The 72,089-nt window shown below is 40.0% G+C and overlaps 2 protein-coding genes across 4 annotated transcripts; one reads left to right on the top strand and one right to left on the bottom strand.

The window, feature by feature from the left end:
* The first annotated feature begins 16,779 nt into the window (after positions 1–16,779).
* On the top strand, positions 16,780–20,058 carry tnni1d (troponin I, skeletal, slow d). The gene is made up of 8 exons (XM_056260425.1): positions 16,780–16,801; positions 16,915–16,946; positions 17,526–17,564; positions 17,651–17,692; positions 17,770–17,901; positions 18,015–18,104; positions 19,454–19,636; positions 19,820–20,058. Exons 3-8 carry the CDS (start codon positions 17,553–17,555, stop codon positions 19,904–19,906), a joined length of 546 nt encoding a protein of 181 aa, XP_056116400.1. The 5' UTR covers positions 16,780–16,801; positions 16,915–16,946; positions 17,526–17,552; the 3' UTR covers positions 19,907–20,058.
* A 4,979-nt stretch (positions 20,059–25,037) lies between these two features.
* b4galnt3a (beta-1,4-N-acetyl-galactosaminyl transferase 3a) lies at positions 25,038–53,340 on the bottom strand. Of its 3 annotated transcripts, none has more exons than XM_056260420.1 (20): positions 53,136–53,340; positions 44,031–44,116; positions 43,872–43,907; positions 41,717–41,806; positions 41,549–41,639; positions 41,336–41,431; positions 37,915–37,978; positions 37,748–37,823; positions 37,587–37,653; positions 36,944–37,087; positions 36,751–36,857; positions 29,270–29,370; positions 29,076–29,137; positions 28,416–28,593; positions 27,547–27,770; positions 26,501–26,654; positions 26,325–26,397; positions 26,059–26,212; positions 25,737–25,863; positions 25,038–25,154 (listed from the first exon to the last, which is right to left on the bottom strand). In XM_056260420.1, exons 1-20 carry the CDS (start codon positions 53,308–53,310, stop codon positions 25,052–25,054), a joined length of 2,208 nt encoding a protein of 735 aa, XP_056116395.1. In that variant the 5' UTR covers positions 53,311–53,340; the 3' UTR covers positions 25,038–25,051. The 3 variants fall into 3 exon arrangements, with proteins under 3 accessions (XP_056116395.1, XP_056116394.1, XP_056116396.1); XM_056260419.1 differs by having other exon boundaries at positions 37,915–37,982; positions 41,331–41,431; positions 53,136–53,339; XM_056260421.1 differs by lacking the exon at positions 43,872–43,907 and having other exon boundaries at positions 37,915–37,982; positions 41,331–41,431; positions 53,136–53,339.
* Between the last annotated feature and the right edge of the window lie 18,749 nt (positions 53,341–72,089).

The following is a 72,089-nucleotide window of genomic DNA, read 5'->3' as shown; positions in this document are numbered from 1 at the left end:
CATCCAACGTTTCCAGAGGACACTGATGCACAATTCTTACAATATTTCTCATGATATGAGAGGACAGTTGTGAAACCTAAAAGACTGGGACAAACACGCGCACACTCTGGAGATTATTACGTGAAACGAAACAATATCCAATCAGAAAGCAAGCTGAGAGAAGACGGAATCATAAACAGCGCAGCACAAAGTTAAATGGATTTGGACAGCAAAGATGGAGGATCAGCTTGTGTGTTTATACAACTTGCCATGTAAAACATACCACAATAGACTTTACAAGGAGAAGAGTTGGTCAGAAATAGCTTCTGCAATGGATGTACCAGGTAGCTAACCAAACAGCAACAGAATAGGTGTGTGTGTGTGTGTGTGTGTGTGTGTGTATAGGCTTACTGTGTACAGGCCACCAGGGCACCATACAGACTTTATCATAGAATTTGCTGACTTTCTATCAGAGTTAGTACTGGCTGCAGATGAAGTCCTAATTGTTGGTGATTTTAATATACATGTAGATAATGAAAAAGATGCTTTGGGATTGGCATTTAAAGATAATCTGAACTCTATTGGAGTTAGACAACACGTGTCAGGACCTACTTATTGTCGTAATCATACTCTAGATCTAATATTATCACATGGAATCAATGTTGATGCAATTGAAATTCTGCAGCAGAGCGATGACATCTCAGATCATTATCTAGTCTCGTGTAAACTCCATTTAGCCAAGGCTGCAAACCGACTCTGTGTTAAAAATATTTTAGACCTATCACTTCTACCACTAAAGATTGCTTTATTAATAATCTTCCTGATCAGTTTCATCATCTCAGCATCCCAGATATCTTAGAAGAACTCGATATTGCGACAGAAACTTTTAACTCTCTTTTCCAGCACTTTAGATACAGTTGCTCCATTGCGCTTAAAGAAGATTAAAGAAAATAGTCCAACGCTGTGGTACAACGACCACACCCGTGCCCTTAAGAGAGCAGCCAGAAAAATGGAGCGCAACTGGAAGAAAACTAAACTAGAGGTATTTTGCATTTCATGGAATGAGAGCTCGATTGCAAACAGAGAGGCCTTAAAAGCTGCTAGATCTGCTTATTTTTCAACCCTATTAGAAGAAAATAAACAAAAGTTAAACCCTAGGTATTTATTTGAAACAGTTGCTAAACTAACGAAAAATAAAGCTTCAAGCCCAGAAGTTTCCAAGCAGCACAACAGTAATGACTTTATGACCTTCTTCACTTATAAGATTGATAATATCAGGGAGAAAATTATAACTATGCAACCGTCTACTATAGCATCGCATCAGGGAGTGCATTCTAGTCTCCACAAGGAAAAATTCAATTCATTCATTGATATAGAAGAGGAAGAATTTTCTAAACTCGTTAAATCATCTAAATCGACAACATGTATGTTAGACCCTATACCGACTAAGCTATTGAAAGAGATGCTTCCAGAGGTCATAGATCCTCTTCTCAATATCATTAATTCGTCTTTGTCACTAGGATACGTAACAAAAACATTTAAGCTGGCTATGATTGAACCACTTGTTAAAAAAACGCAACTTGATCATACAGAATTAGTCAATTACAGGCCGATCTCGAATCTACCTTTTCTGTCAAAGATACTAGAAAAGGCATTATCCTCACAACTATGTTCCTTTTTTAGAAAGAAATGATATTTGCGAGGATTTTCAGTCAGGATTTAGACTGTACCATAGTACTGAGACAGCTCTCATCAGAGTCACAAATGATTTGCTCTTATCATCCGATCGTGGTTGTATCTCGCTATTGGTGTTACTCGATCTTAGTGCTGCATTTGATACTAATGACCACAACATTCTTATAAATAGACGCGAAAATTATGTTGGCATTAGTGGAATTGCATTAGCATGGTTTAAATCATACTGATTTCGATTACACGAGAGTAGATGTTGAACCTCATGCTGATTTGTACTCAGCTTTCGCCAAGATAAGCACAAACTAAGACGTAGCTTTACAGTAACCTATGCTTCTCTCTCTCCATCTCTCCATCCATTTACGCTTCTATCCATATGGTGATGTGAATCTCCTTCTGTCCGGTGTTAACGGCTGCAGTATACTTGGCACGTCAGTACACACAACGGCTGCAACTACAGTGTGGTCTCCCCAGTGGACCAGCACTACAACCGTCTGGATTGAGCCGAGTAGGGGACATCTCTAGGGTCTTCAAGTGGGCACCTTCCATCCTCAGTGTTTCGTCGACTAGCCCACGACACCTCAAGAGGGCTCGACAGTGACTCTGGCGTCCCAGAGTTACCCCCCTCCGTCCCCCACTCAACTCAGCCCAGCTTACTGACCTTTACATCCCTCCCGCTGCTGAGGTTGCTCCTTCCTCGTAGTCCACGTGTGACCTAACCGCAATCTCACAATCTCTCCGCAACCCAACCATACGCGCCAACCCGTTTGACTAAGGCTGTCGAGCCCCACTGTCGTCGTTAAATCCGTATGGCATACTACCGAACACAAATCACAATATCTGCCCAAACACCAACCCTCATTCACGCAATATACACAGGAACGTAATAACTGTAATTACTATGCAAACCATACAAATAAACCAACAGACTCTTCGAGTTTTTCAAGAATTCTACGAAACGTAGAATCGTGGAATTCGTAGAATTCTACGAAGCGTGGCGGCCTGTACACAGCCAGCCAGAATCTTTCCGTCTCAACCACAGCCTCTTTACTGTGCGACGCAACTCTTGGCCACTGAATCCGACGTCTCTGAGGAACCGGGTTGTAGAGTGTGCCACAAATCCTCGACAGCCCACTTCCACTGGATAAACCTGGAATCTCCATCCTCGCTGTTCTGCTTCAGTGGCCAGATGAGCATACCGCAGTTTCTTCCTCTTATATGCCTCCTCTCTTATCTGACCGTTATCAGTTTGTAGCAGTAAATGAAGAGATGTCTTATCGATCACAAGTTCAGTATGGTGTACTACAAGGCTCAGTACTAGGAGCGTTGCTGTTCACTCTGTACATACTACCCTTAGGAGATATCATTAGGAAGCACGGCATTAGTTTCACTGTTATGCTGATGATACTCAGCTCTATATTTCTTCACGCCCTGACGAAACTTAACAATTCACAAAATTAACGGAATGCATAGCTGATATAAAAAAATTGATGACTAGTAATTTCCTACTACTAAATTCTGAAAAAACAGATTCTAATTATTGGACAAAAAACTTCCTCACGTAATAACCTAGAATACTGTCTAACACTTGATGGATGCTCTGTCAAGTCTTCGTCGTCGGTTAGGAACCTGGGTGGCTCTTTGATAGCAATCTTTCATTTTAAAGTCACGTGAATAGTATCTGTAAAACCACATTTTACCATCTTAAAAATATATCTAAATTATGTCATATGCCCTCATTGACGAATGCGGAACAATTAGTTCATGCGTTGATGATATCAAGGCTAGATTATTGTAATGCTCTACTGGGTGGTTGCCCTGCACGCTTAATAAACAAATTACAAATTTCCAAAACGCAGCAGCTCGAGTTCTAACCAGGACCAGGAAGTATGACCTTATTAGCCCGGTTCTGTCAACACTGCATTGGCTCCCTATTAAACATTGTATACATTTTAAAATATTGCTAATTACTTACCAAGCACTAATGGCGCTTTTCCACTGCATGGTACGGCACGGTTTGGTACGCCATGCTTTGGTGCTTTTTCCACTGCATGGTACGGTACGGCTCGTCTCGGTACGGCTCACTTGTGGCGCTTTTCCACTGCATAGTACGGTACGGCTCGCTTCGGCTCGCTTTAAATGGTGCCACCTCTGTTGAGGTTCCAAGCGTACCGTACCGATACTAAAATGTGACATGAACACACTGCAGGTGACTGATTGGTCAGACAGAATCGTCACTACCAGCGTCATTGTGCGAGACATCAAACCCGCTAGATTTAAATAGCCAGTAACAGCCACGGCTGTAGCACCTGTTTTAAAACTACTTGCTTGACTTGCTTGAAGAAAAAAGAAAGAAAGAAAACTTCCAAAAAAGAAATGGCTGAATCGTGGTCAATGGACGAATTGCAGACGTTCCTCTCGTTGGTTGCCAAGGAGCGGATAAACTATAACGCTCAGACTATAATCCCACCCATTTTGAAGCAGTACTGACTGCAGTGGAAAAGCAAACCGAGCTAAAGTGAACCGAGCCGTGCTGATCCGAGTCGTACCACGCAGTGGAAAAGCGAAGCGAGCCGAACCGTGCCGAGCCGAACCGTACTGAGCCGTACCAGCAGTGGAAAAGCGCCATAAATGGTTTAGCTCCCCAGTACTTGACCAAGCTCTTAACGCATTTATAGTCCTTCACGTCTATTCATACTTTGCACGTGACGTCATAAGTACTGGCTGGCGGGCAAGAACGTCGTTCTCTAGCAACGAAACCCAGTAAACTAATCAAGGATCTTGCCAGGACGTCGCCAGTTTTAATATACAAAAGTTGGTGTTTTGAGGTGTAAACGCCATGCCAGATAGATGTTGTGCGATTGGATGCACTATGTCAATCGTGTAATCTTAACATAAACGTGGTTACACGGTCGCCAGTAAGTGGCGAGAAGAACGCGTTCATCTGTACGTGATTTTGATTTGATATGATGAGAAGATGAATACATGGAGAATGAATGACACGTTACTGTTGTACTGCGTCTACTTATTACTTACAGTTACTCCAAGTCTGGTAGAGACTTTGCCAGCTTCAAAGCAATGAAAACATCAGCGGGTGCTGTGTATGGATCACATGTTCCGAGTATGTTAATCTTTTCTTGATATCTAATTTTAACATTTGGGTGACATATGGTCTAAAATTAAATAGTTAATTGATTGTAGTATTAGAAATTTGCAAGGCTGCAATTCCCCTGGCTGGCCACTGTTTGTCACCATTTTGTCTGTGTTTGTTGCCCGCCAGGTATCCATGGTAGTCACGTGACTGCAAAGTATGAATTGCGATCTCAAAATTCCGGCCAGATAATACCTAGAATATCAAAATCGACTGCAGGGGGTAGATCCTTTTCCTATTTAGCACCAAAACTTTGGAACAGTCTTCCTAACATTGTCCGGGAAGCAGACACACTCTGTCAGTTCAAAGGTAGACTAAAAACACATCTCTTTGACCTAGCACATAACACACTAGACTTCTATAATTCAATGTGAGGCTGCATAGATTAGGTCAGCCGAAACCGGGAACACTTCCCATAAATCCTGATGTACTCGTTATCATAAGAAGAATGGTATCTACGCTAATTAGTCTCTCTGTTTATCCCGAGGTTTACGGAAGTCCGCCGGATCCAGGCCGTATCCAGATCTGATGAAGGACCTGCCTCTGGACGCGACGACAACGCAGTCCTCAAGCCATTTCTTCCTCAGTTCAAGCCATTTCTTCCTCAGTTGTACCCACACTCACGCACATCATAAACACCTCTCTTCACACTGGTACCTTTCCCACAGCTTTTAAGCAGGCTCGAGTAACCCCACTGCTTAAGAAACCCAATCTAAATCCAGCACATCTAACAAGTTACAGACCGGTATCTCTTCTTCCATTTGTCGCGAAAACACTTGAACGAGTTGTTTTCAACCAGATCTCCTCCTTTCTTACACAGAACAACCTCTTGGACGACAATCAGTCTGGTTTCAGAAGCGGACACTCAACTGAGACTGCCCTGCTCTCAGTAATTGAAGCTCTGAGACTGGCAAGAGCAGCTTCCAAATCCTCAGTCCTCATCCTGCTGGATCTGTCTGCTGCTTTTGACACAGTTAACCACCAGATCCTCCTGTCAATCCTAAAGATGAAGGGCATTTCGGGAACTGCACTCCAATGGTTTGAGTCTTACCTCTCAGGTAGGTCCTTTAGGGTGTCGTGGAGAGGTGTGGCATCTAAGAGCCAACATCTAGCTACTGGGGTGCCTCAGGGCTCAGTGCTTGGACCACTCCTCTTCTCCATCTACATGACATCACTAGGATCTGTGATTCAGAAACATGGCTTTTCCTATCATTGCTACGCTGATGACACGCAACTCTACCTCTCATTCCAGCCTGACGATCCGACGGTAGCTGCTCGTATCTCAGCCTGCCTGACAGACATTTCTGGCTGGATGAAGGACCACCACCTTCAACTAAACCTTGCGAAGACAGAGCTACTTGTGGTCCCGGCCAACCCAACACTTCATCACAACTTCTCCATTCAGCTAGGCTTGTCATCCATAACTCCATCAAGGTCAGCTAAGAACCTTGGGGTTGTAATTGATGATCAGTTGAAATTCACAGACCACATTGCTAGAACTGCCCGGTCCTGCAGATTTGCCTTGCACAACATTAGGAGGATCAGGCCCTTCCTTACAGAGCATGCCACACAACTCCTTGTCCAAGCACTTGTTTTATCCAGACTGGACTATTGTAATGCTCTCCTGGCTGGTCTTCCAGCTTGCTCTGTCAAACCTCTACAATTGATCCAGAATGCTGCAGCCAGAGTAGTCTTCAATGAGCCGAAGAGAGCACACGTTACTCCTCTACTCACACAATTGCACTGGTTGCCAGTTGCCGCTCGCATTAAATTCAAGGCACTGACGGTTGCCTACAGAACAACCACTGGCACTGCTCCCTCTTACCTAAACTCATTACTTCAGACTTATGTGCCATCCAGAAACCTGCGCTCTGCTAGCGAATGTCGTCTTGTGGTACCATCTCAAAGAGGCACAAAATCTCTTTCTCGGACCTTTACCATGGCTGTTCCCTGTTGGTGGAATGATCTGCCTAACTCAACCAGAGCTTCTGAGTCAGCAGCCACTTTCAAGAAACTGCTGAAGACATATCTTTTTCGGCAGCACTTGATTCAGTAGAATTAACACTTTCTCTTCTCTTCTATTCTTAAAAAAAAAAAAAAAAAAAAAAAACTGCACTAAAATTAAACTGAGGGGTTATAGCACTTACGTATTGTTGTCCTTCTGTTAGTTTAACTGCTTCTATTGTTCTCATTTGTAAGTCGCTTTGGATAAAAGCGTCTGCTAAATGAATAAATGTAAATGTAAATGTGTCACTAGTCCCTACCTGTGAATGCCTCCTTCTCTTTACCTCTGTACAGGGGCCCGTTCTTCGTACGTTGCTTAAAACATCCGAGATCAAACGAGACATCCAAGATAATATCATCGTGCTCATCTTGATCCGGCTAATTGGGTTCTTCGAACACTCCTGTCGGTTATGATTAGTATAGCTGGATAGAGTTATCTGAGATAATTGGCTTTATGCCACAGCTTCACTACTTCCTGAACTTCAGCCAGCCTTTTGTTTCCTGTCTGTCATTATTGGACAAACTGATTAATTCAGGTGTGCCTGGCCTCAGTAACAATAATCAGGCACACCTGGATTAATCAGTTTATCCAATAATGACAGACAGGAAACAAAGGGCTGGCTGAAGTTCAGGAAGTAGTGAAGCTGTGCATAAAGCCTATTGCGCGTTCATGCGCTGGGTTAAAAGGGGATATGTATCGATAGTAGAAACATTGATCAGCAACGCTGCTATTGGCTGCTCACCGTGGCCAAAGAGCGCGCTCAGTTTTTTCTCCACAGAAGAGCAAGAGTTATTGCTTGAAGGGTATATAGAATTTGAACACTTAATTAAAACGCCAGGGAACACCTTAAAGTGTGCAAAAGCCAGGAGAGAGGGCTGGCAAAAAGTAGCAGACAAATTAAGTTTGTAGTTAGATGTTTTTATCACTTATTACAGTATATATTTTTATATTTTAATAATTTCTAAATAATTAATAACTTTGTTCATTGTAATGTCAGAGTCACCACCCACTACTAGAACATGGGAACAAGTAGAAGTGAAGTACTAGAATATTCTACATAATAGTCATTTGTACTAACTAATCTCTTTTAAAAAGGCACTGTTAATAAATGTTTGCCTGTTTATAAAAGCAACCAAGAAAAAGGCTGAGGGAAAAAAGAAAAGAAAAACAAACAGGTGGTGGTCCTGCACCCCCACATTATACCCAGGCAGAAGAGCTGGCTGTTGGGTTAAATGTGAACCTTGTGGAGGGCATCCCTGGGTTCAGCTCTTCCTCAGACCCACAGCCAGGAGCAGCAACACCTTCACTGCTGGGAAATGAACTTTAAATGATGCTACACTGTAAAATAATTGGTTGCTGCATTAAATTAAGTAGGCCTATAATCCAAATGCCTGTCCAGTCATATCACCTGTTAAACCTTGAGTAGAAATGAATTGCTTTGACTTGTGAAAGTCTACATGTGTGACTGTGAAACTACATAGTTAATGTAAAAAAAAAAAATGTTGCCATGAGTTATTGATCACATTTCCCCCCAGTGTACTTCATTGTAATGAAATTGTGTTTTCCTCTTTTGTGCAGTATTAAACAATACACCAACACTTTTATGAGTTCCCAAGCATATGCAGTTAGTGGACTTTTTCTAATGTTACATCAAAAGGGAAGAAAGTAGCTACAACACTTTGTAATGGCCATTTTTTCCCCCAATGCACATGCAGGACAGTGAAGAACCCCTCTCAGGTATCTTTAAGTGCATAAATAACTTTACTTAATTTACACTTGAGTACCTATTATTTCTAATATGAGTTGCAGGAGTCCACATCTACAGAAGAGTCTGCACAAAGCAGTGATGCAGAGGTGGGCAGTGTTGTACATTTCCTTTTCATTTTTGATGCATAAGCCATGTGTTTGACAGGTGTACCCCTACCCCTAGAAAACTAAAAAGTATTTTGAAAATACTTGACAACTTAAAGAAAAAAACTGGCACTAGAGATAGAGTTGCTTCACAGGAACTTCAGAGTAAGTGCTAATATATTATTTCACACAGAGTACAATATATATTATTTCCAGGCAAAAGATGACTTGATCACTGGCTTTTCTTTACAAAGAACAATTAAAATAAAACTCAAAGAACCAAGCATATTTGTCTTGTCTTTTATTAAACATTAATTAAATGTTTTATATTTTTTTCTGATGGTGATGTTGTGTAATATGGCACATGCAATGTCACAGGCCGTGTTAGGTGCAAACTCAGACTTTTCAGACACTTTAGTTGCAAGTTCACTTCATTGTGTGCCCTTGTCCTGGCAAGAGCTGCATTGTAACTGGTCTGGGGTTTGGGTCAGGGAATGGGGTCATAAAACACCTGTCTCCAAGCAGGATCCTGTTGTAATCACCTGTTTAATGGAAAAATTTTGTTCTGGCATAAGTGTATGTAGCTAATACAGAGAGCTTATTTATTTAGCCTATATTTTTCCTTACCACGTTCAAATAATGTGCATAAATCTCTGAAAATTCTTGAGTCATGCACAGATCCTGGCCATATTTGTGATATGGAACATAGTCACACACCATCTAAGAGATTCAACTGCCTTTTTAAAATTTGATATAATATTACTAATCTGGATAAGAATCGCAATAGTAACTTGCCTGCACTGTTATTAAAGCCCGACTCCGACGAGTCCAACATTTATGCGTTTCCAACAAATTAATGATGTAAACGACATCCTCACGAGTCATGAGAAAATTATATCTCTCAAAAGTACACTATCGCGCTGCGCTAAAAGACTTCCCGTATCAGCTCCGCTTATAAAGCCGCGATCTAATCCTGTTAACATGAAATAAGCCTGCTCGCGAGCAGGTTCAAGCTGGCGCACCTGTTGCTATGACAGCAAGTTCAGGATGAGCGTCGAAGAACCAAACAATCCAAGATCATGCCAAATCGCCAACAATCAAATCCAGCTAAGTGAGTTAGCGACGTACGAAGAACGGGCCCCAGATAATCGTTGTCGGGATAATTCCGGTTTGCGTGGCTACGCCAAAGCAATACAAATACAATTCTGTATTAGGCTATACATTTTGAGGGTTCGTTTTTTAGGGAAGGACTACATGCCTGCGCACATATATTCAAACACGCATACCATAGAATGAACTCTTAATACGCATGTGCACGCCATCAGCGTTCTCACAGGTTCGCGTTTTTAAAATTTGCGTAAAGAGAACTTAAGAGTTTTCGGTAACACTTAACATTTTGTGTCACTTAACTTTTGAACATTCTGTTAACTATAAGTAACTTTGCAACTACATGTCAACTAACTCTCAGAGGGGGAGAGCCGGGACGACTGAAACGCGGGACGGATGAAACAGAACGATTTCCTCGAAAACAACTCACGTCATTTACTTCAAATTTCGTCAGCACGTACAGCACGCAATGCCTATCAGATCCGCGAAAACATTTCTTCTTTACGTCATGCCGTTTTAAAGTTAGAGCCGGAAAGCTGTTTTTGAGTGCGGTTAGTGAATTCCTTCGTGCAGCACTTTTTTTTGACTGACAAGTTGTATTTATGTTTTCATGTGCCATTGTAATAATAATATGGAAGGTGTATTAGTACTGCAACACATCCTTAAGTGTGTAATATCAGAGTTTTTTATTTAAGTGTAAAACGGGTTTAACTGGCAGGAGGCGCTGTCGGGACGGTTGAAACAAGTGTTTCAACCGTCCCAACAGCGCCTCTTACATAGGAAAACCTACCTATATATATTATAAGTTTTTTAACCTATAGGCTACTCTTCATATTTGTTTATTCAGCCTATAGCCTACTGTTAATAAATTCACATAGGTTACTGGTCCATGTTATCTCTTTAATAATCATTAATTGTCCCATTTTTAATAAATTTCATTTATCATATACCGGTTGACCTTGTTTTCTTCATAATAACAGGCTATTCAACTAGCAAACACTCAATATGATTTAAGGAAGAAATGTAAGAATATGAATTGTAAACGGATTCGTCAAAATAGCATATTAGAAAGAGCACGCAAAATGCGCACGCGGCTTAGGCCTATCGCCTATTGTTTATTGGGTGACAGAATAAAATGGTTAATATGAACCTTTAAATTAAAATAAATTACAAAACATGTTTGTAACAATTATGTACATAATGAACTTGTTAGGTATTGTTCATAAAAACAAACATTAGATGAACAGTTGCCGTTTAAATCCGTCCCACCCCGTGTTGCAACCGTCCCGCTCAGGCGAAACGATTGAAACAAAGCACAACTCCCGTTCAAAGTCAATTTTTACTTAAATCATTCTATATTTGTACCGAATAACACATAATACTAAGAGAACACATATGTGAGTTGTTGATTACAAAAAAAAAAAAAAAATCTATCTGTAATCTTATCTTAGAAAATGACGTTTATCCGAAAAGTGTTTCAACCGTCCCGGCTCTCCCTATTAATAGACTGTCTGCTTAATATCTGATAACTCTTTATTGTGATGCTCCTCCAACAGACATTCGACTGACTATAAGTAACTTTGAAACTACATGTCAACTTATTCTATCCCTAACCCTACCAGTCTACTAATACACTCTACTAACCCTCTAGTGAGAGTTAGTAGAGATGTAGGTGCAACGTTATAGTCAACTGAATGTGTTAAAGCGACCATCCAAATAAAGTGAAACCGAGTTTTCTGTTAAAACGGTGTCGTGTTAGCGGCCCCTAAGTTAATATCTAATGATCGTTGCGACAAGTGAATCAATTAAAACAAACGTTAGCTGGAAAATAACTTTATTCTAGAGCTGCCATAAAGCCAAAACAAATCTATGTTACTTTAATTTCCTATTATCACTGTAAAGCAGCTTTGGAACAATCTACATTGTTAAAAGCGCTATATAAATGAAGATGACTTGACTTGTGTGTGGGGGTGGGTTTGACCCCTACATTATGATGACCCATTTATTCAAATGTAAAAATGCAGAAAGTTTTCTGTGTTGGGTAGGTTAGGGAAAGGGGCTAGAAAATGTAATTAGCTCAGTATAAAAACAATAACGCCTAATATGGGAGGTCCACATAAGGATGTGTGTGAGAGAGAGAGAGAGAGAGAGAGAGAGAGAGAGAGAGAGAGAGAGAGAGAGAGAGAGAGAGAGAGAGAGAGACCGAAAATTAACCATGGTTGTATTATAGGCGTATTGAAGATTTGTGTAACCAAAGAAACTTTTTTTTTTTTGACAAGATGACTATGGTTGAAAATCTGTTTGTGTGTGATGTTCTGTCTTTGTCACATCATGGCACACCACATAGGAGCAAAACGGTTAAATCTAGGATTTTTGTCCTCACGTTTGTGGTCTCTCACATATTTTAAATCTTATAAGATTATACAAATCTTTTAGTGTGTACCCAGCATTACTACATGGTTTGAACCCTGTCCCTGAATACTGTTTCTGCCCACGAGGGGGCGTTGTTGGGTTGTGGAATAAATGCAAGGCTAGATTAAGAGTCCACGCGTGTTTGTGTGCTATTTACTCACGTAATACACTAGAGAACACTTGAGCTGAAAACCTCAACATTGCCAAAGACGACAAAACTAGAACTGAAAATAATTAAAGCTAAATTAAATTTCTAGTATTTTTGACAGAAAGGGTATATTTGAGATCGGCCTGTAATTGAATAATTCATAGGATCAAGTTGCGCTTTTTAGTAGAGGTTTAATAACAGCCAGCTTAAAGGTAGCCTAAATATCCTAATGACAAAGATGAATGAATGATTTTAAGAAAAGGATCTATGACTTCTGGAAGCATCTCTTTCAATAGCTTAGTCGGTATAGGGTCTAACATACGTTGTTGATTTAGATGATTTAACGAGTTTAGAAAATTCTTTCTCTCCTATAACAACGAATGAATGCAATTTTCCCCCAGGGACACTACAATGCACTGTCTGATGCGATTTATGAAGCTACAATATATCAACTTTGACAACACAGTGTTTAATTTTTTTTTTTTTTAATGCCGCGTTTTTTTTTACATTTCCTGAAAATGTAGCAGATTTGGTCGAGGTTTCTGACCGACAGCGGGTTGCCTGTCACAATATGAGGTAAATATGGCCCTGGGGGGAATTTTTCTTTTATATAGGCTATATAAAAGAAAAATTTCATGCCTTGCCTTGCCCTGCCCTGCCCTGCCACACACACCCTCATCATCACAGCCATCCACACTCATCCGAGGTGCTGAAAACCTCAACATTGCCAAAGGCTACAACAACTGAAAATTAAAGCTAAATTTAATAAATGTATTACATTTATTGTCTAACCAATTTAAGGAATATATATATATACATACAAATATATATATAAGCAATGTGGAAGCACACAGATTTAGAGGTTGAACAAAATTATAAACACCTATTTCTACAAAAGGCCAATTTCTCTCAAATATTGTTCACAAATCGGTCCCATAAATTTAGCTTCTGAAAGGGACACTCCTACAAATGCATATGCAATTAGGCTAAAGTCAGTAGCAAAAATACTCAGTCACTGCGTGTCTTTAGTAAACCCTGACAGCAGCTTTTTAACGCCAAAAGGTTTGCGCTAGGGCAAGATGTTAGAAAATTGATCTGCAGGAAAACCCGATGTTCTATTCAATGAATATTACAGGTTAAATAAGTCAAGTTGATCTCTATTGAAAGTTACTGTTAAAAGGCATCGATTCAAAAAAAAAAAATTTAAGCAAAACAAAAAAACAATAGTGACAGAAATGCAGTTACAATGGGGTGTATCTGTCAATGTATTTTCTTAGGCATAAAATAACTTGTGGGATGGATTTCACACCCATATGATTTATATACTGACATTATTTTGTATATTACAATGATTTTTATGGTTTTTTTTTAAACTCATTTCTGTCCAAGTAAAATCCTAATATTTAAAGGAGTGAACCTCCTCAGGTAAACATATGCATCTTTGCACATCGTAGTGCAATGGAATCACTAGACAAGAAAGAAAATAAATAATTAAACGAACATAATTGTACATTAACCAAATTAAATAAATTATTTGAAAAAAATATATATAATTGCTAAAATGAATATTGCTTTTATACAACAGTTCTAAAGTAGTAATATACCTAGATGTATTTGAGAAGATGAATAAACTAATTTAGCATAGAAGATTTTCTTTTTTTCATTTTAAATTACCACTGAATACATCTGGAAAAGCCATACATCCTTCAAATCTTTGTGTGACTGACAGGTGTTTAAAGGCAGTGATGCATTAAGCCATCAGTGGTCGCTGAGACGGATAGGCCTACTATAATAATGGTGGTGAGCAAGTTCTCCATAACTGTGTTGGGATCATGTTTCAGAATAAATAGCTAAAGGCACCCGCTCTGGAACAATAGCTGCATGTCAGCAAGGTCATTTGTTTCCTTCTCATTGTTTTCTTTCCTTTGTGCTATTGCCACTGCGAACTAGGCTACTGTTTGAAATGTCACAATAAAGCTTACAAAGCTTTCCAGTCTCATAAATGTTTCTTTACTAATGGTTTCTCGCATTCACAGTGAAGTATAGTCATGTGTTTGTTGGTAGTGTAGACGGAATTCGGATCCGTGTTAACGGGGATCGTTTTGACAATGCTGTCGTATACGGAGAAAACTCAAAGGAAAAACTTCTCCGTTTTAAGCATATCGTTGTCTGAAAACTGAACACAATGGTGACAGTTATTGCTATTAGCTGCTATGCTGTCGCTATTTTAGTTTTTCTGGTGCTGCTGGCAAATGGAAATTCAGGATTATATTATAAAGGATTATCAGAATTTTTTAAATAATTAGAAATACTAATGAATACTTAAGTCAGTCAGGACATTATGATGTAGCTTTTTTAAAAGGTGTATAAGTTTAACTGCAATATATATTTGGTTTACACTTTATTTTGATAGTCCACTTTAGATATTCTACTAAGTAACTTTGCAACTACGTGTCAACTGACTCTAGAGTATAGTAGATGGTTAGTGTTAACAGACATTAAGCTGACAGTCTACTAATAGCCTACTCTGGTAGTTGACATTGTTGAAAAGTTACTTATAGTTAGAATGTCTAGTGACTATAAATGAAGTGTTATATTTGAATCATAATGACATACTGAGATATTAAACATGTGGTGCTGAGGTAAGTATTGTCATCATTTTCATTCAAACAAATAGAACGTATTCAGAATTAAAGAAAAGGTGACCTTTTGCCTGTTTTCACCAGCTAAATTATCTGACCCAGCGACACTCTACATGCCTGTTCCGCATGTTTCTGAAGTTGCCTGTGCAGGAAGTGATGGCGATGAAACTGACTGAACATGTAATACGCATGTGCATGACGTCATCGTCTTCACGTTTTTGCCGTTTACACACAGACCGTTTTTCAAAAACTTGCACTTTGAAACCCATTTTCCAAAGTTTGCATTTTCAGGCACCCAAACACTTTTCTGCCTTCCTGCAAACACCCGTGACAATAATTCAGTAGATGGAACTGACCATTAGAAACCATTTTCAATTTATTCATTCACTGAAGTGATTTTAAACAAGAATTTGCAACTTGACCTCATGAAAGTATTGTACTCATGTTTTATTTACGAACCTATGATTATCCATCTCTGTCCTGACGTGGAGATGAGGGATTCACGGAGCAAGGCGGATACGAGCGGCACGGTGGAACCACTGGACGAGCCGAGGGGTTGAAGGTAGACAGCAGAGGCGAGGCCGAGGAACGGAGGGAGAGGAGGCTGGGCAGGACCATCTGTGATGGAGACTTGGGTTGGGTTTGACCAGAGCTGGGTTTGACCAGTGACGACTTTCTAGAGCGCACGCGCAAGTTCCTTTTTGCAATCAGAACTCTAGAACCAACATGATGATGTGATATGAGGTTTAGGAAATCAAAAAGTTTTTGAATACTGCCATTATAGCCACAAAAAAGTACCATAGTGCCAAATCCCAAAAAGAAATGTTCTCTACTGGTTTTGCTTCAGGTCCCAGTACTGTGGTTGTTGCAATGACGATTCTTACAAAGAAGATGAGTGGCACATACAAAATCTTTAATTAATCCACAAGGAAATATGCCAAAGAACACTGGGAAATTATAACACAACCACACACTCATTAATGAGAACTGACAAACAGACAGAAACTCAAATAGAGTGAGACAACAAGCCAAACTAAACGATGAACACCTGAACTGAATTAATCAAACAATGTTTAACCACGGTAACAGAACAGAAGGGAACAGAACCAATAAGCTTGTGACAATCACACAGTATCAAAACTGCTCTATTATTCTACAAAAGGAAAATATGACCATAAATGCATAGACAATAAACATTTTCAACACAAAATACAGTAAATAAGCAAATAAGTGTTGTTTTTAACCTAAAACACTGCTCTATATATTGATTTACTCTTAGGCACATTCACAAATGACAGATGGATTTGAGTTTGATTGAACACACTGTCTTTTTTTATAACAGCAATTTTATATGGGAAGGCATCAAATTATATAGAAAACTATATAAAACTACATTTGACTATAATCAAAAATAAAGTTACAGTTTATCATTTGCATTTAGCATTGTTTTGCCCTGCTGTCCAAAGAGAACAGACATGGAATCCATTTTTGGGTCACGGCCCATCAGGAACTATTTTAAGAGGGTATATCAGCGTGTGGATGATAAATATCAATGGAGTCAATATTGTGTTTGATTGTGTGTGGGTTTATGAACTCAACTGCAGTTCAAAGAAAAGTCATCATGTATTCTTACGTATTGCTGTATTGTTACAGCTTTGCAGTTGGTGATATTTCATTTCTAGAGCACTGCCAAGGCATTCCTGGCGACAGAAACTATATCTGCCAGCCAGTGGCGGCTGGGCTATAAAATCCCTTTGTCTCAACACCCTGTTGTTCTGCCTTCTCTCCGTGGCCATCAACCAGATAGATACCAGGTACAGCATCCATGCTTACTTTAAAGAATTGACTTTGCCTTGAGAACATTTTCAGTTTATTGCTTTCCTTATTTTGTAAGTTTCATCTGAAACCTCTTGAATTTCTTTTTTAGTTGTTCAGCAAGACTTCACAATGGGCGAGTAAGTACAAGTCTTTTTTCTTCTTCCAAAGGTTATTCATTATTTAGCATGTTAACGTAAAGAATTTCATTCTTTTCCATGTAAAGTATGTGATACTGGTGCTACCAGTCACATTTATTTTTCATTTTAGTGAATATTTCAGAGTTCCTATCGAACATTTCCTCCAATGTTGGCCAGGAAAAAGATATACATTGATATTTTGTGACCACAAGGTTAATTTGTCAGTCCACATGTGCTTGAGATTCCACAACAAAGACATTTCCTATTTCAAAATGTGACTGGAGATGACATGTCTGGCATGGAACTGAACAAGCCACTTAAAGTGCATTATTTAGTGATCAATAAATGTTTCGAATTACTTCAGTCAAACAGTTTGATTACTCAAAATGCTTTAATAAATGCATACTGATGATTGTTTCCCTTTTTTTGTTTCTTAACAAACGATACTGGCAGTCAGGTAAGCATTTGTTTTCCATACTGTTTTCCACATAAATGTTATTGCTTTTAGTATTTAGATAAATATCAAATTAATATGCTTGCTTTCAAATGTAAACTATGTTGCCTCATTTATATTGTCATATAGCAGATACGAAGGCCTGGAAATCCAAAAATGGACATCAAAGTACGTCTTGATTATTTTAAAAATCATGCCATGCCAATCAACATTTTATCAATACCTCATTTCCCTTACCTTTTTTTTTTTAACAGCCTAAGTCAAAGATTTCAGCATCAAGGAAACTTTCTCTAAAGGTTAGATTTATTTTCATAACTTATTTCCTACTTTGTTCTGAAATTGTTATTAAAGCTCCTCTTCCATCTTCAATCAGATAATGCTTCTTAACAGAGCAATGGAGGATTTGGAAAACGAGAAACAGGACAGGGATGAAGAGAAAAATCGCTACCTCACAGAAAAACACCCTTCTTTGCAGTTTTCTGGACTCTCTCTGGAGGAGTTACAGGTGATGCATTCAGTCAGACAGACATAGTCAGTTGAAGACAAAACATGCTGTTTAGCTTCATTCAATATTTCTTAAACCAGTTGTATTTACTAATGTTTTATATTCATCTTCAGAATCTGTGTAAGCAGCTCTACGCAAAAATCGATGTAGTAGATGCGGAGAGGTACGGCTATGAGGATAAAGTCATCAAGCACAACAAAGATGTAAGTCTAAACCTAGTCTACATTTCATGGTGAGGCCAATGCATGATATTGGTTTGAGGTATTGGCCCCAAATGGGTTTGTCCATGGGTTCCATGCCAGCCCTATCTGAAAAAGCAACCCGATCTCACGACCAATTCGTCCGAATTTGACGAGTGATTAAAAGATGGCTAATTCGTAACAATTCGTACGACCTCACTCGTACGAATTAGTACGATTTTTGCTAAATCGTACATATTTGACGAGTTGCCCAATTCGTATGAATTCGTACGAATGACCTACCCCTGACCCCGCCCCTAAACCTAGCCATCACGTGGGTTTAGACAAATCGTACAAATTCGTACGAGTGAGGTCGTACGAATTCGTACGAATTAGCCATCTTTTAATCACTGGTCAAATTCGGACGAATTGGTCGTGAGATAGTGTTGGAAAAAGTCCATATGAATCTCATGTAGAATCTAACTGGGGCAAATGCAGATAGGACCAACACGGAATCACAAACACACCAGAACCAGCTTATCTTGAGGATTACTAAAATCAGGGGAACTTACGAAGATATTGGACACTGAGGGCCAGAGTTACCCACCCCTGACTATTCTCTATAGACCAGAGGTCTCCAAGGAGGTCCGCAGACCTGCACAGTTTATCTCGAATTAAACAAACCTGAACCAGCGAATCAAAGTATTCGAGAGCTATAAACTTCCAGGATTGTGTATTAAAGCATTTTTTCCCAACACATTTTCAAACTCTTCTAAATCAAACACACCTAAATCAACTCAACAGTTTATTAGCGGAGACTCTAAGATCTAGAATGGATGTGTCAGATAAGGGAGACATAAAAAAAAAAAAAGTACTTTTGGGGTATCTCTCCAGGAACAGGGCTAGGAAACTCTCTGGGTGCTAAACACTGCTGTGGTCCTCCAGGAAAAATGGATTATAGACAACTGGTATATAGACATATCAGTATCCTAGACAGGTCTAGCCTCTGTGACAGCTGCCGTTGACGGGCAACAGTAACGTTAGACACAGTATGAAAGACTAACAGAATTGTCAGGACTGTCAAGACCAACAGGACAGAAACGAGACTGACAGCGAAGGTCAATAAACACTTTGGATCCAAGGAAGCGCAGACTGAGAGCAGAGTGCGACTACCAATTGCTGATGCCGTACAATCACCATATAGAGCAAGAAAACAAAAACAAACAGGACAAAAGTGAACTCAAGTCCAGACAATGGGTTGCATACGTCTGAGGGTGTATTAACCAACGAACTGCCATTGAGATCTAAGGGATAGCATTCTCTAGGTATTATGCACATCCTTGGTAATGGAAATGTTGTATTCCCTTGATTAGATCAATGAACTTAAGCTGAAAGTTCAGGATCTAGGGGGGAAGTTCAAGAAACCCGCCCTGAGGAAGGTGCGCGTGTCTGCGGATGAGATGATGAGGGCTTTGCTGGGCTCCAAACACAAAGGCTCCATGGACCTCCGTGCAAATCTGAAGTCGGTCAAGAAGGAGGATATAAAGCAAGAAAAGGTAAGGCGATAAACATAAAACGTATACCGAAATTAGCTAATACGAACAACTATAGATTTTAAGCAAACGTCATCTTGTTTACATGTTGTTTTTTGATGTTGTGTTTTTTCTAGTTTTCTAGAGTCCAAATTATTGTAGTTTTTATTTCAATTTTACAATCCAATGCTTCTTTCTGTCAAATAGGTCTTGACCAGTGAAGTAGGTGACTGGCGTAAGAATGTGGAAGCCATGTCTGGCATGGAGGGAAGAAAGAAGATGTTCGATGCTTAAAAGACGTCTAATTGCTGTCCAAACACAGCTCTAGAGTATAGGCTAAAACGAGGCACAATTTGGGATGTCAGTGAAAATGTAATAGAGGTCTAACCATAGCCCAAGAATAGATGCACAGGCTACGCATTAAACATGTCAAAGAAATGAAACCACGCACCTTGTAATCACTGTTGACTTTGCTTACATGATGGAATATCATACATCTCGCAAGGTATTTTGGCTAAAAGGACATGTAACCAAATTCAAGGTTATTTTGGCTAGAAGTGGGTTACTCATAGCTGGACTATATCGGGTCTATAGTTAACTGAGATGGTGAAATGACGGCTATTGCTTGCTGTGTTATGTTGATCCAAACCCGAATTATGGTCTTATTTCTGTGTAACAAAAGGGGAATTTAGAAGAATGCTAACACGGCTATTTTCAATTTAATGACATGGGGCAAGCTTAAAAAATATGATTTTCTTTTAAAAATATGATTGACATCCCTTCTCTAAAGAGTTGAAAGAGACCTGATCTATGCCTTTGTAGATTCTGGTGTTTTTGAGACCTATATAGTCTGCATCCTATATTCTATATAGTCTGCCATAATTTCATTCATTATCAATGCATGCATGATGAATATAAATATATATATATAAAAAAACTCAGTATAAGTTACACTGGGATATATGTGTGTTTTTGTGTGTTACATTGAAGTCTTAAATTGGCATTAAAAGTTGCAGAATTGGCTTAAAGGAGAACTCCGGCGCAAAATGAACCTTTGGTCTAATTACACATTGTTACCTAGTCAACCGTTATCTGAGATTTGTTTTCATGATTATCGAATGTAAATAGTTTTATCTCTAAAAACAGTTTAGCCTATGAAGCTAGTATAACGATAGTATATTGGGCATACTGTAATGACAAATAAAAATCGCTTGTTAATACCACTAACAAGGCTGAAAATAGCCCCACACTAGCACGGTAGCATAATGAGGGTCCCTACCTTCAAACCGAAGCATTGAGAACTTTGTCAGTGTCCAGACAGTTTAATAAGAAGATATTTTAAACATACAGTCAACTTCGCGTATACAGGCAGAAGCCATCTTTGAAATACAGTCTTTACCAGTCGATCTACGAACGCCGATCCAAGCCTGCTGTTCGCGCTCACCTTATCACAACTTATAGCTCGTTCACATCTCACCAGCGCACTTGGATCGGCGTTCGTAGATCGACTGGTAAAGGCTGTATTTCAAAGATGGCTTCTGCCTGTATACGCGAAGTTGACTGTATGTTTAAAATATCTTCTTATTAAACTATCTGTACACTTACAAAGTTCTCAATGCTTCGGTTTGAAGGTAGGGACCCTCATTATGCTACCGTGTTAGTGTGGGTCTATTTTCAGCCTTGTTAGTGGTATTAACAGGCGATTTTTATTTGTCATTACACTAAGCCCAATATACTAGCGTTATACTAGCTTTATAGGCTAAACTGTTTTTAGAGATAAAACTATTTACATTCGATAATCATGAAAACAAATCTCAGATAACGGTTGACTAGGTAACAATGTGTAATTAGACCAAAGGTTCATTTTGCGCCGGAGTTCTCCTTTAAACTCGTTTCCCCCCCTATTATTTTAGCAGTATTCAACTAATTTTGCTAAAGGTTCAACATTTTTAATAGCATTAAAATGTATGGAAATGCAGACACAATGGAATATGTAATGTAACTAATATTTGAACAGTAAAACATCTTTCTTTACACTTTTTAGATGTACTCTTCAATGTATTTATCCATGATTAATGATACACAACTGGTGCTTAAAGATGACAAATGATTATTTGTTTTGTTCAGTCAGTTACAATATGATATGATTCATTATCCATTCTTACTTTCTGACGTAAATATGATATTTCACTATGGTGAAGCTGATAAGACCAGCTAAGCTAGCGGGTTAGGTGACGGGCCATCTTCCAAGCAGACAGTAGTAAATAAAGAGGTCAAAGCTGGCCATGGTTTCAGTACAGCACAGTTCATGCTGTATTTTTAGTTCTGTTGTACCCCATATCTAATCTGACTCGACCTTGAAGAGATGACCATTAGAAAGTGCACACGTCATTCATTGGGAACCTAAAGCATGCAGGACAAGAAAGCTTTCCTGTTGTCACCTCGTTCACTCCAGCAACACAGGAATTTCAGACATGGTTGCCTGCGTAAACAGTGAGGAAAACAAACAATGACAAAAATATTCTTGATAACACTTTATTTCGATGGTCCCTTTTGAACATTATTCTCACTTTAAGTAACTCTGAAACACACTCTCATTAGAGTATTAGTAGACTGATTGCTTAAAGGAATAGTTCACTTAAAAATGAAAATTCTGTCATCATTTACCGACAAGTTGTAACAAACCTGTATGAGTTTCTTTCTTCTGCCGAACACAAAAGAAGATATTTTGAAGAATGTCTGTAACCAAACAGTTGATGTATACCCCATTGACTTCCATTGTATTTTTTTTTTTTCTTATATGGAACTCAATGGGGTATACATCAACTGTCCGGTAACCAACATTCTTCAAAATATCTTCTTTTGTGTTCAGCAGAAGAAAGAAACTCATACGGGTTTGAAACAACTTGAGGGTGAGTAAATGATGACAGAATTGTAATTTTTAAGTGAACTATTCCTTTAATATCTGCTAACTCTTTATTGTGATAGTCCCCGAACAGACATTCATCTAACTATAAGTAACTTTGCAACATGCCAACTTATTCTAATACTCTATAACACTGTAATGACAGTTAGTAGACATGTAGGTGCAACGTTACATAGTGTCAACAGAATATTTTAAAGGGACCATCAAAATAAAGTAAAACCGAATTCAGTGTGGACTCCATTTGCTGATTTTAATTCCACATTCTTGCAAATATCAACTGAAAAAGTGTTGCCGCTCAATCCTTTATTTTTCTTATCATAGTCACAAATGATAGTTTTCACATAATTCAATTATTTTAACTTCAGTCGATATTTCTGTAGCCTTGTGATAAGCAGGGTAATATACATAGTCAGTATATTCACGGTAATCATGCAAAGTTTTTTTTGCTGTTTTTGTGTTTTAAATGCTATTGACACAATGCCATTATTGTCTTTTTTAGAGCTGAATTGAATTCGGTTTGCATCATTGATCATTATCGTCCTGTTTATGTAAAGCTGCTTTGAAACAGTATAAAGCCCTAAATGTGACTTCATCGTTTTTCTTTACAGGTGTGAGTTGTCCATATTTGCACGTTACACATTCCCACTGAGATTAAAACATAATGCAGTTTGTCTTTTGCATAACGCATGGAAATAAAATACTTGTTATTAATTGATTGACTAATGCTAGAGCTAAAGTAACTAAATGCTAGAGCTAAAGTAACTGAATTGCAACTGGATACTAAAATTCTTCGGTAGTAAGTTGAGAGGATAGCGACTAAAGTTGGCATCATCTAAAGTGGCTCACACTATATTTTTAGACTATTTGTTCATTGCAACTAATCTCACTTGAGCTTGAAGAACATTGAAGCACACGGTGAACTCAAAGGCACAAGAGACAAAGACTGTGGGTCTTCATACATTAAATATACACTACTATTCAACAATTTGGGGTCAGTAGATTGCAGTAAGGATGCATTAAATTGATCAAGTGACAGTAAAGACATTTATAAAGATTTCTATTTCAAATAAAAACTGTTCTTTCCAACTTTCTATTCATTAAAGAATCCTGAAAATAATGAATAATCCATTAATAATAAGAAGAAATGTTTCTTGAGCACCAAATCAGCATATTATTATTGCATATTTATTGAAGAATCATGTGACACTGAAGACTGAATATTCAGCGTTGCCATCACAGGAATAAATTACATTTAGAAAAATATTAAAATAGAAAGCAGTTATTTTAAGTTGTAATAATATTTCACAATATGGTAACACTTTACTTGAAGGGGTGTGCATAAGACATGGCACCTTCATAATAATGGCATGACGTCATGAATATGAGGGAGGTTTTATGCATGTTTATGACAACTGTCATTAATTGTCATTCGCTCAATAATGACATTTTGAATGCAAATATGACATTGTTTGAGATGTCTTTGTTATGAAAACTTGACATAAACCAATACATCATAAACTGTCAAGTGTCGGTAACGCTTCCTTTTACAGTACAGTACTTACAGTGTATTTACCTAGAAAGTTCTGGCTACTATAAGGTAAGTACATGGGTTAGGGGTAGGTTCAGGGTTAGTACCTAGTTATTACCCAGTAATTATAAATACTATAAGTACATACATAGTAAGTATATGGGTAACAGGACTGTAAAAGGAAGCGTTACCCAAGTGTCTTGGTAATGACAACTTGACAAGACAACACAACCTGTCATAAACATGACATAGGAGATTAATTATCAAACTTAAGAAACCACTTAGCTTTATGGGTTAACAAACATTACATTAAAAACTGTCATGTGGTTGGTTTTGACATTGGCTGTCATGCCAGTCGTATGCACACACCTTCAAGTAAAGTGTTACTCTTGGCCAGTAGCTAAACATATAAAAAACAAAACACTTTTGAGTGTGCAGAGCAAGCTGAATAAATAATAGATGATTGTTTGTATATGTTTGTATATGCTTCCCCCCCCAAGTATGAGTAGGACTTTTTTTAATTTTTTTTTTTTTTTTTAATTAAACACTTATTCAAACTCAATCAAAATCTTACAACTTACTTTAAAAGGCCCATTCTGCTTGTAAAGCATGCCATCCAAGCAACTGTAGGTATGTGTGCATCCCCCCTCCCCCCCAAATCAGCACAAGTCCCACCCAAAACCAGTTCTAAAGATGTAATTGTCATGTCAATCACATTGCTCACTGCCTACATAATGCTGAAACAAATACTAACCTTTAAGCTACACTTCTAGTATAACAATGGTAGCACATCCTGATATAGCAATTATACTTTCTGTCTTGATCGATTACCGTAATCCATGATTTTTATGAGCTCTGCGTTGAATCCATGAAGTCTGAGCATTTCTTGACAGGTTACTGCATGATTGAGTTGACAAATGATACCAGCTGTGGGGCGAGGTTTCTGCTTAACTGGTTTAAAAAATAAAAAAAAATTCATTCGTATTTAGCCTGGATTATTGTTTACCCACATTCCACGTTTGGAGTGGAACTGATGGAAAAAGTTTCTCAGGTGGAGTCGTTCCACCTCTAACCCATTGCCTAACACTCTAAAAGAGAAAAATAAGAGGTTTAAAGATATATTTTAGGATAATATAATTATTATTATTTTTTTAATTAAAGGTGCACTCAGTAATTTAAAACAAAAAATGTTTTTGTCGCATGTAACACCTATGGCGTGGATGGATGTTTATTGCCTGTTTAGTTTATTAGCCACTTCACAGTGAAGCTGTTTGTTGTTTCTTGTTTTTCAGCACACATCAGTCTTACAGTCATATACTACAATACTCAAGGAGTTTTTGCATATTATTGACACTTGTGTATTTAGTATTTTTTATTTTTATTTTTTTTTGTTATACACTTGTTTGCTTGTTTCAGCACTTGTGTCAGTATTTGTTTTGGTTTTTTTTTTGTTATACACTTGTTTGCTTGTTTGTGCTTTGTAAAGTGCCTTGAGCACTGTTTAAATATGTATATAAAAAGTAAACATAATATAATTATTATTATTTTAGCAGTAGTACTAGTAACAAGCAATTGTATGACATGGTTTTTTGTATGAAAAATTACTGAGTGCACAGGCGTAATCAACGAAACACTAGGAATTTTTTAAAAAGACAATAGGCTTTCATTACCTGTCTAATAACTCCCAGTCTTCACCCCCCCATTTGTCTGTGAATTCTCTGGTGTTCATGCCACCAATACGGTCCATGTCTGACTTGTAGATTCCCATCAAACCATAACCAGCAATCTCCCAAAGACCTGTGGAAGAGCAGAGATATTTGAGCTTACTCAAACAATGGCAAATTTAAAAACAAATAAAGAGTACATTAGCATTGGTAGTATGAATTTGCATATCCTGAAGGAATATTTGCCAGCAATGTTTTAATGTGTTAATGTTTTAGATAATCTTAGGTTTTGGTTTGGCATAAGAGCCACTTTAAAGAGTACCGGTACCATTTGGGGCTCTTGGTGAAGCACCACAATCCAACCTCAACACCACTGGAGCATAAACCATCTTTCCCTCGATACAGTGTCTTCGTATACTGTTTATTATATTCACCGGATAGTAGAGGTGCAGGTCACACAGGAACAAAATACTGTGCTCATCCTGAGGAGGAAGGACCAAAATTAAAACTTTCCATTCATTCAAAAAAGTAGCTTGACAGGAGAAAGAAATCGGAAACACGAAGAGCTTCGATTGTTAAAATGAGGTTACCTACTTCAACAAGATCGATTCCAGCTTGAAGGCCAGCAGATCTTTGAAAATTACCCTCCATCCTCTTAAACTTGTAACTGTATAATTTGAAGTGTGAATGTTGACACAATTAGCCATTGATATTGCGCACTTAAAAACACACTCACGTGTACAAAAAAAGTTTAAAACAAAGTATTTTACCTTGGTAGTTTTGCCTTTTTGAGTCTTTTCTCAATATCCATGTCAGAGCTGTTGTAGTCTATAATTATTACATTAAAGTTTTTGTCCCCAGTTGCTCTGTACACTTTTTCCATTTCCCTGATAAACTGTATGATCCATCTGGCTTGATCTTTCACTGTTTGGAGAAAAATGAAGCTTGAAAACACAGTATTTGAACACATACATGGACAATATCTGATGATGCAAATCAAAGTATTGTTGTATTCAGTTTATTTCGATAGTTCATTTTAGACATTCTACTAACTATAAGTAACTTCATAAGTAACTACATGTCAACTAGCAGTCATTAGAGTATTAGTAGACTGTCTGCTAACACTTTATTTTGATGCTCCCCAACAGACATTATACTGACTAAAGCACCTTTTTACTACTTATTCTACGAATCCAAACCCTAACACCTGACCTTAACCTAACAGTCTACTAACAATCTACTCATCCTCTGAGAGTTGGTTGACATATAGTTGCAAAGGTACTTATGGTAAGTAGAATGTCTAAGGTGGACCTTTAGAATTTTATTTATTTTTTTGACTATAGGAAGAAACTTTCACATTGTTGTCATTCTTGTAGTTACAAGGTAACTGGAACACAGTATGCTCATTACATTAATAATTTCAGAGAGGTGTTTTTGGAAACGAAATTTCACATAGAATAAACAGAATTTACTTCTGTTTATTAGTACCTTAAGGAAACATATTACTTTCTTAAGTAATATTATGCACCCTTCGAGGGTAGATATATACAGCAATTTTAAATGTTGTTATTGTTTTTCATTCAGTTATTGAATTTCCACTTATTTTACTGCTTGATATAGCTTAATCTTAATGCATTATTCTAATCGTGTATTTGGCTTTTTATAGGATCTATTTTGGTGTGTTGAGCATTTGGAGTCTAAAGACATGAATTGCTCCTAGTTGAATATCGAATTTGTAATTTTGTAAGTACTGTAATTCCAACAAGACTTGCAATACAGTTAAAAGACAGATATTGACACATCTAATTAGTTTTACCTGCCACAATTATATGAACAGTAGCAGATGGGTTCCAGTTGAATGCTTTTGGACTGCAGAGAAACATTTGTTCCGATGACTCTTCAGTTAGTGCATAAACGTAACGTGAAACAAGAACTTTCTGACCATGTGGGCCCACAAGTTCCAGTTCCACCAGATAACGACTGCCCACTCCCTTATCTTCACGCCTTACAACATTCACCACACGCAACAGGGAGTAATCACTGTGAAGATATAAAAACATAAAAAATAGCATAACTGGACACACCTACTTTGTGTGTGGTCATGTTTGAACAACAGAAATTGCCTCATTCTGGGTGTGGCTGAAAAGGCCAACCGTGCTAATTAGGAAGACATGTGTATTCTTTTATCAAGGGTAAACTGTAACTTAAATTATGCTTTAGTTGTCTAGAACAGGGACTGTCCCCAGCCCCGTCTCGTCTCGCCCTAACACTACACGTTTTGCATGTATCCTTAAGCAAACACACCTTATTCAGGTCATCAGCTCATTAGTAGAGAATCCGGACCTGAAATGGGTGTCAGACAAAGGAGACTTGCAAAACGTGTAGTGCAGTGCTGCAGGAATGTGGTTGGGAACCCCTGGTCTAGAACATATAACCATACAAAACTAACACATAAATAAAAAGTGACACAACTTGCCACACTTTGGGGGTAAGATGTGTCTTGTCAAGTTAAGGCATTGAGAAATGTGATTTACATTTGAAATGTTGATATTCAAAACATTAACATAAATGAATGTTGTAATTGAATGTTCTAAATAAAGAAAAGTTAAATTCTTGATAGAAAATTGAACTTAGGCTTTTCTTGAGTGAGGAAGGTTGAAAGAGGTAAAAACTGGACAAGCTCACCGTGTCTCTTCTCTTGAACGCAATGCTTTCAAAAAGGCTCTAACGATGTGCATGGCATGATCTTGGGACATCACAATGTTTCCAGCTGTTCTGCAGGAATTTGCCACAACGGTAGTTTGCTTTGAAGCAGCATTGAGGGGTTTCACGTCATAGACACGCTGCCAAAAAGGACCTTCACCTGAGTTTTTGTAAAATGTTTTAGCGTATACTGAATTCAGCAATTATTGTATTTGCACTGTATTAAGTAATTGGAGCCTACAATTGCAAAAAATAATGGTTCTTCAAGTGTTCTTTGAATCACTCTAGGTTAAAAAAAAGTACTGTCAAGTTCACAAAGAACTGTCTTCATAATAAGAACCATTTTTTTTTGTACTGTAGCTGCACTGTAGGGTAGCATTAATGATATGGACTCAAACCGAATGTCTCAAATGTCAGGGGTGCTTATAATGTGTTTTGTCAATACAAAAGGGTTTAAATGGCCAAATAGCAGCATTAAACCACATTGTCTCACATCTAGGAAACGTCAAACAAAAAGGATATTTTATGAGCAGAATCCTTCACAATGAGACAGGGATTTCATTTTTACTGTCACTTTAAGGTGTAAAATTCGTTTTTCTGTAACCTTTATTTTCAGGATTAATATTGGAATAAGAGTTTTACCTGTATCTATCTTTTGTGCATCAGGGTCTTCAACCTCAGTCAGGTACGCAGCAAGTCCTTTACTAAAAAAGGGAAGCATGTACAATAACAAGTAGCATACAGTTAGTTACAAACAAGAAATGCAGGTAAAACTGGTGAACTACTGTGAAGACTACAGAACAAGACAATATCAAGCAATACTGTATGATTCATACTCTGCCTGAAATGATGGATCTTGCGTGTAAAAGCACATCACATCATCGAGACCATGAGTTTGCCTTGTGTAGTCGTTTGGGTACACTGAAGAAAAATGAATCTATAAGAACAAGAAACATAGAAATACATAGGCTACTGAGTTACTAAAACAATCTTTGTCAAAGAACACACTTGTTTGTCCATGGTTTGAACGTTCTTGTTTCCATTAGTTTAATTTCAAGATCAAGGTGAATTCTCCATTGTTGCTTTTACAGCTACAAAGCTGGGAGCACTAAATGATATTCAAAGTCACATTGCGTGCTTTTAACATTAAATAAAGCACATAAACAGTACCTGAGATTATCATTGCCACACTTTGTGTTTGTTGTTCCAGCCGCGACGTTGCAGAAAAATAGAAACCATTTCTAAAATAGAATTGTCGCGTGTCGCTGGTTAGAACAAAAACTCTCATTAACATGGAAAAGATACCCTTTATCGCGCGTCGCGTACAAATATTTTATTGCTTATTAATCTAGGTCAAAGTTCATTTTTAAATATATTGTTCTTTGTTAAATCATGTTATCATGTTTATACTCGTATAGTTGTACTTAGAATATAATAAACAAAGATACTGACGTATCAGATCACTCAGGGGTATACCTTACTCTACATTTAGATAGATACACAAAGATACACTTTGGAGACTTAATACGAGGATCTTGAATGATTCAGCGATACAGAAGCAGATTGAGAATGAATTTGAAATGTATCTTCAATGCAATGATAATGGGGAAGTATCTCCAAGTACCCATGTGGGATGCCGCAAAGGCTGTAATTCGAGGCAGAAACACAGCAAACAGAAAGATCCACAGATACTGAGTCGGTTAAGAAAAGTTAAACAAGACCTAAATGGGATTTATGATGAGGAAATAGAGACAGATCAAAGTTGCTAAACAAAGGTATTATGAAACAGGCCCTAAAGCAATGACACTTCTATCCTGGAGGATAAAGAAACAGGCAAAAAATACAATTTATAAAATTAGAAACACTAAAAACCCAAAGGGTATGTAACAGATTAAAGGATATTAAAAAATCTTTTGAATTATACTACAAGGATCTATATACTCAACCAAATAGGGCCGATACTCCAACTATAAAAAGATTTTTGGATTCTTTAGATCTTCCATCAATAGGGGAACAACAGAATAAAATACTGCGGGCTGAAATAACAATAGAAGAATTAAAGTGTGCCATTTTTAGCTGAAAGCAAACAAGGCACCACAGATGGTTATCCGTCTGAATGGTACAAAATATTTTGATCCCAAGTAACACCCATTTTGCTTAACTGCTTTAATCATATATTAAGAATAGGTGAAACCCCTCGGTCATGGAGAGAAGCGGTAATTTCAGTTATACCAAAGGAAGGGAAAGATAAAAAGGAATGCAGCTCATATAGACCGATATCAGTCGATATAAATGATATAAATGATTTGCTTCAATCTTATCTAAGATATTAGAGGTTATTATCCCTGAGTTAGTGGATCTTGATCAAACTGGATTTATACAAAACAGGCAAACCCAGGAAAATATAAAGAGAGTATTGCAAGTAATGAGTCATGTTGTAACAGAAAATATATGCGCAATGTTGATGAGTCTAGATGCTGAGAAAGCATTAGACTCTGTTGGATGGGATTACTTGTATCAAGTATTGGCAAGATTCGGGTTTAATGATCATTTTATTCAATGCATTAAAGCATTATACTCCTCACCAGTAGCTAGGATAAAAATTAATGGTCACTTGTCTGAAACAATCCATTTGGAAAGAGGAACACGTCAGGGCTGCCCCTTAAGTCCGGCTCTGTTCGCCCTGTTCATTGAGCCTTTGGCCCAAGCAATAAGAGAGGATTCAGAGATAAAGGGGATCTTGATCAGAGGAGATGAACATAAGATCTGTATGTATGCAGATGATGTCCTATTGTTTCTGACTAATATAAAGTCGAGTATTCCTAAATTGATGACCCTTTTAAAAACATATAATTTACATTCTGGGTATAAAATAAATATACAAAAAACTCAAACCCTTATTTATAATTTTAGACCCAATCTGCATATAAGACGACAATATGATTTCAATTGGAAATCTCGGTCAATAAAATATTTGGGGATAACTGACAAAAGACATATCGAAACTCTTTGAAAGTAATTATGGCCATATTAATAAGGAGGTAAAATCTGATATTTCTAAATGGACCCTGCTCACATCAGATATGAGTAATCGAATAAAAATAATTAAAATGAACATGCTACCACGGATACTTTATCTTTTTCAATCACTGCCTCTGGAAGCATTGCAAAAACTATTTAATGGTATGATTTAATAAAGGTATGACTTCAAGGTGTGTCTGGAATGGTAGAAAACCTGAATAAAGTTTAAAACTTTGCAGTTGACAAAAGAAAAGGGAGGGAGAGCTCTACCATGTCTTCATGACTATTATTTTGCGGCTCAATTGAAACCCTTAGTAAATTGGTGTATACCAAGCTATGAATCAAGATGGAAAACCCTAGAAGTTTCACAGACAGATACACCTATACAGTCAATACTTGGGAATAAAAATCTAGCTGAAAGGAGCTATAACAGATTGAGTCATTGGACTGTTTTTTCATTGAGGGTATGGTTCAGAGTATTGAAGACATTGCAATGAAAGGATCAAACTGCAGTTTTAAGTTGGATAGCATTTGACCGGGGTTTTTGAGCTGGCTAGGGTAGACGAGAGATTTAAACAATGGGTTTGGAGAGGTATCACATCTTTCTGTTCAGTCATCTCTAATGGGAAATTACAGAGTTATCAGGCACTTTCAAATACATTTGGACTAGAAAAGCAGGATTTTTATAGATGTTTACAGGTCAGAGATTATTTTAACAAAAAACATTAAAAGTACATTGACGGAAGATCATAATTTAATTACAATATTCTCAAATGCGTACACAGTAGGAGATGACAAAAAGCTGGTTTCTAGATTGTATGGAAGTATACAAGCATCCAAGAACCATTCATCAATATACATTAAACAAAAATGGGAGAAAGAGTCTGGCTCACAAATAACAGATACAGACTGGACAGATATATGTGTGATACAGGCAAATACCACAAACTCAAGATCCTGGAGGGAATTTGGATGGAAGAATTTAGTAAGATTTTTTATAACTCCCAAATTAACAGCACTTCATACAGGCTCACAGAGCCGTGGCTTTTGCTGGAGGCAATGTGAAACCCCGATGGCTAATCATTATCACATTTTCTGGGCATGCCCAAAATTTTTATTATTTTGGCGAGAAGTAGTGGGTGAGATTGGGAAAATTATGGGAGTAGAGGTTGATTTTTCGTTCATTTAGGTAAAATACCAGGAAATGTTTTAGACAAGGATACATATTTATTAAAAATATTGTTAGCAAGCAGTAGGAAAGCAATAACCCGTAAATGGTTGCAGGTTGACCCTCCAACTAGGCAAGGCAAGGCAAGGCAAGTTTATATATATATCACATTTCAGCTAGCCCAGGGACGTGCTCATTCAGTAAATGCATAGCTAAACAGGATTTGAATGTGACTACTGTAGGAGCACATCTGATCTCCTCTGGAAGCTGGTTCCACAGGTTGAACAGGAGTGGTGCAAGAATTGAGCCTTGAGGGACTCCGCATGTCATGGATGTCCACTCAGACTTATGGTCTCCTATAATCACATAATAACCTCTCCCTTCTAAGTATGACCTGAACCATTTTAGGACTATCCAAGAAAGCCCCACCCAGTTTTCCAGCCTGTCAAGAAGTATGTCGTGATCGACAGTGTCAAATGCAGCACTGAGGTCGAGTAGTACCAGTACTGATAATTTGCCTGTATCAGTATTTAAGCGAATATCGTTTATTATCTTTATGAGCGCTGTCTCTGTGCTGTGATGCGATCGGAAACCAGATTGAAAATTGTCAAAGTATCCATTCAAGCTTAAGAATTTGTTCACCTGATTGAAGACAACTTTTTCAATGATTTCTTTTTCTGACCTAATTGCTATAGGTCTGAGCATTGTTAGGCTTCTTCTTGTTATGAGGCCCCTGCTTTTTAGTAGGCAGCATTGTTAAGTCGTTTGGCTCCCTTAAGCCTGCTTGGGTGCTGCTTTTATCGAAAATGCTCCTCAGTGGCAGGATTGAGTTGTTAGGTGCACTACGTTGTTAAGCTCTTTTGATAAAGACCTTCTCTTTTCTAAGATAATTATACATTTAGGCCTCTGCTCCCCCGGAGCTCTGCTCTTTTATGCAATTCCGAGTTGAAGGCTTTTTTTGAGCATCCTTGGAACTGCCTTGAATATAGAATGTAGTTAGGCCTCCTCTCATCTTAGAGTCAACATATTGTGGCCTCCGTTCTCGGAGCTAGAATTGGGTTGTAGCACTGAGTTGTAGGCTCTTTTCCTGAGCCGCCTCTGGTTCATCTGGTTTGGGAGTACTTTTCAACCATTGTTTGTTCGCTCCCCTGAGCTCCATCTGCTATAATAGTATCAAGTTGCTAGGCCTTCTTTAGGCCTCCCTGACAGACATTGGATGTAGCTAGGCCTCCTCTCTCTCTCTCGGCCAGGCAGTTTGCTAAGTAGTTAGGCTCTCTGTGAGCCTCCTTGGTCACTGCTCTTGAACTAGAGCGTTATTAGGCCTCCTCTCGCTATAGACAGGGTGCTTCTCAATATCCCTCCTTGTCTCCTCTCTCTTCCGTCCTCCATCCTATGACCCGGAAACCGATCAAGCTCAGCCATCTTGAAGGACATCTCAATTCTCTAATTGCACCGCGAGGAGTCGAGGTTCGAGGAGTGAGGAGGCTTCATGAGGAGTTATGAGTGAGGATACGCGGATGTATCCTTTGCGGAAGTGTTTTATCGACTAAACGTGACGCATGTATAAATTCTCCTCCCCCTTCACGTTGGCCACAATAATTTTAATTTATACTTTACCGTTGTAGTTTATATAAACCACACATCTCACATATTTCAACAGGGTATCTTGCTTTATTATTATGTATAACTAATTTCTTAAACAACCAAACTTCTACAGCATAAGGGCAGATCCTTTGAGCGCTGCTGATGACGCTGTGAAGTGACACTCGAGTGATCAAGTATTCCAATGTATAAAAAAGCTTTAGGCTTGTTTGAGATGCGCCTTGCCTCGCCTGAAATGTATGCGAGAGTAGGCAGCTGCAGTGAGAGGAGGAGTGAAAAAAGCGCAGGCAAGCCGGACAGTTCTCTCTTCTCGCAGTGGATCTGACACCTGTGAGATCAAAGATGGATATCGCGGGATTCACGGGATTTACGCTCGTGCACAGTGTTGCTAATAAACTGGATGTAATTTAAGCCATGTTGCTTTTATATGAAAACAAATATAATGAACAAGACAGCCAAATCATTTTTTTTCTTCAATACAGATGTGTTTTTTTATTGTTTTTTTTTTTCAATAAAAATAACATTGCATAACCCATAGAGATCGCACTGTCAGAGAGTTTGGGAATATTCACACATAACGTGTTCACATAAAACATGATATCAGAGTTTTAAAATTAAACATTTTAAAAGAGAGCAATACATCACGGTTGTTTAAACCAATCAGCATTAAGCTGTGTCGTCAGTAAGTCGTTTCCCATAATGCTGTTGATCAGCGCAGTCGGTGGAGAGCAACTGCGCTCGACTGCAGAATCTGACACGTGCACCTTGCGGTCGAGAGAGTTTTTTGATATATGTCAGCATGACATCAGAGCAAGTCGGACTGCACTCTGACACATTTCTAACCGGCATGCATCTCGCGCTGATCACTGGTGATCGGTTCTGCGCAGATTTTGCTCATCTCAAACAAGCCTTTTCATTCGATTCCTCCGTCCTCCTTTTCTTTCCTTGCAGCCTTCCCTCATATCCTACAGGGGGTGGAGCTGAGACGCGAGGAAAGGAAGCGAGGAAAGGTAATGAGGATGCACAAATAAGAATTGAGAAGCACCCACAGTCGTTCTATTAGAGGCCTCCGCTCTTCTGAGATCTGCCCATTATTGTGTCAGGTTGCTAGCCCTGTTATGTAGCTTCCTTGACAGGCGTAGGACGTATTGTATTTGTCCTATGACCTCAGCCCTAGGCTAAGTGGTTAGGATCTCTTTGAACCTCCTTGCTACTGTGGGCGTAGCTAGGACTCCTCTCACTAGGGAGAGTCATCTAACTGAGGCCTCCGCTTCCCATAGCTCTGCTACGACAGGGTTTTCGAGTTGTAGGCTCTCTGTGAGCCTTCTTGAGAGATGTCCTGAGCATGAGCCGTAGTTAGGTCTCCCCTCAATTTAGGGAGTTGAGTCCTCCACTTCTAGAACTCGGCCAGGCAGTTTGCTAAGTGGTTAGGCTCTCTGTGAGTCTCCTTGGCTACTGCAAGCATTGTTAGGCCTCCTCTCGCTAGAGATGGTTATCTTAGGCCTCCGCTCCCCAGAGCTCCACTAGGATAGCTTTTGTGAGTTGTAGGCTGTGAGCCACCTTACAAGATGTCCTGAGCGTGGAGTGTTTTTAGGTCTCCTCTCGATCTAGAGAGTCATCATACTGAGGCCTTCACTCCTAGAGCTCGGCTAGACGGTAGAGTAGTATGCTAAGTTGTTAGGCTCTCTGGGAGCCTCCTTGGCTACTGACATTAGTGTGGAGTGTTGCTAGGTCTTCCTCTCATTATGAGAGTCATTGTATTGAGGCCTCCACTCTGAAGAGCTTTGCGGGCCAGTTAGACTGAATTTATAGCCCTTTCTGAGCTTTAGAGGTTGCTAGGCCTCTTGTTGAGGGTTCCAGTCTTCAGGGATGTCTGAACAGAAGTTCTGAGTGTTAGGCTCTCTGTGAGCCTCTTTGGACGCTGGCCTTAATATGAACGGGTAGTTAGGCTTCCCCTCTTGAGACCCCTGTTCTTGAGAAGCTCCGGTCTATGACGATATTCCCTTTAAGATACCAAGCTCTTGAGCTTGGCTGTAAGGGGCCTTTTGGCTCAGGCTCTGACCGCAGGGCTATAATCGTGTTGCTGGTGTGCATCTTAGGGATGAGGACTCCTTTGAGTCCTTGACTTAGGTCATCCCTTCAGCATGGCAGCACGGTATTTTGTTACCCATAGCACCCTCTAGGGTTACCATTCGAAGGGGAACGTCTCAGGTTATGCATGTAACCATGGTTCCCTGAGAAGGGGGACGAGACACTGCGTCTCTGTGCTATATATAACATTAGCTATAATGTTAGCATGCTAAGGTTAGCATATGTTTATATTTCACATATAGAGGCCGTGGTTGTACTCTAGAACCCTCCGACACCACCCACAGATAAATAACAAAACAAAAAATATAGTGTTAAATTTTAGATGTCTGATACAGTTGTTATCGGTGCCAAAGAATCCATGGTTATAAAAGAACTGAGAAGTTTTTGTTAGAATCAGAGTTTAGTTTATGCAGAGATTAAAAATGTTTAACTCACCAAATTTACACCTTGATATCGTCCAATCTGTTCAGCAAGTATATAACTTGGTTTGTAATGGCATTGGGGAAACACGTCTTTCAGGTAGGATTCATCTAGCATTTTGTCTGGTTAACAGAAAGAGAACAGTTAAAATGTCATTCAGGGAATTGTAATCTTCAAATTTCCAAGTAAATTGGATGATAATGCTGACATTTATAGATGTGATCCCGTGGGTCTTCTCCGATATTTTCTCCTACAGGATGAGGTGACAAGGGAATCGGCTCAAGGAGTCTATCGTAACTTGCTTTTGTTTGAGGTATGTGCTCAATATTTCCCATTTGTAGGGAAGATTCATCTGACAAAGAAATGAGTGTACATGTTTTCCATAAGGAAAAAAATATATTAAAGGTTAGTTCACCCAAAAATGAAAATTCTGTTATTAATTACTCACCCTCATGTCGTTCCAGACCCATAATACTAATACTTTATTTATCTTCAGAACACAAATAAAAAAATTTAATGAAATCTGAGTGCTTTCTGTCCTTCCATTGACAGCTACGCAACTACCACTCTCAAGCCCCAGAAAAGTAGTGAAGACATAATGAAAGTAACCCATTGCGTCGCTCCATAAAATTAAGGTTAAACCACTAGAGTCACATGGATTACTTTAATGATGTCTTTACTACCTGGAGCTTGAAAGTGGTAGTCGCATAGACTGTCAATGTAGGGACAGAACGCTCTCTGATTTCATTAAAAAGATCTTCATTTGTGTTCCGAAGCACATAACATCACATCAACAAAATTTTGAAAAAACTCATCAGGCTCATAATTTTGTAATTTTGCAACAAACATACCTTCATATAATGATAAAAACTCAGAGGTTATCACAGAAAAAGTGCCATTGTCATGGTTTAAACTCCACTGCAGAAGAAAAACAGAATCTGAGATCAATGTACCATGTTAAGTTGATTGTACAAGCTAAACTTTTTTTGTAACACACACAAACAGTACATACCGCAATTTCCAGATGATCAATTCCGTCATTCTGTTTTAAAACAACTTCAAAAAAATATTTCATGTCTTTCACTAACCTAGGGAAGAAAGAGAGACGGGCATCAGTTGGGTTCTATACAGTCTTTTTTAATTAGTTTTTTGAAATATCCAAAAATAAATATCCCGTACAAGATAGGTTTGGATATCTGGGATGCAAATTTCCAATACTCGCCTGGAGCAGTCCATTCATTTCCTGTCTGATTCGTGAACAGAAACATGCCACAATCATAATTTGACACTCAAGTCACATTTTATGTCTGTATATAATAGTATATACCAAAATTTTAAACCAATTTGCATCTGCAAATACATTATGCAATAGCTTTTTTTCTATATATTTTTATGATATGTAGCATATTTAAGTATGTTTATATAACAGTATCATTAATAGAAATGGTGCTTGGATTTATATATGGTACAACCAATTATTAAACAATGAAATTAATCTTCCGAATTTGTAGTATTCATAAAACAGTACTTCAAGTGAAAAGTACCCATATGACCTGCTCCCGGTAAAATTCTGAATTGCGCATCTGATTGACACTTTACTATCCCATGAGGCCACGGGAGAGAATTTATGAATGGCAGTGAAGCGACACAACTGACAACGAAGGCCAAATGACAAAGCCAACATGGCAGATGTAGTACTTACAGATTTCATTCATTCTACAAACATTTATACTATATTGAACATAGTTTTTTAATGGTCACAAAGATAGTTCCTCATCAAATGTAGTACCTACTCAGACAGAATGCAAATCTGGACGCATCTGCTACTACACTAGGAGTACACTGAGATGAATGTCTTCCACAGCTGTACCTCATTCTTAGTAATCAGTAATGTATTTATTATGGTTCCCTTTTAAGTGGAACTCGATGCTGCTTCACGGTTTTGCATGAGCCGGTGTCTGAAGCATGTGTGGAAAATTCTTGATTGGCCAACAGCGTGGTCAGGGGACGTAACATCTTGCACGTCACTGAGACCATAAATATAAATGAACGAAACCAGCTTCTTTGTCTTCAGGAATCCCTTTCTTTGCGTGTATGTGGAAAGTACTGTGTGTTATTGGGGAGCAGACAGATTGGAGACTCAACCCAGAGGTGGTGGAGTTGATTTGGTATACAGCAGAGCGGAAGTGGACCTGTTCACCCCAGCAGTTGACCCACTATTCACTCTGGTTCGCCCACACATCTCCAGGTCCAATTGAGCTGGATGCCATGGTAAAGACACGGCCGAGGCTGCATTTGTATGCATTTTTCCCCAATTGCTCTGCTCCATGGAGTCCCAGTGAGGCTTTGTCTCCTCGAAAGCTCTCTTTTGGAGATTTCCTACCAGGAGGGAACACTGAGAGATGCCAGCTCATAGGTTCCGGTCTATCAACTGAGGTTGTTGAGACCAAGCTAAATGCTAGAGCTCCATCCATGAGGAAACTTTATGTGCTGAGGTGGTGTCTCTTGCATCATGGTGTACTCAGCACTACATTGACCCAGTTGGTTCAATGCTGGAGTTCTTGCAGGAGCATCTTCTGGCAGGATTATCACCTGGTACTCTTAAGGTGTGCCATTATGGAGTGTTCTGTGCTGCAGTGGGCTGTCCCTTTCTGTGGACGTTCATGGATTTTATTCTATATGGAACTTGCAAAGGGAGGATTCTAAGGAATATCCTGGAGGCTAACAGGTCTGTCCATATTCGTACTTCACAACCTAATTGCCTGAGTATCTTCCAGGCCAACTGATTCAAAATGTGTTCTCTGTGGATAAGTTTAGAGTTATGTCTTTATGTTAGGTTAAGTTCCTTTTCAGGCCTACAAGGTGCGCAGTATGCTTCACCACCAGGCACTGGGGGGACTACCATCATGGGGAAGTATTGTAAGATTGTGCCCATTCAGTCTAGACAATTTCAGTTACCTGTGAGATGCTCCATTTGGAGTGTACGTCTCTTGGCTTTTTCTAATTAATATGCTTTTATGTTTGTGTTGCGGCAGGCTGGTGCTTTCCACATGCATTCATGGATGTTTTTTTTTTAATTGACTGACATCTGGCCTTTACTCCTTTGGTTTAATCCGTGCCTTAGACCAAAAGGGTTTGTGCTTGTGCATACTTCAAAACCTTGTTGGTTGGGCAGTTTTTCAATATGGCGACCAGGGATGTAGTGGAGGCTAAACGCACGTAAACGCCGTTTGCGCACCTCCCAAAATTCGGAAATAGAGTTTACCCACCTCCAAAGTGCGTTTATCCACCTCTAAATTGCGTTTATCCACCTCTAAATAGCCAATAGTTCCTAAGCCATTTTAAATTAAGCTTATGTTGTTTTAGTTTCATATTGTCATTATTAGTTTCATAGGTTGTTAAAACTAAGACGAAGTCTTTCATATTGCGCTGCATTACTGTCAGTGCTGACCAATCTCTTGCCTAGCCAGCAGGAAGCAGCAGACTGCATCAAGATTCATCAGCCACTAGCCCAAACTAGCCTACATGTCTCATGTAATGATGAATGAATTGTAAAAATGGATATCCGGCAATTTTTTAAGCGCCGTCAAGACAGCAGCCCTCCTCCTGATGCCAGCAAACGCCCTCGGCTACAAGCCCAAAGTAAGTGAACTCGGAAAACAGTATTACAGGTTGAGGTTAATTTGTTGATTTATCTCGACAAAATGTATGGAAGGCAGTGGCCCATCTTACCGGATGACCACGTCGTGGTTCACCAGAATTTAAAGTTTACTTTTTTTTACCACTACACCACTGATGGAGACGTGGGTATTAACGTTCCCATAGCGTCAATGTCATGACAGAGTGTTGAGTTCAGCATGCTGACGTTACGTCACCTAACCACGCTGTTGGCCAATCAAGTTTGGCGTTTTCCACACGTGCTTCAGAAACTGGCTACCATAGTAGCCGGCTCCCATAGCGTCAACGTCTTGACGCAGCATCTCTTTCCCTATCAAGGAACTGAGTTGTAATTACATAATGTAATTGTTGTGCTTTTTGTCCTGTTTGGAACTTGACAACACATGGTCACTACCAACAGTGGTTAAATAGTTTATTAATCATTTACTTACACTTTCTAATTGCTCTTATGAACCACTGACAACTCCTAAACAACTGGTTTGTAAATAAGGCAATACTTAATTTACAATGGATAAATTGATCATTAATAAAGTATGAAAATACAATTATTAAACACATTATAGATATGCTTATAAATCAAGAATAAAGCATTCATAGTTGTATTTATAAACTACTTACTAATGTATATTAATGCTTTATAAATTATGAATTAACTGTTTACTAATGTTTAACTAATGATTAATAGCGTACAGTTATTATAAAGTGTTACCCAAACGGTTACTTTATGGAAAACAGCTGTGTGAAGATTCATCAAAAAGTCTCATATTCTGTTCCATGGGTTTGGAATGACATCAGGGTGAGTAAAGACAGAATCTTCTCCCACTAGTGTAATACACTGCATAATTTTATATTCAGTTCCTCACCCACTCACCCACTTGAATCTCTCACCCACTTGAATCATTCACACCAAAAATTACCTCACCAACATAGGCGAGAAGTTGAAGGTTTTCTGGATTTTCGTTTAAACTGAGCCAGAACTCAGAGTTATCATCAGAGGCAACAGCAAAAATAAATTCTTCTATAAACAGAAAAATATCAGTGTATTTGTTTATTTCCTCTATATGTGTGTAATTACATATAATATACAATAATATATATATAAAAAAAAAAACTTTTAGTTTCATGCTGGACCTACCAGTTTCTGAAGGATGAAGGTAGCCAAAGATTCTTAGACCATAATTGCTCGATTGAGGGGACACAGCAAGTCTGCTCACCGTAGTGCGCACCTTTACAAAACACAATGATATTATACACTGAGACTATCCTTGTTAATAGTATATAACTAAATGTGTGTAGAACTAACATTGGGAAATAGGGGATAGAGCAGGTTATTCTTAAGTTGATCAAGGGATCCGCCGCAACAGTCTTCAAAAACGTGCATATTCACTCGACCCTGAGGGGAAGATAAAAATGCACCATAAAAAAAGCAATCAAACTGTTGTCGTGAATAGGCACCGATAAAATGCGATAGTTGCAATTTATGTATCAGTGTCACCTCCTTGAACAGCAGCAGTCACTCTTAAAAATAAAGGATCAAAGTGGTTCTCAATCTTTTTAACTCAATTATCCTAATAGTCCAGCACAATGTAATGTTTCCTCCAGTATTTCTGCTGTAATTATGACAAAGACGCTTGTTTTCCAAAATTTTATTTAACAGAAATTGGGAGTGTTGACATTTTTACATGTTGATTGTTTTTAGCATTTCAACAAAGCTATATTATTTTAATAAATTAATGACATGGGCGTCAATTTCGGTGGGGACGGTGGGTTTCGTCATGAGTCATTTTGTACCCACCACTTTTTTTTGGAAAACCTCGAGCTCAATTTAGCCGTTCTGCTGCTGCGCTGGCTACACGCTTCTCTGTTCATAACACTGCAACAACTGTAACATTGGGATATGTTCAAGGTTGGGGGAGAGGTGGTTGGCACGCCAAATGGAACTCGTTACTTCGATTGGAAATCCCCCGTGTGGGAATTGTACATGATTGGGTGATGTCAGTCATCAAATAGCGTTCATCTGTGCCACACATATTTTTGCTTTTTCAATCTTGGCAAAATTTGTAGTGCAGAAGTTGTGTTGTGTGTAGATATGGTCAATTGTACTGGGACTGTACTGTACTTCAACACGTAGCCTATGGTAGGCCAGGCCTATTTTCCTTGGGACATTCTAAAACGCCTAACGTGAAAAAGCTTTACGTGGTTTAATGTACCTAAACAACGATCACCAAATTTCTCTTTCATATTGCTCATCTAAACCACTTAAAACTGTCAAAAAATCTAACCAGAAATTTGGTGATGATCACTGATCGTCGTTTAGGCACATTTAACCGTTAAGCTTTTTCCTACAATAGCCTCAATGAAGCAGAAACGCTTAATGTCAGATAACGTCCATAATAATTGGACTTTGGGTTCGATTTTTTGACCGTTTTCAGTGGTTATGAGGAGCAATATGAGAGAGAAATTTGGTAATCATTGTTTAGGTACATTAAACCACGTCATGTCATATTGTCAACATGGTACTTATGAAGCAGAATGGGTCATATGTCTAATGCTTTTTGAAAACTTAAGGCTTTCTTCTTCATAAAACGAGTCGGACATCATCACATTTTTGTATAAAATTTTATTTATTTACATTAGTAAGCTACAAGACATTGTCTTTCAAAACATGACCTGCGAAAGAGAAAAAAACCCGAATGCGTCATTGTACCCAGCACTTCTGAAAATGCACTTCCGAATGTGTCTCTGTCCCCAGCACATTTCAAACCAAACTGACACCCATGATTAATGATAATATTATTTAAATTAATAATAATATATGAATCTTATTTTAACTTTTTGTATATTGTCTAATGCTTAAACCTTTTCTCCAGAGTCTAGTACTTATTAGTGGGTTAGTGAACCAATTTAAATGAATCTTTTTATTGAACTGGTTCAAAAGAATCGATTTACTGAGATTACTCTCAGAAACCCTCCACCAATCGCAAACGCATATTATTTTGCTGCAGACTTGTATTGTAAATTACATTTGTTTGATGCAATATGAGATCTTTCTGCAACTATCTAATCTTTAAGTCTTTTGAAGAGTTAGTTGTTCCTTTAATTTACCTTTTTTTTGACATGCTTATTTAGTTTATTTACAATGTACAATTACACAACGGAGCACTTTTTACACCCCTATACCCATAATTAACTTAAAATAAAATAAATAATAGTGAAATGTATGATATTTTTACTGCTAAAAGGACAGCGTTATATGCAATTAATGTTGGATTCAGATATAACAACTGATGGCTTTGTACAAAATGATATTGGGGGTTTTATACAAAGTTGTTTTGTATTTAAAAAATGTGTCAGTCACCATCTTGTGGTTGCTTGCTTTGTCAAGTGAATGTTTTTAAAAACAATATTAAAAACATAATTCAGAATTCAAATTTAAATCACAATTAACTTAATAAAACCTGATGAGCTTTGATTGGCTGTTGGTCATCAGCAATCTTTTTTTTTTTTTTTAGGAAAGTCACAGGAAAAAGAAAATATGTATTTTAAATCAGGGAAATGTGTCTTGTCTTGACTCTTGTTCAAATATTGTACATAAATCGTGATGATGACAATCTTACCTGCATCGCCTGTGCCTCAGGAGGTTCATTTTCTAGAGGTGATTTCCTTTTGTAGATATCTTGGTTCACTTTTGTTGTTCCAGACCCTTGAGGATGCAAAAACATACAAAGCAAAATTATGCAAATGCATCAATATGTGGATGGTTTACATACTGGATTCTACGGTGGCCGAGAGAGCTCAACACGCTGCAACTGAAGAAAACACATGCAAATAGAAGAAAACACATGCAAATAGAAAAAACGCATGCAAATAGAAAAAAACACCTGCAAATAGAAAAAAACGCATGCAAATAGAAAAAACACCCGCAAATTAAGAAAACATCTTCATCAGTTTCACAACACACGTGTGGCTCCAAATACTCACAACACCACCAAATACAGAAACGCGCTGCAAATAACACAGAGCACAACGGAAATGTTTCCAGGGGAACCAAATAAGTGACGAACCGGCTGGGACGTGCTGGCATAGATATCCATAAATCTATGCGTGCTGGTACTGCTTACAGCTTAAAATTCTACTTTATTTATTTGTCCAAAACATACAGAGATTAATTTTTTTTTATGACATACAACTTGTATACAATGTACAAAATGTATTAACAATATGTTCAATGTCATCAGAATACAAATGAGAAAAGAACAATGAGCTGAAAACTAAAAATAAATAAATAAAAAAGATAAAGAAGAAAAACATGAAGGAAACATATCAGTTACACTGTACAAATTGTTTCAGGTTATGTTTACATTTTCATAAAGAAAATTTCATTGGGTAATGTAGGGTCCAAAATTTTTAAGTTGAGACACACAGATATAACGCATATTTTAAAAGCTTTTTTGTAAAGTAAAAATAAAAATGTATTTGGAACCGTTATGTTAAAGTAACAACAGATAGCTTTTGCTCTCGGGGTCCCCCTACAGTTGGGAAACAGTATTGTCCTCTACTACTGTCGTAAACTCTGTCATCCTACATGCACGTGCAATTGTTGACAACCATGATAGCCCTGAACACTGTAGGAGGAGGTCACATGCAGGTGTTCTGCTTGCATCGCGTGTGAAATGTCTTCATCCCAGGTACAGTGGCATATATTTCAGCATGTCATATGAATATAATTTCATGGGTTTTATTTTTTTTTCTAACGACAAATGATCGCGATGCTCACGTTTACAAGCCAGCGTCATTATAGTAGCCTAGTCTATTGGTTACCGTTTTACTGAATCTATATGATACTTCAATGCAATGTTTGAGTGGTTGATAATAACCATATATCGTCAATATTATAATATCAAGCTACCATAAATGAATCTGCAAATTTTACAAATCGATTTGCATTAGCTTGAGGCAAGACAAATAAACAAATATCACAGACATGTTAGGTATCCTAAAATATGATTTTATTAATAATCTTCCTCCTTTCTTTGTACATGTTGAGTAGACTACACTTTTTAGGTCAAACATTTGCTATTTGCATTTCATCGATTGCAAAGTTCAAATCAGAACGAGAATACTAGCGATAGCTAACCATCAAAAACTAGAATATCGTTTACTAGCTACCAGATTGATAATTCGCTACTACTCTAGCGAATTAGAGAGGTTAGAGAGAGGCATTCTTTTTTCGATGGGGGGTTCGATGCTCCCTGCACACGCAAGGTCTCTCGCTCGCTTTCTCTCTCGCGCGAGCAGAGAGGGGACACGTGCACGAGCTCGTGGGCGTGTTTATGTTCTCTGATATTAGAGCGGGCTGTGCCCGTTTCATGTGATGGGGCTCTGATAGAGACACGGGGTATGTTATGCTTGTGTGTATGGGTGAGCACATGATTGTGGGCACGTTTTCTACACAACTGGCAAATTTTCTCTTTTTGAGATTTCTCTGGGTAGCCGTAAAAACGGCTTTTTGTCGCTCGCAAGCGGGCTGGGACACCGGCTTGTTTGTGGCGGTCAACACTACAGCAGTCGGCGAAATAACGGGGACTGGCAGAGGGCGAAGCTTTGACGGCGGTCCGGCCGCAGCGGGAGAGCACCGTCGTTTTCTTGACTTTGCTAGGCAGACTTCTGATGATCAGGCTTCAGCGTGATCTTAGGTCGCGGGCCTCGTGGGGCGGCGGTCTGCGGCGGCTGTCAGAGCGAGAGCGAGGGCGGCCGCCCTGTCTGCGCTGGGCTGTTTGAGTCTGCGGAGGGGGGCGCTGTGGTGGAGCTCTGGCAGGAGGCTCGCGAGAGCGGCCCGCGGAAGAGCTAGCGCGGCGGGGCAGAAACAAATTCATCGCCTGAGTAGCTTTCTGGACCTTAGAAAAGCGATCGACGATTCCCGTGACAGCAGATCCAAAAAGGCCTGTTGGGGAGAGGGGCGCGTTAAGAAACGCGGCGCGCTCAGAATCTCCCATGTCGGCGAGCGTGAGCCATAAGTGTCTCTCGGCAACACAAAGGCTGGCCATGCATCTCCCCAGAGCTTGTGCGGCGGCTTTAGTGGCGCGAAGGGCGAGGTCCGTAGCACTTCTCAGATCCGTGACAGCGGGGGAGGGGTTTCTACCGCCTTCGGCCCACTCACGGAGAATATCGCTCTGTAAAACTTGGAGGACAGACATTGAATGTAGCGCTGCGGCGGCCTGACCGGCGGCGGCGTAGGCGCGAGCATGAAAGCTCGAGGTCGCTCTGCAAGTTTTCGAAGGAAGCGTGGGGGAAGAGCGCCATCTAGCAGAGGGCGGGCAGAGGTGTGCGGCGACCAAGTCCTCGACGGGCGGCATGGCTGAGTAGCCTTTCTCGGCGGCTCCGTCCACCGAGCGCAGCGAGGCAGATATATCAGAGCGGTTTCTAGCCGAGAGCGGGGCATTCCAGGACTTCGTCAGCTCTGCGTGAAGTTCAGGCAGGAATGGAGCGGCCCGGTTGCACGCGGTGGTCGAGCGCAGATGAAAAAAGCTGCCGTCCATCCGGTTCGGGGCCTGCTCGGGTGGAGGAGACCACTCGAGACCGAGGCGTTCGACGGCCTGTGAGAGGAGGCGCATTAGTTCCTCCTCTATCCCGGCGCGGATCCCCGCCGATTCTCTCGTGGATCCGAGAGATGACAGAAGCGAGCAGTGAACAGGAGTCCTTCTCCTCCGCGGCGTCATCGGAAGCGACAGAGCGGCCACTCGGCGGCAACTGTATGTCCGGCAGGGGCGGGGAGGGAGAGCGGGAAGCGGGAGGCGGCGGCCCGCATTGTTCCGCTGGGGGCTCCGGCGGCCTCTGGCAGCGGCGTTTTTTCTTACGCGGCGAAGAGGAAGGCGGCGCGGGAGCGGATTTTGCTGCCAGAAGTCGTGCCCGCAGGGACGACAACGGCAGGCTCTCACAGAAGTCGCATCCTCCATCCGCTAGGGCGAGTTCTGCGTGCTCGAGTCCCAGGCAGAGAGCGCAGATGACATGGCGGTCTCCGTCCTCGAGACGAGCGCGGCAAGAGCCGCAGGAAAAACGAGACATCTTTAAAAAGACGCTCGGCTCTTTTAGATATAATAGAGAAGGATACAGTCGTCGGATGGCGCTAGCTTGCAGGGCGGCTGAAGGTGGCGAAGACGGCCGGCTTCTTCAGGGTCCGGGAGCTCGCTAGAGTGATGCCTTCTCGACGGCGACGGCTTCTCTCAGGACAGCAGAAGCGTGCAGCTTGCTGAAGATGAAATGAATCAACATATAAGCCTGGGAGAGACTGTTATATACACCATAGCCACGCCCATTCTGGCGGGCCATGACGCAATGAGCGCGCGGGCGCCTCTCATTGGAAGCGGGTTCAGCCCCGCTCTCCCATAGGCTTAAGCAGTTCTCTCTGAGCGAACCAATGAGCTGCTAGCTAGCCTGCTCTAGGTCTGCCGCAGAGGAACTGCGTTGTGTATGGATACAAATTATGAAATAATTTTTGGCTTCAATATCTCAGCAAAGATGAATCTTTCCCGCAGCGTAAGCTAGCTTACGCAATACGAGAGAACCTCTCGTAAGAGAAGCCGTTATTTTTTTAAGTTTTTGTCATCATTTCTGAACAAGCTTGCAATTAGGCAATATACACATCAAGCTTAATTTGACGGGGTTTGGCTGTAAACGCGATTCATTTATGGCGTAATTCTGAACCTCTTGGCTTGCCATACTAATCCTAACCAACCGTATAATAGGCTACACCGGGCTACACGCACACCACACCACTATTAAACCTACCCATGCGTGTCCTATGCACGTAAAAACTAATTTCCGCGTATAAATTGCACGATAAACACACTGCGTGCTATAGAGATGCATTTAGTGTGACCGGGTTGATATGGCAACCAAACTTCACTGGTGAGACAAACGTGCGACGAACGGACGGTCAGGATGATGTTTTGGCAGGGGAAAACTGATCAGAAAATGAAACGAAAATGTAACAGAACGTTGTAGAAATGTAGTGGAGTAGAAAGTATAATAATTGCTGCAAAATGTAACGAAGTAAAAGTAATAAGTATGCACTATTGATTCTACTTAAGTAAAGTAAAGATATGTGAAAAATTTACTTAAGTAAAGTAACGAAGTATTTGTACTTCGTTACATTCCACCACTGGGTACTACTATGATGTCATTCACCGATCGGTCTGTGCAGCGTTCAAGTTGAACAAGCCTTAAATGAAAACCAACACGTAGCCTACAGTGCAGAGGCGTGGGTCCGACACAGAAGTATAAGGGGGCTTTCACACTGGCAGGTTTAGTTCGGAATGGGGCACGTTTCGCATGAAAAATCGCTAATGTGAACGCTGTCATGGGACCTGGGTGCGCACTGGGGTACCGAACCCGAGACTACCGGGGGGAGGTGGTCTGAGTTCGGTTGCTCCCGAACCGTGCCGCGGTTTGCGTGAATGTGAAAGCAGCACGGACTCGGGTGCGCATTTGTTCAGGAAGTAAAGTAACCTGCACATGCGTTTTAGCTGATTATGATGTATTCAGTTAAATAAAACACTTGTAAGGGATGATAGTGTTGATGATTTACCTTGGATACGAGCGAGAGTGAGCCTGGAGTGTATTCGAGCATTGTGCGTGGAATCAGGGCACCAAATTTGGAAATCCACTGTCTCCTCAAAAGAGTCCGTTTGCAAGCAGCAGAAGGCCACCTTATGTGACACACGCACAGTAAACCTGTATTGTTCACTCAACTGCACATAATAGCAGGGAATTAATAAAAAACACAATATTGACCCGCGTTCTGTTTTCTATCATGCGCCGTGCACGTTTGCGATGACGTAATATGCACGCAAACGCACCAGGGTTCGATAGAATAAAGTTGAGTGTGAAACCAGACCAACGCTGCGGGGGGCGCCGGGAACAAACACGCTCGAGCTCGGACCACAGCAAACGAGCCCAGTGTAAAAGCCCCCTAAATCAGCCTTTAAGCACAAGCATGTTTCAATAACAACAAGATAGCCTTAGAGCAAGCATATTTCCAATACACTATAGCTTTAAGAACTCCGTGTTTCCAAGACTAGATAGACCAAGCATGTCTGATAACACTGAACTGACTCAACTGAATAGTAGTGACTGTTTACAATGTCTTTTTAGAGCTGTGCCACAGCAGAAATTATTCTGTCCTGTGTTTCCCCCTGCTTAGTGTTTTTGGTTCAGTACTGTGTCCCAGTTTTCCCGTTCTCGTTTATGTAAGGTGTGTGTGGTGTTATCCTGTCTGTACCTGTTCAGAAAGTTATTGGAAGTAAAGTTTGTATTGAAACCTTGCCTCACCACCTTCTTCTGCCAACACCACACCCGTAACACATGAATTGTAATTATCTAACTATGGAATAACTTGGAATCTCTGAAACCGGAAAGACAACTAAATAGTCTTTATAGATATTTATAAAACGATTAGTTCCAATCCTTGATTCTGATTCGTCAATAGCTGTGCTATATTCAAGATAAAACACTGCTATGACCGCTTCACCCAACGGTTCTATTTATCACTGCGCAACACCCTTAGCAACCACAGAAATAAGCACGTGGTAGCACTTCACTCTCTCTAGGATAGGGGAATCATGTATAAGCACAAAGCTCTGGCATCATATGCTGCTTTTTACATTTTTGTAAAAACGTTACATTTAGCCTACTGAACGAGTCTATTTCTTTCGTTCTCCATAAATTAATGAGAACATATCATTTAATTGAAAGGAGGGTCTTTATTTACTTATTTAGTTGGAATTCAGTCAGCTTAACTGTTGATGTAATAAAATAATGAATGAACAAAACAAACAATATACAATTATTTCTTAACTTGCCTGTGACGTATGCAGTGGACAAATTATTATTTTGGACAGACAAATGAAACCCTCCTCTCAATTAAATGAAATGTTCTCATTAATTTATGGAGAACGAAAGAAATAGACCCGTTCAGTGTAGACATTCACTAATTTAGTAATTTTGCACGCGTCCGATGTAGAGAACATGTAAAAAGCAACATATGATGGCAGAGCTTTCAGCTTATACATTCCCCTATCCTAGAGAGAGTGAAGTGCTACTAAGTGCTTATTTCTGTCTAGATATGTAATAAACATTTTGCAAAAGAAAACCTCAAAAAGGTTAATTATAGATAAAGTAAGAGAGAAACACATGAAGGAGGAGAAAATGGCGGCGTGAAGTTAACAGTGTGAGTGAATCAGTCCGTGAACAATTGTCCTTAAATATGTAATTTAAAGTGCATCTCGTTTAACACTATATAATTTATAGTCGAAAGCACTTTTTGATCATTTAGGGGTCTGTTTTGTTACTTATTTTGCTTTTGGGATGTTCGTTGTCGTGACTTAGGCCTATCCTTTTATTTAGATTTTCGTTAGTTAGGCCTAACACATTCGAGTGGTCGAACCGTTGGAAGAATTTTTGAGCTATGACAAAAGATAAAAAAACGCAAATCTAAGACGATGGATTCATCTTTAGATCTCGGTGCAAGTGTTACTGTGGACTTCGACTCATTTTTTGGTTCAGTCGTTTTTTAATTTAAAAAAGTGTTATGATAGCTGATCGGACAATGGGTGGTTTTGACTTATTGGACTTTTCCACTCTTAATAATTCTTTCAAGATTAAGTGGATAAAATCTTTTTTGAACAACCCTTTATCTTTTTGGAATATTATCCCAAATTATATTTTCAGTTCAGTTGGAGATTTGCATTTTTTGTTGCGCTGCAACTATGACATCTCTAAAATACCTTTAACTCTATCTAGTTTTCATTAACAGGCATTAATATGCTGGTCCCTAATATATAATATTAATTTTTCTCCACATAGCTATTTTATTTGGAACAACCAAAATATTAAATATAAAAAAATAAATCTTTTTTTTTAATCGGTTTGATAAAAATATACTTTTAGTGAGTCAACTTTTGGATGAAAGGGGTGTCTTGCTCTCTTATGAACACTTTATGCAAGAATTCTCTTTTGTCCCCCCAAGAGAATATGCCATGGTTTTTGGAGCAATTCCTGATTGTGTCAAACCTTTAGTTACACCTTGCCCTAAAGGTCCTTTATGCTGACCACCTATTTTTGACAACACTAATCTATTTGTTGATCGATGTCATCTCAGCAGCTTGTCAAACAAGAAAATTTCCTCAATTCTTAACAGAGATCATATTTCTTTACCTGCTTGTGTAAGGAATAATGGAATAATACTTTTGGAATAATACATTTGATGATATAGTATGGGAGAACTTCTGGCTCCTTCAGCAAAAATTATTTTTATCTAATAAAGTGGTTGAAGTCTCTATTAAAATTATTCACAATTGCTACCCAGTTAATTATAAATTTGCTAAATTTAATAATAGTATTTCCCCCTTGTGCTCCTTTTGTCATCAGTTTGATGAGACAATTATTCATTTGTTTTGGGAATGTGTGTATTGCAAAATCTTTTGGGTTGACTTCTCAAATTTTGTTAAAAGGTATCTATCTTTAAACTTCTGTATAAGCCAACATTTTTTTTGTTTTTTGGTGACTCTGAAATTAGACCCCTTTCATTTTAAATTTGTTCTTAACTTACTACTTTTTCTTGCCAAATTTTAGATTCACAAGTGTAAATTTTCAAAGAAAACTCCTTTTTTCATTTTTAAGAAAGATTTTGATATGTATCTAAATTCTTTGAAAAACTCTAAAAACTCCACTGCATGTAAGACTCTGAAATGGTGTCAATCATTTAAGCTAGTTTAATGTTATTTATGTTTATGTAAACCCTTTGTATTGTGTATAGTTTATTATTGTCCTAATTTGTTTTTGTTATTACTGCATAATAAAAGAAAAAAAAAAAAGAAAAAAAAAGAGAGAAACACACCTGTTCACCGGTCATTTTCCTCAGCTATAGGCAAAGGCAAGCACGCGTTTCAAATCAGTGCTTCTCCCGGGAGACTAGTGCTAAATGAATCCCCTAGCTTAGCCCCATCTACTGTTTTAGAAGAGGAAGTTGCTCAACTGCATTTGTGAGAAAATCGAGCCGAGAGATTTCATAAAAAGCCAAATGTCTCACAATCATAACAGACAGATATGCATTTGTATGCACTATTTGGTATTTGTTCAAAGGTTACATGCAATTTGTAGGATGGTTTGTATTTATTTGTGAAATATTATCTAGGCTCATTTATTTATATTTGCAAAACACAATGCATATGTATTACTCCACAGCATTTTCGCTCAAATTGACCTTTGTACTTGCACACTGCTTTCTGTTTGTTTGCGAGTCGAGTTTTCCTTTGCAAAGCAGATCGAGTTGGTTTGCGAGTCGAGTTTTCCTTTGCAAAGCAGATCGAGTTTGTTTGCAAAATGGTGGATTTGTTTGTTTAATTATGGCACAATAGTAACTCCATACACTACACCTTACTTACATAGCCTCATCCAGTAATTAATGTATGGATCTGACATTTTATGATTGGCTGTTGGAACAAATAAATTACATTCCTCCTAGTTTCTTGCTTTCAAACTGTTTCTAAATTATCTGGCATCCTGACATGGATCTTAGGACTTGAACTCCATTACATAAATAAATCACTTAGACTTAGAGTATGAGAAAATTAATGTTTAAGAAAAACTGAAAATCATAAAAAAACCCAGTTAAAAATTAAATAAATTAATCCAGCCTAAATAATAAAATAAAGGTGACTCACCAGTAGGCAATTTTTTTTCTTTTGCATCCACATGATATGCTCCCAAGGATATGAAAACATATAATAAAATACATATAATGAGTAGATAAAATGAATATAGCATAGTCTTGTGGTGGTTAAAAGCCCTCACAACAAACATTTTGCTAGACACTGAGTCTGGTATGATGCACAGCATGTATTATGCTACTTCCATTGTTAGTCACACACAAAAAACCGGTTTAACAAGATATGTGTAATGTTGTGTGATGAAGTTTAGTTAAATGTACGTTCGGCACATATAAAATGTCCTAGCTGAATGACTTAGGGTGAAAATCACATGATATGCACATCTCTTGTCCTTTAAGAATTCCCATTTCTTGTTCCCATCTTTAAAAGCTTGTCATTGAATAAACATATGCTAGTAAACTAAATATAGTTTATATAATATAATATAACTAAAAACTAGTTTTGAAATATGTGGCAAAGCAAATAAAATACAAAAACTATTACCGGTACTTCTGAAAACGTTTTTTATTTTATTTATCTTCCCAGAAAAGTTATAATTTTGAAAATGTTGTGGAAAAGAAAATAAACAAAAAAAAATTTCATTTAGCAAGAAAACTGACAATTTTTTTTTACAAATGAGAAATAAAAGCACAATGTGACATATATGTAACATAACAAATTTACCATAAACGCCCAATGTGACATTACAGATCTTTGACAAGGAGTGGTTGTATTTAAAAAAACAACGGCAGAAAGATGTTTTAAGTGGTCCATTTAGTCTGTTTTATAATAATAATTAATAATAATTCATTACATTTATATAGCGCTTTTCTAGGCACTCAATGCGCTTCACATGGAAGGGGGAATCTCCTCAACCACCACCAATGTGCAGCATCCACTTCGATGATGCGACGGCAGCCATAGTGCGCCAGAACGCCCACCACACCAGCTTATTGGTGGAGAGGAGACAGAGTGATGAAGCCAATCAGTGTATATATATATATGGGGATGATTAGGAGGCCATGATGGACAGAGGCCACTTGGCAAATTTGGCCAGGATGCCGGGGTTACACCCCTACTCTTTCGAAAGACATCCTGGGATTTTTAATGACCACAGAGAGTCAAGACCTCGGTTTAACGTCTCATCCGAAGGACGGTGCTCTTTTATAGTATAGAGTCCCCGTCACTATACTGGGGCGTTAGGACCCACACAGACCACAGGGTGAGCGCCCCCTGCTGGCCTCACTAACACCTCTTGCAGCAGCAACCTGGTTTTCTCAGGAGGTCTCCCATCCAGGTACTAACCAGGCTCAGCCCTGCTTAGCTTCAGTGGGCAACCAGTCTTGGGCTAAAAGGGTGATATGGCTGCGGTGATATTTATATGCCCCATAATTTTCCTATAAGGGGAAATTGGTCCGGGTTCTTATGGGTTAAAAATAACTAGCGGCTGAACACATCCCCAATAATAATCTATATCAAAACAATCGGAATGCTTAAAAATAGTCTCGGGAAACGTCTCGGTTACATATAGTAACCCTCGTTCCCTGAGGGAGGGAACGGAGGCGTACGTCATGACCGACTGATAGGAATCTCGCTAGAGAGGAAACTAAACAAGCCATTAGACATTGGCGTGCAATCATTTGCATCAGCTGTGCAGCCTCGCAGCGCGGGTATATAACAAGCAGCTGGTGTGATTGCACTTCAGTTTTTTTCTGAGTAGCCAAGCCTGAAAAAGCTGGCCACCCCGGCGGGCAGCAGCTGATGTGGCGACGGGACGTACGTCTCCGTTCCCTCCCTCAGGGAACGAGGGTTACCATATGTAACCGAGACGTTCCCTTATGGGTCGGTCACTATGACGTACGTCGTGACCGACTGACAGGAATCCCTACCAAAGAGCCACAGCTGCTCTACACCTTCTTGCCTGGAAGGACAATAGGAGAGAGCTTTCTCAGAGTGTATCTGTCACTGTTGTTCCGTAATAACCCATACAGTGAGATTATTGGATAACACTGGGAAAGCGTGCCCGATCTGAGGGAGGGGAACGCTGCGGAATCCACTTCCTTCAAAGAGTTATGTGGGGAATACATATGGACTAGCCCGAAGGTTGTACTACATATGAGATAGTGGGTGACTTAGCCCAAGGGAAAGACACGGGCTTCTGTTAGGAGCAGCTGTGGAGAAATATACACATATGGGATCCCCGTAGGGTCACACATATGGAACCCAGCCAAGATCCGGTTCTCATGGATTCAGCATAAAGGCCTGGCGCCGGACGCTCCGCCATGTCTGGGCCGAGGGTGTTTGGAGGACTCAACAGGTTTTTCACTCTGGAGCAATAAGGGTGCACAGTAGGGTGCAGCAAGCTGACAGAGTGGGGCCTCTCGGTGTTTCTACCCGTCTGGGGTGAGAACTCGGGAGGAGACCGGCTCTACACGTAGGCTATAGTATCTAGCGAACATGTTAGGTGTCGCCCAGCCCGCAGCTCTACAGATATCTGTTAGCGAGGAGCCACGTGCCAGCGCCCAGGAGGATGCAACGCCTCTCGGGGAGTGTGCATGCAAATGCAACGCCTCTTGGGGAGTGTGCATGCAACCTGAGTTAGCAGGAAACGCCTTGTGCTTGGTAAGCCAAGGCGATGGCATCCATTATCCAGTGGGCCATCCTCTACTTGGAGACAGCCTTTCCCTTCTGCTGGCCTCCGTAACAGACAAAGAGCTGGTCTGAGGTCCTGACGTTTTGAGTTCTGTCCACATACATACGCAAACGGGACAGAGCAAAGCCAGGGCTGGGTCTGCCTCCTCCAGGGGCAGCGCTTGCAAGTTCACTACCTGGTCCCTGAAGGGAGTGGTAGGAACTTTGGGCACATAGCCAGGCCGTGGTCTCAGTACTACGCAGTTGTCACCAGGCCCGAACTCTAGACACGATTCGTCGACCGAAAATGCCTGCAGGTCCCCTATCCTCTTGACAGAGGACAGTGCGACCAGCAACCAAGTCTTCATGGAAAGAAGCTTTAAGTCTGCTGATTGCAAGTGCTCAAAGGGAGCATCCTGAAGTGCTCGAAGCACCAAGGAAAGGTCCCAAGAGGGTATGGAGGGGGGTCGAGGAGTATTTCATCGTCTCGTCCCCCTAAAGAACCTGACGACCAGGTCGTGCTTTCCAACTGTTTTGCCATCTATGTGGTCGTGATAAGCTGAAATAGCGGCAGCATGTACTTAAACAGCTGGCAGTGGGAGATCTCTGAGGAGGCAAACAGGTCTTCCTGAGCCTCCCTGAACTCTCTCCAGATCATGGCTCGAAGCGACCTCAGATGCTACTGACTCCAGAGGAGGAGATGGCGGGCGAGTTGCGACATGTGACGGGAGCTTAGACCACCTTGTCGGTTGATGTATGCAACGGTCGCAGTTTTGTCCGTACAGACCAGCACGTCCCTGCCCTGTAGCGGCCTTTTCAAGCAGCTCAGAGCAAGACATACTGCTAGCAACTCGAGGCAATTGATGTGCCAATGAATTTGGGGGTCTGTCCACACCCCTGACACTACATGCCCATTGTACGTGGCATCGTTACTGTTGGTTACCCAGTTCGTGCTTAGTGTTTTTGGTTCAGTACTGTGTCCCAGTTTTCCCGTTCTCGTTTATGTAAGGTGTGTGTGGTGTTATCCTGTCTGTACCTGTTCAGAAAGTTATTGGAAGTAGTTGGTATTGAAACCTTGCCTCACCACCTTCTTCTGCCAACACCACACCCGTAACACATGAATTGTAATTATCTAACTATGGAATAACTTGGAATCTCTGAAACCGGAAAGACAACTAAATAGTCTTTATAGATATTTATAAAACGATTAGTTCCAATCCTTGATTCTGATTCGTCAATAGCTGTGCTATATTCAAGATAAAACACTGCTATGACCGCTTCACCCAACGGTTCTATTTATCACTGCGCAACACCCTTAGCAACCACAGAAATAAGCACGTGGTAGCACTTCACTCTCTCTAGGATAGGGGAATCATGTATAAGCACAAAGCTCTGCCATCATATGCTGCTTTTTACATTTTTGTAAAAACGTTACATTTAGCCTACTGAACGAGTCTATTTCTTTCGTTCTCCATAAATTAATGAGAACATATCATTTAATTGAAAGGAGGGTCTTAATTTACTTATTTAGTTGGAATTCAGTCAGCTTAACTGTTGATGTAATAAAATAATGAATGAACAAAACAAACAATATACAATTATTTCTTAACTTGCCTGTGACGTATGCAGTGGCCAAATTATTATTTTGGACAGACAAATGAAACCCTCCTCTCAATTAAATGAAATGTTCTCATTAATTTATGGAGAACGAAAGAAATAGACCCGTTCAGTGTAGACATTCACTAATTTAGTAATTTTGCACGCGTCCGATGTAGAGAACATGTAAAAAGCAACATATGATGGCAGAGCTTTCAGCTTATACATTCCCCTATCCTAGAGAGAGTGAAGTGCTACTAAGTGCTTATTTCTGTCTAGATATGTAATAAACATTTTGCAAAAGAAAACCTCAAAAAGGTTAATTATAGATAAAGTAAGAGAGAAACACATGAAGGAGGAGAAAATGGCGGCGTGAAGTTAACAGTGTGAGTGAATCAGTCCGTGAACAATTGTCCTTAAATATGTAATTTAAAGTGCATCTCGTTTAACACTATATAATTTATAGTCGAAAGCACTTTTTGATCATTTAGGGGTCTGTTTTGTTACTTATTTTGCTTTTGGGATGTTCGTTGTCGTGACTTAGGCCTATCCTTTTATTTAGATTTTCGTTAGTTAGGCCTAACACATTCGAGTGGTCGAACCGTTGGAAGAATTTTTGAGCTATGACAAAAGATAAAAAAACGCAAATCTAAGACGATGGATTCATCTTTAGATCTCGGTGCAAGTGTTACTGTGGACTTCGACTCATTTTTTGGTTCAGTCGTTTTTTAATTTAAAAAAGTGTTATGATAGCTGATCGGACAATGGGTGGTTTTGACTTATTGGACTTTTCCACTCTTAATAATTCTTTCAAGATTAAGTGGATAAAATCTTTTTTGAACAACCCTTTATCTTTTTGGAATATTATCCCAAATTATATTTTCAGTTCAGTTGGAGATTTGCATTTTTTGTTGCGCTGCAACTATGACATCTCTAAAATACCTTTAACTCTATCTAGTTTTCATTAACAGGCTTTAATATGCTGGTCCCTAATATATAATATTAATTTTTCTCCACATAGCTATTTTATTTGGAACAACCAAAATATTAAATATAAAAATAAATCTTTTTTTTTAATCGGTTTGATAAAAATATACTTTTAGTGAGTCAACTTTTGGATGAAAGGGGTGTCTTGCTCTCTTATGAACACTTTATGCAAGAATTCTCTTTTGTCCCCCCAAGAGAATATGCCATGGTTTTTGGAGCAATTCCTGATTGTGTCAAACCTTTAGTTACACCTTGCCCTAAAGGTCCTTTATGCTGACCACCTATTTTTGACAACACTAATCTATTTGTTGATCGATGTCATCTCAGCAGCTTGTCAAACAAGAAAATTTCCTCAATTCTTAACAGAGATCATATTTCTTTACCTGCTTGTGTAAGGAATAATGGAATAATACTTTTGGAATCATACATTTGATGATATAGTATGGGAGAACTTCTGGCTCCTTCAGCAAAAATTATTTTTATCTAATAAAGTGGTTGAAGTCTCTATTAAAATTATTCACAATTGCTACCCAGTTAATTATAAATTTGCTAAATTTAATAATAGTATTTCCCCCTTGTGCTCCTTTTGTCATCAGTTTGATGAGACAATTATTCATTTGTTTTGGGAATGTGTGTATTGCAAAATCTTTTGGGTTGACTTCTCAAATTTTGTTAAAAGGTATCTATCTTTAAACTTCTGTATAAGCCAACATTTTTTTTGTTTTTTGGTGACTCTGAAATTAGACCCCTTTCATTTTAAATTTGTTCTTAACTTACTACTTTTTCTTGCCAAATTTTAGATTCACAAGTGTAAATTTTCAAAGAAAACTCCTTTTTTCATTTTTAAGAAAGATTTTGATATGTATCTAAATTCTTTGAAAAACTCTAAAAACTCCACTGCATGTAAGACTCTGAAATGGTGTCAATCATTTAAGCTAGTTTAATGTTATTTATGTTTATGTAAACCCTTTGTATTGTGTATAGTTTATTATTGTCCTAATTTGTTTTTGTTATTACTGCATAATAAAAGAAAAAAAAAAAGAAAAAAAAAGAGAGAAACACACCTGTTCACCGGTCATTTTCCTCAGCTATAGGCAAAGGCAAGCACGCGTTTCAAATCAGTGCTTCTCCCGGGAGACTAGTGCTAAATGAATCCCCTAGCTTAGCCCCATCTACTGTTTTAGAAGAGGAAGTTGCTCAACTGCATTTGTGAGAAAATCGAGCCGAGAGATTTCATAAAAAGCCAAATGTCTCACAATCATAACAGACAGATATGCATTTGTATGCACTATTTGGTATTTGTTCAAAGGTTACATGCAATTTGAAGGATGGTTTGTATTTATTTGTGAAATATTATCTAGGCTCATTTATTTATATTTGCAAAACACAATGCATATGTATTACTCCACAGCATTTTCGCTCAAATTGACCTTTGTACTTGCACACTGCTTTCTGTTTGTTTGCGAGTCGAGTTTTCCTTTGCAAAGCAGATGAGTTGGTTTGCGAGTCGAGTTTTCCTTTGCAAAGCAGATCGAGTTCATAGCTGCCAACTCTCACGCATTGGCCGTGAGACACCCGCATTTGATTGGTTTCACACGCTCACACGCCACACTCCCGATTTCTCACGCTGAAGTGTCAACCCGGGCGGTCAAATGCCTGGAAGATGAGTTTATCTATATATCTACCTGTTGAGCCACTCGTGATCGACTAGTTATACCGCAAATTCGTTAAAAATCCCCCGTTATCTAGAGCGAGCGTGCATGCGAGACAGAGATTGTGCTCCAAACCGCGTAGAGCGAGCGAGAGACCTTGCGCGAGCGAGACCCCCCCCCCCCCCCCGTCAACAAATCTCACTCGTCTCTAACCCCCCCCCCCGTCAACAAATCTCACTCGTCTCAACCACCCCCCCCCCGTCAACAAATCTCACTCGTCTCTAACCCCCCCCCCCCGTCAACAAATCTCACTCGTCTCAACCACCCCCCCCCCCCCCCGTCAACAAATCTCACTCGTCTCTACCCCCCCCCACCCCCACCCCCCCGTCAACAAATCTCACGCCGAGCAAAACTCAAAAGTTGGCAGGTATGCGAGTTTGTTTGCAAAATGGTGGATTTGTTTGTTTAATTATGGCACAATAGTAACTCCATACACTACACCTTACTTACATAGCCTCATCCAGTAATTAATGTATGGATCTGACATTTTATGATTGGCTGTTGGAACAAATAAATTACATTCCTCCTAGTTTCTTGCTTTCAAACTGTTTCTAAATTATCTGGCATCCTGACATGGATCTTAGGACTTGAACTCCATTACATAAATAAATCACTTAGACTTAGAGTATGAGAAAATTAATGTTTAAGAAAAACTGAAAATCATAAAAAAACCCAGTTAAAAATTAAATAAATTAATCCAGCCTAAATAATAAAATAAAGGTGACTCACCAGTAGGCAATTTTTTTTCTTTTGCATCCACATGATATGCTCCCAAGGATATGAAAACATATAATAAAATACATATAATGAGTAGATAAAATGAATATAGCATAGTCTTGTGGTGGTTAAAAGCCCTCACAACAAACATTTTGCTAGACACTGAGTCTGGTATGATGCACAGCATGTATTATGCTACTTCCATTGTTAGTCACACACAAAAAACCGGTTTAACAAGATATGTGTAATGTTGTGTGATGAAGTTTAGTTAAATGTACGTTCGGCACATATAAAATGTCCTAGCTGAATGACTTAGGGTGAAAATCACATGATATGCACATCTCTTGTCCTTTAAGAATTCCCATTTCTTGTTCCCATCTTTAAAAGCTTGTCATTGAATAAACATATGCTAGTAAACTAAATATAGTTTATATAATATAATATAACTAAAAACTAGTTTTGAAATATGTGGCAAAGCAAATAAAATACAAAAACTATTACCGGTACTTCTGAAAACGTTTTTTATTTTATTTATCTTCCCAGAAAAGTTATAATTTTGAAAATGTTGTGGAAAAGAAAATAAACAAAAAAAAATTTCATTTAGCAAGAAAACTGACAATTTTTTTTTACAAATGAGAAATAAAAGCACAATGTGACATATATGTAACATAACAAATTTACCATAAACGCCCAATGTGACATTACAGATCTTTGACAAGGAGTGGTTGTATTTAAAAAAACAACGGCAGAAAGATGTTTTAAGTGGTCCATTTAGTCTGTTTTATAATAATAATTAATAATAATTCATTACATTTATATAGCGCTTTTCTAGGCACTCAATGCGCTTCACATGGAAGGGGGAATCTCCTCAACCACCACCAATGTGCAGCATCCACTTCGATGATGCGACGGCAGCCATAGTGCGCCAGAACGCCCACCACACCAGCTTATTGGTGGAGAGGAGACAGAGTGATGAAGCCAATCAGTGTATATATATATATGGGGATGATTAGGAGGCCATGATGGACAGAGGCCACTTGGCAAATTTGGCCAGGATGCCGGGGTTACACCCCTACTCTTTCGAAAGACATCCTGGGATTTTTAATGACCACAGAGAGTCAAGACCTCGGTTTAACGTCTCATCCGAAGGACGGTGCTCTTTTATAGTATAGAGTCCCCGTCACTATACTGGGGCGTTAGGACCCACACAGACCACAGGGTGAGCGCCCCCTGCTGGCCTCACTAACACCTCTTGCAGCAGCAACCTGGTTTTCTCAGGAGGTCTCCCATCCAGGTACTAACCAGGCTCAGCCCTGCTTAGCTTCAGTGGGCAACCAGTCTTGGGCTAAAAGGGTGATATGGCTGCGGTGATATTTATATGCCCCATAATTTTCCTATAAGGGGAAATTGGTCCGGGTTCTTATGGGTTAAAAATAACTAGCGGCTGAACACATCCCCAATAATAATCTATATCAAAACAATCGGAATGCTTAAAAATAGTCTCGGGAAACGTCTCGGTTACATATAGTAACCCTCGTTCCCTGAGGGAGGGAACGGAGGCGTACGTCATGACCGACTGATAGGAATCTCGCTAGAGAGGAAACTAAACAAGCCATTAGACATTGGCGTGCAATCATTTGCATCAGCTGTGCAGCATCGCAGCGCGGGTATATAACAAGCAGCTGGTGTGATTGCACTTCAGTTTTTTTCTGAGTAGCCAAGCCTGAAAAAGCTGGCCACCCCGGCGGGCAGCAGCTGATGTGGCGACGGGACGTACGTCTCCGTTCCCTCCCTCAGGGAACGAGGGTTACCATATGTAACCGAGACGTTCCCTTATGGGTCGGTCACTATGACGTACGTCGTGACCGACTGACAGGAATCCCTACCAAAGAGCCACAGCTGCTCTACACCTTCTTGCCTGGAAGGACAATAGGAGAGAGCTTTCTCAGAGTGTATCTGTCACTGTTGTTCCGTAATAACCCATACAGTGAGATTATTGGATAACACTGGGAAAGCGTGCCCGATCTGAGGGAGGGGAACGCTGCGGAATCCACTTCCTTCAAAGAGTTATGTGGGGAATACATATGGACTAGCCCGAAGGTTGTACTACATATGAGATAGTGGGTGACTTAGCCCAAGGGAAAGACACGGGCTTCTGTTAGGAGCAGCTGTGGAGAAATATACACATATGGGATCCCCGTAGGGTCACACATATGGAACCCAGCCAAGACCCGGTTCTCATGGATTCAGCATAAAGGCCTGGCGCCGGACGCTCCGCCATGTCTGGGCCGAGGGTGTTTGGAGGACTCAACAGGTTTTTCACTCTGGAGCAATAAGGGTGCACAGTAGGGTGCAGCAAGCTGACAGAGTGGGGCCTCTCGGTGTTTCTACCCGTCTGGGGTGAGAACTCGGGAGGAGACCGGCTCTACACGTAGGCTATAGTATCTAGCGAACATGTTAGGTGTCGCCCAGCCCGCAGCTCTACAGATATCTGTTAGCGAGGAGCCACGTGCCAGCGCCCAGGAGGATGCAACGCCTCTCGGGGAGTGTGCATGCAAATGCAACGCCTCTTGGGGAGTGTGCATGCAACCTGAGTTAGCAGGAAACGCCTTGTGCTTGGTAAGCCAAGGCGATGGCATCCATTATCCAGTGGGCCATCCTCTACTTGGAGACAGCCTTTCCCTTCTGCTGGCCTCCGTAACAGACAAAGAGCTGGTCTGAGGTCCTGACGTTTTGAGTTCTGTCCACATACATACGCAAACGGGACAGAGCAAAGCCAGGGCTGGGTCTGCCTCCTCCAGGGGCAGCGCTTGCAAGTTCACTACCTGGTCCCTGAAGGGAGTGGTAGGAACTTTGGGCACATAGCCAGGCCGTGGTCTCAGTACTACGCAGTTGTCACCAGGCCCGAACTCTAGACACGATTCGTCGACCGAAAATGCCTGCAGGTCCCCTATCCTCTTGACAGAGGACAGTGCGACCAGCAACCAAGTCTTCATGGAAAGAAGCTTTAAGTCTGCTGATTGCAAGTGCTCAAAGGGAGCATCCTGAAGTGCTCGAAGCACCAAGGAAAGGTCCCAAGAGGGTATGGAGGGGGGTCGAGGAGGATTTCATCGTCTCGTCCCCCTAAAGAACCTGACGACCAGGTCGTGCTTTCCAACTGTTTTGCCATCTATGTGGTCGTGATAAGCTGAAATAGCGGCAGCATGTACTTTGAGGGTGGAGGGAGACAGCCTTCGCTCCAACCCTTGCTGCAAGAAGGAAAGCACAGACCCTATTCGAACATCTTCAGGGGCCTTCTCGGCGAGAAGAACACCACTCGTCGAACAGGTTCCACTTCAGGGCATACACACGTCTTGTGGACGGCGCCCATGCAGAAGTGATGGTGTTAAGTGCCTCTGGGGGTAAGTCACCTAGAACCTCCGCGTCCCATCCAGGGACCAGACATGGAGTTTCCAGAGGTCCGGACGCGGGTGCCATAGGGTGCCCCATCTCTGAGTCAGAACATCCTTCCTCAGAGGAATGGGCCAGGGAGGGACTGTCATGAGGAGCATGAGTTCAGGGAACCAAGTCCGGGTGGGCCAATAAGGAGCTACCAGAAGGACCTGCTCCTCGTCCTCCCTGACTTTGCACAGTGTCTGCGGAAGTAGGCTCACTGGGGGAAACGCATATTTGCGGAGGCCCCGGGGCCAGCTGTGTGCCAGTGCATCCGTGCAGAGTGTTCCCTCAGTCAGGGAGTTAAACAGCTGGCAGTGGGAGATCTCTGAGGAGGCAAACAGGTCTTCCTGAGCCTCCCTGAACTCTCTCCAGATCATGGCTCGAAGCGACCTCAGATGCTACTGACTCCAGATGGCGGGCGAGTTGCGACATGTGACGGGAGCTTAGACCACCTTGTCGGTTGATGTATGCAACGGTCGCAGTTTTGTCCGTACAGACCAGCACGTCCCTGCCCTGTAGCGGCCTTTTCAAGCAGCTCAGAGCAAGACATACTGCTAGCAACTCGAGGCAATTGATGTGCCAATGGAGTTGGGGGTCTGTCCACACCCCTGACACTACATGCCCATTGTACGTGGCATCCCAGCCGGTGGCAGAGGCATCTGTGAATACTACAGCATGCCTGGATACCTGTTCCAAGGGCACTCCTGCCAGTAGGAGTGAGGCACGCTGTCTGTGCGACCGAATCCAACTCAATACCGAGAAATGAGATACTCTGCACGGGGGCGAGTTTGCTGTTTTCCCAGTTGACCTGAAGGCCCAGCTGCCTGAGGTGCCTGAGCACGAGGTCCCTGTGTTCGCATAGCTGATCTCAAGAGTGTGCTAGTATGAGCCAGTTGTCGAGATAGTAGAGGATGCGAAAGCCCTATTCTCTCGACATGGGAACAAGGGCCCCCTCGTGACTTTCGTGAAGACACAGGGAGACAGGACAGCCCGAAGGGCAGGACCTTGTCCTGGTATGCTCGACCCTTGAACGCAAAGCGCAGAAACGACTTGTGTCGAGGAAGAATCGAGACATGAAAGTACGCGTCCTTCAGGTCGATCGCTGTAAACCAATCTCGGGGACGGATGCATTCGAAAATGCGTCTCTGCATGAGCATTTTGAATGGTAGCTTGTGGAGGCTCCGATTCAAAATTCGCAGTATTTCAATTCAATGTATTTGAATTGACAAAGCTAAAAAAACAACTAAAAAAAACATTTGTAGTACAGTTGGTGATAACTTTTTAACCATTAACTTATAAACACTTTAAACAAGTGTGATGGATTTTTTTTAACTGTATATAAAACTAATCATAACTCTAACATCTAACCTTACTTCCTTAGGCCTCCTAACATTCTAACACTTTGGAAAAAAATTACCAAGGTGTTTTGTTCTTTTTCTATTTGTGTTATGGAAAATTCTCAAATGCTGATCATGACAAAATAAAAAATATACTGTCTGTATTATGTCATGATATATTGAGTAATCAACTGCAACTAACAGAGGGTAAAAAGGTGGGCGGTTGCTTTTACAAATTGAACCAATCAAATTGTAGGGAAATGATGTAATGTTTCATGTAATTTTTGCCATGCTCTTATTCTATAAAAACTGTTGTATTCCTTTTCCTGGTGGGATTCTCTCTGAAATCTGTCTGAGATCCTCCGGAAGTGATGTATTCTTCTTTTTGGGTGAGATTCTCTGGAGAACTGCTCTGAGAACTCTCCCGGCCGTGATCAAAGCATTTAGAGGACATTTGCTGAAGTCTGTCTGGTTATTATTGCTGCGCAGCAAGTTAGTAAGTGGAACAACTTATTTAGCGAAACACTAGAGACCTTACTAACAAGTGATAGTGTTCAATAGTGGGCGAGACGTAGTTCGACTCTTTGTGAGACTCTTAGGCGGGGTTAGATTGCGGCTTAGGTGTCAACCCTCGCATTCAGAGGTAACTCAACTGAGTATAATTTTTCAGGTGTCAAGGACACCAGGTTCAACCTAAGTCATGTGCGTACACAAGACTGACATTTTCTAGAGAAAATAGAAAGTGCAAGAGTTAGGTAAAATAGTTTAATGGTAGAAAATGTTAAAGTTATTTTATTTTATTTTATTAAACGTAGATAAGATAGAAGAGTTGAATTAGTAAGGGTGATTTAATTGCCATTTTAAAGCTGTTATTGTAGTTTAAAAAATATATTTCAATAGCTGTAAACTTTTTATTGACAATCACAGTCAATCTGAACATATTTTAGTGGGAAATACATACAATACGTAAAGCACTATATACTAACAAATCTCAACTGCTTGATTGTCTATATCATCACCAAATGGAAAAAGTTTGTCCATAGTCAACTTAGTGAAAATGTGTTCATTTAAAGGGCACCTATTATGTCATTTAAAATGTTCCTAATATTGTTTTGGGAGTCCCCAACAACAGTTTTACATGCATGCAATGACAAAAAAACACTTTGTTGTCTTATAATATGCATTTATTTTTACTGGATTTGCTCACCGACTCCCAAATGATTCGTTCAACAACTCATTTTTCCAAACCCCTCCTTTGCGTGATGCTAATCTGTGGTGATTGGTCAGATGACCCAATCATTTATTGTTTGCGTTAGCCCAATGCATAAACATATTGATAAAGCACTGCAGTACTACAAGGTATTGCTCTATTCTTTATGACAACTCCAATGACAACGACATACATTTCACATATTTAAAAAAAAAATTGATATTGGAGACCTAGAAGGTGCGTTGAGCGTAACTTACACAACACACACAAATACTTATTGAGCATGCTACAAAACACATAAAAGCAACAATTATTAATAGTACTTACAGGTTGTGATCTTACAGCTGATCCAAATAAAATTGGTACTGAACCTTCCTTCAGTATCAACCGGCTCGCGAATCCACACTTGAAAGCATTTATGTTTGTAAAGCAATCGTCATTAAAATGACGCGAACACAGCACAAGGTTTGGCCTATACTTGTGTGGTATAGTTGTAAATATAAACTCTAGCCACTGATTCTTCACATGCTTGTCCCTGGGCAGTGAAAAAAAGGTCGCTTTTGATTCGCACTTCAGAACACAGCGTCTTGTTGTCGACATGATGTTTTCAAGTTTACCCTGGTGTCTGAGCGCGGCCAATTTGATAATTTTTCGTCTTGACGTCACAACAAAAAGGAAAATGACACATTGGAAAAACGATTCATTAAATTGACTCAAGAGTCGACTCATACTTTTGAGAGACAACAACTTTTTTTACGGTGAACTTTCATATATAAAACTTTGCAGGACGTTTTTGTTCACTTAGATCTATGTTACACACTACATGAAAGGTCATTTTCAAAATTCCATAATAGGTGCCCTTTAACCAAACTATGACCAGAACTACCAACCTATGATTTCTGGAGTGCTGAGGGACTCAAAATAGTTGTTTAGTTTAAAAACCATGCGGGTCCTTCACATTGACCCAGTATCAGATTTACTATTACCAATTGTTCATGGTGTCAATTATAAGCAATTTAATTCCCAATTTTCAATTTCAGTATAGACACACCTAAAGTCTTTGGACACAAGATACAGTTCAATGAACTCGATCACCTTTTGTGACAAAAATGGGGACAGTGTTGTCATACTATATGAGAGAAGTGGTCAGAAAGGGACATGTCATTAAACGGACTTTGTAGGACCAGTGATCTAGGTCACAACAAGCAAGATAACAACCCAATCCAAACACTGGTCCTACAAAGTCCGTTTAATGACATGTTTAATTAGTCATTTGAATGGGAATTCAATAAATTCATCTTCCCGTCGTTCCCGTTCTACATCCTGACCAATTCAACTCATGAACTGAAAAACAGTCAATTAAATTCTGAAATTCTGAATTAAGAAAAAGTTCAGATAAGAGATAAAAAAAGTACATACATCAACCCTTAAGAACCCGGACCAATTTTCCCTTATAGGAAAATTATGGGGCATATAAAACAGACTAAATGGACCACTTAAAACATGTTTCTGCCCTTGTTTTTTAAATACAACCACTCCTTGTCAAAGATCTGTAATGTTACATGTCACATTGGGCATTTATGATACATTTTTTATGTTACATATGTCACATTGGGCTTTTAGTTCTCATAAAAAAAAAAAAAAAAAAAAGTACATTTTCTTGCTAAATAACAGTTTTTCTGTTTATTTCCTTTTCACAACATTTTCAAAATTATAACTTTTCTGGGAAGATAAAAAAAAAAAACTTTTTCAGAAGTAATAGTTTTAGCATTTTATTTGCTTTGCCACATATTTCAAAACCACATAACTGTGACCATAACTCTGACCATAACTTAAAAGGTATACGGTTTAATCAGAAATACATTTTTAGATTATTTTTTCACAACTCGAAAATGTGCAAACTGAATAAAAATAAATAACTACCTCCCACTGGAGGTCAACATGTTGAACATGCATGTAGTGGAATAACATTGCAAAATTCTACCTTTTCAGGTATACGGTTTAACCAGAAATACATTTTTGGAATATTTTTTCACAACTCGAAAATGTGCAAACTGAATTAAAATAAATATGGTGTTTTATACCATATGTTGCATACCTGTTTTAGTTACAGTTGTGCAAAATATTTTCAAAATACATTTCATTAAAGGGTAATCCCTAAACCAACTTTTTTTAGTTTATGATCTGTAAGACTGGGTCTTTATTATTGCTGTTCATTGATTCAAGTAATTTTTTTGACATTTGGGTATAAAGTGTTTTAATTCTACAATATTTGGTGTAAAAACATCTGAGTGCTGCCCTCTTCAGGTTGAACGGTGGCTACCACAGTTGAATGTTCCTATTGGACGTTGTGGTGCCCTGTGATGTAAGCAGGCACAAGCTAACCACACCCCTGTCTACAGAGAGACCTGTCTCAGGTGCACGCCCCCCCTCCGCTGGCCTCTGCCCACTTTTACAGCATTTTTCAAATATTGCCAGTGGGAGGAATGTTATTAATTTGACATTTTTTTTGTTTACATATGTTAAAATATGCTTTGAATTGAGCAGCAGAATATATATAACACTAAAATAATTGAATCAGCTAAATTATTTGAGCAGCTCATTACCATTTTTCTTAATGTGACACATACGTCACATCAAAATTCTACCTACTGTTTTAAGGTTAAAAGCCCGATGTGACATGTCACCACAACATTTTCAAAACTTTTTTTATTTCAATTTGTACAAGACATGTTTTAAAATCAGGTCAAGTGTAATCTAGAATATGTTATTAAAACATTAGAATTGTTGCATGGGTTGAAACACACATTTAAAAACAAAAACAAGTGTTTTTAAAAATTGCTGACACTGCAACATGTGCACACCAGACAGGCCACCATTTTGGTTGTTACCATGGCAACAAAAATGCACACATTGTCACATGACTGAACCTAGGTGTTCCTTAAATGTCCCTTAGGGACTTCCTGGGTTGAAAGTGAGGTTTAATGCCCTCTGGTGACCAAGAACGCGCCTGCGCGTTTTGCTGTTTTTTTTTCACATAGCAGCAACATACTTAAAATACTCCGTCATTTATGGTCATATAAATAAAATCAATACATGATTATAAACTATAGAGGGTCTTCTTTTTTTGTGTACACTCACATTAACATCAAAACCTTGTGTTTTTTTAAAATAAATAAAATAAACAGGGTGCGCTTTCAGCTCACTCGGTCTCCGTAAAAATCTTTCTGAAACATGTCTGGAAAATGAACAGAAACTCCGCTAATACTTATCACACAAACATCTCAGGTTACTACTGTAACCATAGTTCCCTGAGAAAGGGAACGAGACGATGCGTCACTTGACGCTTTGGGAACGCCCCCAGCGTGAATGCGTCTGAGCATCAATGTCAACTAGTCCAATGGAAAGAATGAGCGTCACGGGCGGGTGACGTCATGACCAGGAAGGCATAAGAGCACATCCGGTGAAACGCGGCATTAGCTTAAAAAAGTCGAAGCAAGCCGATCACAGGGATGCAGGAAGTATGGCAGGGTGACGCATCGTCTCGTTCCCTTTCTCAGGGAACTATGGTTACAGTAGTAACCTGAGACGTTCCCTTTCGAGGGAACTCGCGATGCGTCACTTGACGCTTTGGGAACGAGAATACCCAAAACGCCAGAATTCCAAGTGCCTGAGTGTCAGTCTGTTGGAACTAAGCACTAAGCACCTAAGCACCATGACTTTTCCACAGACCCTGAACCGAGCGGCCTTCCATTACCGCTCCCCAGCCGGTGAGGGAAGCATCTGTCGAGATCGTAACACGATGGCAAAGAGCTCCCAATACCGGACCCTGGGTTAAGAACCAATGTTTCCTCCATATAATTAAGGCACGAAGGCACCGCCGCGTGACCTTGATCATACGAAGTGGGTTTCCCCTCGGGGAGAACCCTCTGGTCCTTAGCCACCACTGTAAAGGTCTCATGTACAGCAGGCCAAAAGGTATCACGTTGGACGCTGCCGCCAAGAGACCCAACAGTCTCTCGAACTGTTTCACAGTGCGTGACTGGCCTAGCTTTAGCTCTTTGGTGGCTGTCAGGATAGCAGCTACACGAACGGGCGATAGAGTGGCCCGCATCGTCACTGAATCCCATACCACACCAAGGAAAGTGGTTCTCTGTACTGGAGAAAGAACACTCTTCTTGGCATTGAGCCTCAACCCCAACATCTGCATATGAGCGAGAACGACACCTCGGTGCCGAACCGCCAACTGCTCTGATTCCGCCAGAATCAGCCAGTCGTCGATGTAGTTCAGAATACGTATGCCCTGAAGCCTGAGAGGGGCTAGAGCTGCATCCACGCATTTCGTGAACGTGCGGGGTGATAAAGCTAGACCGAAAGGAAGAACCTGATATTGGTATTCTTTGCCCCCGAAAGAAAACCTTAGGAACTTCCTGTGCTGAGGGAGGATGGAGATATGGAAGTAGGCGTCCTTCAGATCTATCGTGACAAACCAGTCCTCGGATCTGATTTGAGTCACGATCTGTTTGAGTGTCAGCATCTTGAACTTGAGTTTCTGTACTGAACGATTCAACAGACGAAGATCTAAAATGGGACGCAACCCCCCATCCTTTTTTGGAACAATGAAATAACGGCTGTAAAAACCCGACTCTCTGTCGGGTGAGTACACCTGTTCTATAGCTTCCTTTGCTAACAGGGCCTTTACCTCTTGCTCCATTACCAGAGCCTGCTCGGGATGCACCACTGTGGGCAGCACCCCGTTGTAACGAGGAGGACGAGAACCAAACTGGATTCTGTATCCTTTCTCTACAATCTGCAGGACCCAATGAGAAATATTCGGCAGAAGCTTCCACGCTGCCAGAAAATTTACTAAGGGAACCAGCCTCTCGAGGCTGGTCTCTGGTGTTATCGAGACAGCCAATTCCGGAGCCTGAAACATAATGGCAGGAACTACCTGAACTGGCCGCTCTAAAGCCCCCCTCAGAGGGCGCGAAACCGATGCTGTGCCGCAGCATAGCATCAGCGACTCGCTGGAGACCGCTGCGCCCTGAAGCACCGAGGGTGGCAGGGTTGGCAGAACGGGCTCGTGAGGACCCCGAAATGGAACGGGCACCGTATGATGAGGTGTACACCGCTCTATTTCGGTCGGGGCTGTCCTCACAGGCCTGATGCATGAACATCAGGACCTTTTTTTTTTCTGAGCCGAAGTCTTCTTCGCTTGAAGAACGGTCCTCAGATCCGGCTTCGACTTAGAAGACTTCGGCTGAGAGGGCTGCGTCTGTCTCCAGTTTCCACGTGGAGGTGCACGAGACGCAACACTCTCTTTCTGATGCACACGATATGATGA

This window comes from Rhinichthys klamathensis, unplaced genomic scaffold (assembly GCF_029890125.1).
Source record: "Rhinichthys klamathensis goyatoka isolate OS25496 unplaced genomic scaffold, OSU_Roscu_1.1 h1tg000176l_1, whole genome shotgun sequence".
In the NCBI taxonomy this organism is placed as follows: domain Eukaryota; kingdom Metazoa; phylum Chordata; class Actinopteri; order Cypriniformes; family Leuciscidae; genus Rhinichthys; species Rhinichthys klamathensis.
This window is presented reverse-complemented; position numbering and strand designations above follow the sequence as displayed.

Excerpts from the sequence above, each read along its gene's own strand:
- b4galnt3a (XM_056260419.1), bottom strand. The coding sequence starts at position 53,310 with ATGCTGTGCATCATACCAGACTCAGTGTCTAGCAAAATGTTTGTTGTG. Across the intron at positions 44,117-53,135 it reads AGAAAAAAAATTGCCTACTG|GGTCTGGAACAACAAAAGTG; the intron begins GTGAGTCACCTT and ends TGCATCCTCAAG. Across the intron at positions 27,771-28,415 it reads CGTTCAAGAGAAGAGACACG|TGATTACTCCCTGTTGCGTG; the intron begins GTGAGCTTGTCC and ends ATATCTTCACAG.
- tnni1d (XM_056260425.1), top strand. Across the intron at positions 18,105-19,453 it reads TCATCAAGCACAACAAAGAT|ATCAATGAACTTAAGCTGAA; the intron begins GTAAGTCTAAAC and ends TCCCTTGATTAG. Across the intron at positions 19,637-19,819 it reads AGGATATAAAGCAAGAAAAG|GTCTTGACCAGTGAAGTAGG; the intron begins GTAAGGCGATAA and ends TCTGTCAAATAG.